This window comes from Rhinopithecus roxellana, chromosome 11 (assembly GCF_007565055.1).
Source record: "Rhinopithecus roxellana isolate Shanxi Qingling chromosome 11, ASM756505v1, whole genome shotgun sequence".
NCBI lineage: Eukaryota > Metazoa > Chordata > Mammalia > Primates > Cercopithecidae > Rhinopithecus > Rhinopithecus roxellana.
Genome location: NC_044559.1, coordinates 73,811,295 through 73,882,967, shown reverse-complemented (window position 1 = coordinate 73,882,967; position 71,673 = coordinate 73,811,295). Strand labels below are relative to the sequence as shown.

The 71,673-nt window shown below is 46.2% G+C and overlaps 1 protein-coding gene, 1 long non-coding RNA gene and 1 pseudogene across 2 annotated transcripts; 2 read left to right on the top strand and 1 right to left on the bottom strand.

The window, feature by feature from the left end:
- The first annotated feature begins 17,636 nt into the window (after window positions 1-17,636).
- On the top strand, window positions 17,637-17,679 carry LOC115900570 (annotated as a pseudogene).
- A 23,842-nt stretch (window positions 17,680-41,521) lies between these two features.
- LOC104656458 lies at window positions 41,522-46,357 on the bottom strand. The gene is made up of 5 exons (XR_747127.2): window positions 46,174-46,357; window positions 43,758-43,852; window positions 42,978-43,293; window positions 41,800-41,871; window positions 41,522-41,637 (listed from the first exon to the last, which is right to left on the bottom strand). It is a non-coding gene; the product is annotated as an uncharacterized LOC104656458 (long non-coding RNA).
- Window positions 46,358-48,103: 1,746 nt separating this feature from the next.
- Window positions 48,104-51,698, top strand: NKX2-3 (NK2 homeobox 3). The gene is made up of 2 exons (XM_030941075.1): window positions 48,104-48,660; window positions 50,160-51,698. The coding sequence occupies exons 1-2, from the start codon at window positions 48,303-48,305 to the stop codon at window positions 50,897-50,899; spliced, it is 1,098 nt and encodes a 365-aa protein (XP_030796935.1). The 5' UTR covers window positions 48,104-48,302; the 3' UTR covers window positions 50,900-51,698.
- The last annotated feature ends 19,975 nt before the right edge of the window (window positions 51,699-71,673 follow it).

Genomic DNA, 71,673 nt, shown 5'->3' with positions numbered 1-71,673 from the left:
CATGGTCCCTGCCCTCAGGAAGGTCATAGTCCTGTGGGAAAGACAGACAAGTTCACTCACAACTGTAATACCTATGATAACGGATACTGGCAGAGCTATACCAGTGATATTTCATTCCGTAAATTCGCATTTATTGAGAATTTACAAGCTATAGACACTAGGAACGTTACAGTGAGCAAGACAGATACAATCCCTGCTTTCATGGAGTTCATGTCCGATGGCATCCCAGTCACAGGGGACACAGAAGAGGGGCCCCCAATTCAAATTGGAGTGATCAGAAAGGGCCCTCCTATGGTCCTGGCGCTTCCATCAAACCTTAAAACCTCGTATCATCCAGGCCCAAGAAGAGAGGGCAGCACTCCAGGCAGAAAGCACAGCACGGGCAAACGCACGGAGGTATGGAAGAAAACGGCACAGAAAACTGGCAACGCCACCGCAGAGAGCGCGCCCTATAAGCCTGGTCCTCGGCGTTTGGCTCACCGCTTCTCCCTGGTGAAGACAGCTTTTCCCCCTCTGCTTCATCACACTCTCCAGAGTCCACACATGCACAGTTCTCTTCCAGTCCATTCCATCATTCCAGAACTCCACAATCTGACATCGTTTATGAGGGAGTCTTAGCCCGAGAACCTTCCCCCCTCTTCTTCTGACTCCAAGACCACCGCCCAGACACACCTGGGCCCCACTTTTCCGCTACCGCCGCCAGAAAAGGCCTCCAGGTGGAGCCCTTTCATTCCATTCTTTTGTTATTACACGCCCATTTTACATTTCCTACCTGATTTCCACTCCATTGAATTTCCTCCCCACAAACACCCGGATTGGAATTATCATCATCCTAAGATCACAGGAAGCGTGTTCAATACACAAACCAGCTGAGTTGCTCACTTTGAGACTTTTCCTTAATTCAAGAAGACCACGGTCATTCTTAGCTGTCTCCTGGCTTCTCCAGCCCCTGGGAAGCTCCCTGTGCTCCTGCCTGAAAGGCTTCCCCAACTCCACTCACCAGAGGTTGGATGTTCCCTACCCCTCGGTGAAGATTCTTTCCACTCGGACAATAGCTGCTCAAAGAATTGTTCCCTGGATAACTGGACATCTAGGCAGGGAAGAGGATACAGTTTTTTTGTTTGTTTGTTTGTTTTTGAGAAAAAAAATATCCAGCATGCCAATCTCCACTCCCTGCTTTCTGCCCAAGGGAGAGGCGGAAGGGGCGGTTCCTGTACAAGAGGCAGAGAGAGGCTGCTGTTGAGAAGCAAGCTGTGGATTCCCTTCGGACAACCATACAAACGGGTTTTAACCATCACAGCAATCGTGCCACTTGCTTCCCCTAGCCATTTCCCCTTACCACCTAGGTCCTCTCCATTTGCCAGTTATGCTTAACACCCAGGCTGGAAAATAAGACCCCAGCAGAAGTTGGGGAAGAATTGTTCTCCACGTTCCAAAGAGTGTGGGCCATACTGAAGCCATCTTGGCATCCCGCAGAATACCTAGCACAGTGCCTCATCTCTTCCAAAGCGGATTGCTTTGTAATGGATGCATATATAAAAATATTCTATGGATGCTAGCCTATTTGGAGAACAGAAGCTACAGCAGTGCAAGGCCAATTCCAGGGTTTATCCTAAAGTCCACAGAGATAGTCACTACTTTTCTACTTATTTCCACTTACTACATGTGAGTTGAGAAGGTGATTCAATTTCTCTGTCACCCTTTTTTTTTGTTTTTGAGACAGTCTCGCTTTGTCACCTAGGTTGGATTGCAGTGGCGAGAACACAGCTCACTGCAGCCTTAAACTCTCAGGCTCAAGTGATCCTCCCACCTTAGCCTCCTGAGAAGTAGCTGGGACTATAGGTGCGCGCTACCATGCCCAGCTAGTTTTTATTATTATTACTATTTCTTGTAGAGATGGGAGTCTCACTATGTTGTCTAGGCTGGTCTCGAATTCCTGAGCTCAAGTAATCCTCCTGCCTCAGCCTCCCTAAGTGCTGGGATTATAGGCATGAGCCTCTGTCACACATTTATTGAACAAATACTACCTACTGGTGCTGTGACACAGTAACTGAATGACAATTGTCATAGGGCCAATCAGACATAAGGACTTATCCTATTAATGACCGTAATACCAGTTCTAATGATCTCTTCCTTAGCATGCTCATCCACTCATTTGGTGACCACCAAACTGCAGGGCAGTTGTAGTGGATTGAAGACAGCCATCCAATTTTTTTTTTTTTTTTTTTTTTTTTGCCACTTCTGTTGTGATGTGGAGTCTAACTTCTCTTTCCTTTGAATCTGGCTGGCATTAGTGATTTACTTGACCAATAAAATGTTCTGGGACTTTCAAGACTAGATCATAAGAAGCCTTTCAGCTTTCACTCAGGCCTCTTGGAGCAACCACTTTTGAGGAAGCCACCATAGAAGAAATCTTCACGCTGACACTGCTCTGCTGTTAGAATGCCTGAGCTACCCACTTGGAGAGGCTGCATGGAGAAGGAGATGCCTGACTAGACCAGCTTCACACGGGAGAAGAAACTTCCAAATGACTCTAGCATCAGCTGTCATGTGATAGCAACTGAACCACCCAGCGGAGCTCGTCAACATTCAGAACCATGAGGTAATAATAAATTATTTGTTCTTAAATACTGCATTAAAAACAAATGAATAATGGTTAGATGTTATCCCTGGGGGGAGCTGGGTGAAGGGTACAAAGGAATTCTCTGTACTATTTTGTACCTTCTTGTGAATCTTAAATTATTTTTAAGTCATTAACAAAACACCAGCCCACCTGATCTAGAGAAAATCCATTTTGAAAGAAAGACAGCTAGAGATTCTCCCTGAACCATGCCCCTGATGCTGACATTACCAGCACTGGTTGCAGCCAACAAGTATGTGTGGCTATGGCCCTATGCACTTTGCTGGCTTTGAAGGCTCAGGAGAAAGCTCTGACCCCACCCCACACCTCCAGTGCTGGGGTGACTCAGCTTCAATCCTAATGCTTCACTCATCACATCTGGGTCTCCTCCTGGGGAAACACCCAGTTCTTCCTTTTGTCTAGTGAGAAAAGAGACTGCTTTAGTTCTTCATTTTTCAAAGACTGACATAATGATATGAACGGGCATGAAATGTCACTCAGCCAAAGAAGAGAGATTTTCTCTCTGTTTTTTTAAAAAATTCCTTTTCTTTGGTTTTAAAAAGCCCCTCATAAACAAGTGAAATCATGTCCTCATTCTGCCTTGCTTTAGAGGCATTCCACCCCACTCTCTCTTCAGGGAGATCATGCCCCTCCCAGATAGCCTCCTTGGAGACCCTGGTCCTCAACTACAGCTTTCATCACAGATGATGCCTGAAAGAGCAGACCTTCCACCTCTTGTGCATTGCAGACCCTCCCTCATCCACGCTGATGGCTCACGACAAATAGAGACAGCCACTTTGAGTTGGGAGCAGGTGGCATATAGGGTGATATTGTTGAGATCAATACAGCAATCCACAAATAGTTATTGGAGCATCTGATTTTTCGCAACACTGAGCTAGGCACTGTTGAGGTATAGATGTGTGAGTTAGAGACAAAGGACAGTCATAGAAAAGCTTTGGACTTCAAGGACCTGGACTGACATCCCAGTTTTGTGCCATTTACTGGCAATATGGCCTTGGGCTGGTTTTTCATTCTCTCTTGGGGACAAGAAAATCCTTAACAACCCCTGGGGCTCATGAAAATCAAAAGTGAGGGCAGTGCTTTGTCAACCACTGAGCCAATGGAGGCTATTATTATCACACAGCATTGTATGTGAGGAGGTCAGAGAAGGAAGAGGGCGCTGAGCAGGAGCTGTCAGGGAGGACTTGATGGAGGACGCTGGTCTAAAGTGGACCTTGGAGGAAGGAAAGGATTGGGAAAGGCAGAAAAGGCATTCCTCCCAAGGGGAACTGAGGGAGGGATTTGTATCCTGTGGGGGAGAGAGGAAAATAAGGAAACTTGACCTAACCTGTGAGAGGGGTTTTGATTGAGGAACCATATGGAAAACAAGTTTAGGGAGATAAGGGAGCCCCTGATTATGAAGGATCTAGAAAAAAATAAAGATACATAACAGGATAAAGATACTGGGCAAAGGATGTGCACCTTCCTACCTGCTCTGCATCACAAAATATATCCCAAACTCCCATTCTTCTAAAGTATTTACTACTCTGGTCTATACTGTGAAACCACCATAGTAAACTACATTGGACAATGGAAAATGAAACAGCAATAATAATGTAATCAGTTTTATTGACAGATCCCATAAGTAGGGAGGGGACACTTTGAATTTTATTCTTTTTGTTTCTTTCGTTTTTTGTTTTAGCTTTTTTGTTTGTTTGTTTGTTTGTTTAGAGATCAGAGTCTCTCTATGCTGCCCGGGCTAGATTTGAACTCCCAGGCTCAAGTAATCCTCCCACCTCAGTCTTTCGAGTAGCTGAGACTTCAGGCATGTGCCACTGTGTCCGGCTTAGAATTTATTCTTTATGCTCTGAGAAACAAAATGATGTTTATCTAGTTGGCTGCCTTCTAAAAGATGTGACAAAGTATTTTCCTAACTAGAAGGTTCTAGGACAGGGAACCCTATACTTTTGCTTCACACACTGATCTACTCCAGCTCTAAATCAGCACACTGAGAGGAAAGGGCAGCGTGCGTCTCTACACACCCCTTCACTAAGATTCAGTCAGGCGAGAACACCACAGCTCCAGCCTGTCATACTCCCCGAGCATGGGCATCTTGCAATTAGCTGTGGCTGGGGTTATCCAACATAACAAATCAATCTCCTTCCAAGGCAAAGATCATGAATCATGAAAAGTTCTCCTTTCTGCTTTCTGTACAAGTGTTCCTAATCTTTCTTTAGCATCTTACTACTTCGGGGAGGGGAGGGGGGTGCACTTTTATTTAACCTAAGTTTCCTCCTCATTAAAAGGAAATAGAGGAGTCTGGTTGAATGCTAGAAAAATGCAAAGCATGCCAAATATAAGAGCAAATTCAGCTATATTGTGGTTAAAGAACCATTGAAAAGAATCACATCTCAAAAGCTGCCGTCTCTCCTGGTCCTTGCAAGAAGAAACCAACAATTTTTCACAAAATTGTGGCTATTCTTTCAAGTTGAATTACTTCTTGGAAACAAGTACAAAACCAAAGTAAATAAAATGCATTTAAAAATGAGAAAAACAGGCCAGGCACAGTGGTTCATGCCTGTAATCTCAGCACTTTGAGTGGTTGAGGCAGGGAGATTGCTTGAGCCCAGCAGTTCGAGACCAGCCTGGGCAACATAGGGAGACCCTGTCTCTACAAAAAAAAAAAAAGAAAGAAAGAAAAAAATAGCCAGGCAAGGTGGCATGCACCTGTAGTCTCAGCTACTCAGGAGGCTGAGGTGTGAGAATCACCTGAACCCAGGAGGTCAAGGATGCAGTGAGCCATGATCAAGCCACTGCACTCCAGCCTGCAACAGAGTGAGACATTGTCTAAAAAGAGAGAGAGAAAGAGAGAGAGAGAGAAACTTAGTTGGTGCCACTAGACTTAAAGTCTGAGTTGAGTTTGTGTCTGTTCTTCTTGTATTCCTGTTACCTAGCACAATAAATATACATTGAGTAAAATCTAATGATAATAGTAAATAATGTATCATGAAAATAAGAAAAAGTGATAAACTAGATCCAACACAAACAGCAGATGAAAATGATCAGTGAAGAAATCTTGTGTTCCTAATGTGAGAGTACACATGTCATCACTAGGAACAAACATATTAACTGCCCACAATGCAAATACAGCTATGCTATCTTCTTAGCCTAAAATGCAGCCACAGTTCCTATCCTGGAGGACTTACCAATTGCTGGAGAAAACAACACACAAACTTATTCAATGGAAATACATAAAAACAACTACCTACCGACTATCAAAAGAAAAATAGCGTGTCCGAAATTGTGCTGGCAAGTTGGAGAGTAGGTGCGGTTACTCAGGAAACATGCAATTCTTTATCATTAAATACTGTTTATTGAGACTGATTTTGATCACTTGGAGAAGATGAAAATGGAGAATGAGGTTGAGCTTGAGAACAAAGTTGAAGATGAAGATCAATAATGAGGGTGGAGGCTGAGAGAAGGAAGCAGAGGCTGAAGCTGAGGTTAAGGAGTGACTGGGGCTTGGTCATCTGTGTATTCTTGGATATTCTGATAAAAGGAATGGTGATCAGCAGAGTGAAGAGAGACAACCTGTGGAATGGGATAAAATATTTAAAACCATACATCCGATGTGGCTTAACACCCAGACTACATAAGGAACTCAAACAACTCAATAGCAAGAAAACAAGTAACCCAGTTTAGAAATGGACAAAGAACCTGCACAGACATTACTCAAAAGAAGACATACAAATGGCCAAGAGGCATATGAAAAAGAATGCTCAGTATCACCAATCACCAGGGAAATGCAGGTGAAAACCGCAATGAGATATCATCTCATGCCTGTTAGAATGTCTGTTATCAAAAATACAAAAGATATGTGTTGATGAGGATGTGGAGAAAAGGAAACCCTCGTACTCTGTTAATGGGAATATAAATTAGTGTAGCCATATGGAAAACTGTGGAGATTCCTCAAAAAACTAAAAATAGAACTACCATTTGATCCAGCAATCCCACTACCGAGTATATATTGAAAGGAAATGAAATCAGTGTGTCAAAGAAATATCTGCACTCCCATGTTCATTGCAGCATAGCCAAAATATGGAATCAATCTAAGCGTCCATCAGTGGATGAATGGATTTTAAAAATGTGGTACAGGTTGGGGGCAGTGGTTCACACCTGTAATCCTAGCACTTTGGGAGGCCAAAGCAGCTGGATCGCTTGAGCCCAGGAGTCCAAGACCAGCCTGGGCAATATGGTGAAACTCCCTCTCTACAAAACATTTAAAAATTAGCCAGGCACGGTGGTTCGTACCTGTGGTCTCAGCTATTTGGGAGGCTGAGGTGGGAAGGTCACTTGAACCAAGGAGGTGGAGATTGAAGAGAGCTGAGATTGTGCCACTGCCCTCTAGCCTGGGCAACAGAGCTAGACCCTGTCTCAAAAAAAAAAAAAAAAAAGGAAACAGAAAAAGAAAATGTGGCATGTATATCCAATGAATACTATCAAGCCTTTATAAGGAGAAAATTCTGTTTTTTGCAACAACGTGGATGAACCTGGAGGTCATTATATTAAGTACAATAAGCCAGCCACAGAAAGACAAATACCACATGATCTCACTTATTTGTGAAATCTGAAAGAGTTGAACTCACAGAAGCAGAGAGTAGAATGGTGATTGTTACCAGGGCTGGGGATAAAGGAAGTGGACTAGGAAGATGTTGATCAAAGTATACATAATTTTGGTTAAGTAGGAGAAATAAGAGATCTATTGTACATCACGGCAATTAGTGCTAACAACAATGTATTGTACACTTGAAAATTGCTTAGAGAATAGAATGTAAGTGTTCTCAACACACACACAAAATGATAAGTATATGAGAAAATGGATATGTTAATAAGCTTGATTTAGCCATTGTACAATGTATACATATTTCAAAACATCATGTTGTATACCATATATAAATACTATTTTGTCAATTAAATAAATAAAAATGAAACAGAAAATAAAAGGAACGGTGGCTGGATTTCCTCCCAGTACCTTGAACAAGTTATTCATTCTTTTAGACCTTTAATTTCCTCTTCTGTAAAATGGGACAATAAAAAAGCCACATCTCGCCATCCCCTCCATAATCACAACTCCACACATTTTCTATGATCTTCAAGGTGGTAATATACATAAAGCTTCCATCATAATGCCTGACACATAATAGGTATTCAATAAATTGTGGCTGCCTTCCTCATATATTTGACTGATAAATCCCTTCATGATAATTCTAAAGGTTTCTATTCTGCCCTTGTATAGTTAATTGTCCGCACCTCTTGGTCCTTGTTCCAACTCTGCTGCTAATTCACCATATGACTTTGGGCAGATCTCAAGGCTTCTCTGAGCCTCAGTTTTTTTGTCAGTGAAATGGGGATATCTGTCCAATATACTTCCCAGGTTGGTTATGAGGATAATGTGAAAGCACTATGAAACACACAAAGTGCACAGCAAATCTAAAATATTGCCAGGAATAAATAGTATATGAATCATTCCCCAAAACAGAATGTCCATCACCCAGAGGCTAGGTTGAGGCTGGAGAAACATTGGGTAACTTCAGTGAACTAATTGCATGGACCCCCTGGGATAGCTTCCCCAGCTCTGTGGTGCTTCTGTGGGGGCATTTTGTTTTACACACCAAGGGTGTTTAACTGAGCCCCTTAAACATGAAATTGTAATTACAACTGGAGATTAGAAAAGCAGAGGAAGTCAAATGGTCTGCAAGCATTTATCAGGTAACCACAGAGACCACTGCACATACTCATATTATTGTAAAAATGAACTTAACCTCTTACTTCCAGGAATTTGGAAATACTTCTAAGTCAATAGAAGAGACAAAGCCACCAACCACAGCCACTCACTCACACATGCACATAGACATCCATATTCAGAGGCAAGGAGCTGGCCAGGCTTAGTTGCAGATTGATAAATGGAGTCAAGACTCCAGGAAAATATCCCACCAAATATCCCAGAGGGAAGTTAGACAGTGATGAACCTAGAATTTGGTTCTATTCTTTAGCCCCAGTCATACTGAAAATAGAGTAGAGTTGATTTTTAAATGAGGGATAGTTAAGTTGTAAAGTCAGCTTACATGGTAAAAAACACATATAATAAAAACAATGCTTGAAAAGTCCATAATTCAACCATAATGTAGAATAGATGTGCCCATATTTACATGCCTCTCTAAAGACTCTCCATAGCCAGATTTCTCTCCTGGACAAGAGCAGTGCTCTATAAATTAAGTACTAGGTGGAGAATTTGGCTCATATTTAAAGACCATGTTGTTCTCCACTCCTTACCCCTCTCCACAACCCCCCTCTGACACACAAAAATATGTATCTATATTTTATATATATAGATACCAGAATCACACTCCTTGCTGCAAAATCCTACATCATGACAGGCACATGGCAAATGAAACCAAATGAGTTGAGCAGATTCACGTCTCCAGTCTCACTCTCTGAAGTTAAGTCTTTGCATTTTAAGTCTGAACTCTGTAGCTGGCAGATCCCAGTTGTTTCTTTGCAGAGAGGCAAGCCTATTTCAAAAGGTTTCTTTTTCAAAAAGTCAACTTTATTGAAGTATAATCTACAAACAATAAAACACATCCATTTTAAGCATATAGTTTGGCAAGTTTCACATATGTATATACATGTGTAACCACCACCAAATTGAACAAATAAGACATTTCTGTCCCCCAAAACCACTGTGGCTCTTTGCAGTAATTTCCCACCTCTGACCCTAGGCAACTACTGATACATTTCCCTTTTCTAGAATGTTTAGAATTTCATGTAATTGGAATCTCCCTTTCCAAAAATTTCATGGAAATGGAATCATGTAGCATGTACTCTTCTGTAAAAATGACCAATTTAAGACCAGGTGTGGTGGCTTACACCTGTAATCCCAGCACTATAGGAGGCTGAAGTGGAAAGATCACCTGAGGTCAGGAGTTTGAGACCAGTCTAGCCAACATGGTGAAACCCTGTCTCTACTGAAAATACAAAAACTAGCTGGATGTTGTGGTGCACACCTGTAGTCCCAGCTACTCAGGAGGCTGAGGCAGGAGAATCGCTTGAACCCGGAAGGTGGAAGTTGCAGTGAGCCGAGATGGCGCCATTGCACTACAGCCTGGGCGACTGGGTAAGACTCTGTCTCAAAGAAAACAAAAAACAAAAAAACCCACTCTTAAACAAAGATTTAAGGATTTAACCCATTTGTAGAAATAAAATAACTACAGAAGGTAGTAAAGCCTTTGAATATGACTTAAAGGGAAAAAAACATAATATAAAGGAAGGAAGTTGCTCTACAAATAAGGGACAAAAAGCTCAACTCTTGAAGATGGAAGAATCAATAGATAATCAAGCTCAGGAGACCTCAATAAGGTCAACTTCAGTAGCAGAATGGTTTAGGATGAATCATTGTGGAAAATGAAAGCGGATAAAAACCATTCAGAAAAATGTGAAGGTAAGACGGAAGGAAGAAGTAGAAAAAGCCAGGCAATCAGCATCAAACCTTTTTTTCAGCCCTGTTTTGTCACTTACAAGTTGTATGACTTTAGGCAATTCATGTGCCCCATATGACCCTGATTTCCTTGTCTGTATGCTAAAGGCATTGGACTGCATACATGATTTCTGCATAGCTGCATTATTAGGCATAAGTTTCACAAGGACAGGAACTTTGTCTTTTACTGCTGTGATCCCAGCATCCAGCAAAATGCTAGCGTTCAATATTTGTTGAATGAATGAATGAATCTAAGCTTTCTCTTCTAACTCTGACATCCAATCACTTTTGGCAGAATCATCTGACATGCTGTTGGTACCTCAGGCCTTGCCAGCCACCAATGAGTCTTGAACCAAACTACCCTCTTAGCCACACGACCCATGTACACGTGAAGACTAAAGGTGAATCTTGCCCACCCATTAAAAGCCATTGAGACAAACACTTACCAATGTACTGAGAAAGAAAAACAACCCTCAGCCTCCCAGGACAGCCAAGGGTGGAGAACAAAGTGGCAAATGATCTGACCCTATAATTTGTGGCAGTAAAATTTGTGACATATGGGTCTTCTAATGGGGTACACGTAGTAGACAAACGAGACTGAAAGGTCAGGTGTGTGACCTTGACCTTCTAGTGTTACTAAGATGGTTGTAAGCATCGTTTTCCTTGGCCTAACACATTTCACTCTGAAAGTTTGGCAGCCTCTATCACATACCAAAAGACCTTACCCCAAAGGTTGCAAACTCAAATGCCTTCAGGGGCTGGATAAGTAATGAATAAATAGGAATATGCTGCCATAGAATGTGAGAAGTGTAGTGGGCTTGAAAGCACATGCTTACACTCAAAAATCTGATTCCATTTTTAAAATGCTTTCCTGGCTGAAAAAAAAAATTGCTTTTAGAATTACGCCCCTGGGTTGCCAGTTTTTGATTACATCATGATTATATTCACGATGGTGGGAGTCTCTCCAGTGGCAGCTCTTAGAAAAACCCTGAGCACACAGTAGGAATTTAATGAATACTTCTTGAGTTAACAGATTGTGGTTATGGACTGGGGTTTTATTGGAATGAAAAGTCTAAAGAAGTGAGTTCTTTTTATCATCTCTTCTCTCCACCTTGCTTCCCAGTAAAGTACCTGCTCCAATTTCTGGTTGTTTCACAATTTTAGCTTCGCCTACCTTGAAGCAAATTTGACACTCTAATTTTCATTTGTCAAGTCAAGCCTGCTTTTATGTCTCTGTCTCTGTCTCTCTCTCTCTTTTTTCTTCTTCTCCTCCTTCTGTTCCTCCTTCTTCTCCTCCTCCTCTTCCTTCTCCTTCTTCTCTCTTCTCTCTTCTTCTTCCCATGTCTTCTTCCTCCCAGAACAGAAGTTGGTTGACTTTATTCTGCAAACTTCCACCGACTTTTTGACCCTGGCATGGCATATACCAGCTTTCTCTTTATTAACTCTCCAAGTTTGTGCTTCTCTTTCTATTATAAACATTTCTCAGGGCCGGACATGGTTGCTCACATCTGTAATAGTGCCAGTTTGGGAGGCCAAAGTGGGAGGATCGCTTGAGCCCAGGAGTTTGAGACATAGTGAGACCCTGTCTCTCCAAAAAGACAAAAAGATTAGCCGGTTGTGGTAGCAGGTGCCTGTAGTCCCAGCTACATCCAGGCTGAGGTGCAAGGATCACCTGAGCTCAGGAGGTTGAAGCTGTAGTGAGCTGTGATTGCACCACTGCACTCCAGCCTAGATGACAGAGCAAGAACCTATCTCAAAAAAATTATCAGTAAACCTATTAACACCACTGCATTAATGACAATATGTTACTCCTCCAAGAATGCTTATTTCAAAGGGGATATAAGGACAATACTGAATGCAAAGGAACACATCCAGGCAGTGAAAAAAACCCCCAAATATTTGGCCTACTCACCTCCTAGGTGACCCTCAAATCACAGTACCACTTTCATTGTGTCAACGGAGTAAGGACAATCAAGAGCCAGGTACATTTTCTTCTGCTATAAAGTAAGAAGAACAAAGCTGGACTGGCAGATAGTTTAGTAATTATGTGATTTGGTTTACATTCCAATTTTGCCTCTTATTAGAAGATCTTGGGCAGGTTACTTAACCTGTCTATGCCTTAGTTTCCCTACCTCTGAGATGGAGATAATAATACAAACCTTATGGGTTGCTGTGAGGGTTAGGAGAGTTAATACATCTAAAGTCCAAGAAGAGAGGATGGCACATAATAAGAATCAAATGAGTGTTAGCTGTTATTGCTTGCTGATTAGGGGCAGTGGCTACTTACAAGGTTGGAGAGTTAAAGGGGCACCTGCATTAAGACATGTAGCATGGTACTTAGCACACAGTAAATGTTCAATAAATTCCCATAGTTACTTGAGAGTATGGTAGGCTAAATAACGGCCCCTGTATTAGTCAAGGTTATATGGAGAAACAGAACCAATAGAGGAAATTGATAGCTATAGATATACATATACATATAGATAGATCTCCTATATAACAGGATATGGCTATAAACATAGTTGTCCTTACCTTAACAGCTTTCACTCTGAAAATGTGGCAGCCTCTATCCCATCACAAAAGACCTTACCCCAGAGGCTACAAACTCAAATGGCTTCAGGGGCCGAATAAGTAATGAATAAATTGGAAATATGCCAATATAGAGTGTGAGATGTGTGGTGAACTTGAAAGTACATGTTTAAACTAAAAAAAAAAATCGGATTCAATTTTAAAGATGCTTTTTTGGCATAGCTATATATATATATGGAGAGAGAGAGAGAGGAGATTTATTGCAGGAATTGGCTCATGCAGCTATGGAGGCTAAGTCCCATAATCTGCCATCTGGCCTGAGAATTGAGTGGCTGATGGTGTAAGTGCTGGTCTAAGCCCTAAAGCCTGAGAACCAAGAGCATTGTTATCTGATGCCTGAGGGCAGGAGAAGATGGATGTTTCAGTTTAAGCAGAAAGAGAGAAAATTTGCCCTTTCCTCTATCTTTTTGTTCTACTCAGGCACTCAACAGGTTGGAGATGCACCCCCACATGGGTGAGGGTGGATCTTCCTTCCTCAGTCTACCGATTCCAGAAACACCCTCACAGACACATCCAGAAATAATGTTTTCCCAGCTATCTGGGCATCCCGTAGCCCAGTCAAGTTGACACATAACATTAAACATCACAGCTCCCAAAGATATCCAGTTTCTCACTCTATGGAACCTGTGAGTGTTTCTTTGTATGGGCAAAGGGGTCTTTGCAGGATCTTGAAATGAGGAAAGTATTCTGGATCATCCAGGTAGGCCCTAAATTAATCCCAAGTGTTGTCCTATAAGAGGGAGGCAGAGGATGATTAGATTACAAAAGAGACACATGACAGAAGCCGAGAGAGGCAGGCTCAGAGATAGAAAATGCTATGCTACTGGCTTTGAAGATGGAGGAAGGGGCTGCAAGCCAAGAAATAACAGCAGCCGCCAGATGCTGAAAGAGGCAAGAAACGGATTCTGCCCTGGAGCCTCCAGAAGGAACCAGCCCTACTAGCACCTAGATTTTAACCTCATAAGACTCAATTTGGACTTTGCATTTCCAGAACTGTAAGAGGATGAATTTCTGTTGTATAAAGCTACTAAGTTTGTGGCCGTTTGTTACAGCAGCCACAGGAAACTAACACAGAGTGCTCATTTTATCCAGAGTCTCCTTTATAGCACAATAGGATCTTCAGGGAAACCAGGGCAGCAAGAATGCTTTAGGGATGAACAGCTGTTAACACTCTTTGGAGAAAACACATTTTGGTACCTCTCTTAACCATAGGGAGAATCCAGTTAAACTTTCTTTTGCCCTAGGTTTGGAAAGAAAGGAAGGAGCTTATGATCCCAATCTATTTGCAGCAATGCAAGAGTCAACAGCCAAAATGGTCATTTTTGCAGTTTTTTAAAACAATAGAGTTTGTTCTTTCTTTTCCAAATGCATCAGCAGGACCAGTGGAGAAGGTCTGGAAAGCAACAGCTAAGATTAGCTTCCAAGCTCCCACTGAGACCTTGAGTGGCTGTCAGTTCTGCAGGGAACAGCAGCAAACCCTCACGCAAATGGCCTATAAAAAAGGCCTTGTCAGAGGCACCTTGACCTGCCAGGGCTTCTCTGGTACTCTGATTCCCAGCGGCCCTCCCAGGGTTATGCTCCCTTGCATGATGTATTTCCCCTGCCTTTTTTAGAGCTGCATTATGCTTGCTCCAGGAAACAGCCTCTTCCTTCTCATAAACACAGCCTTGAGTTTCTGACCAAGCACCCTGCCACTCCGTGGCTCCTCGTCCATCCATCACACCTTGCTGTCACTCTGGCTGTGATTGTGAAGAACTGGTCCCACTCCAGAAGTGAAGTCAGGGTGTGGAGAAGGAAGGGGCAAGCCCTGGGAGCAGCCGAGGTCACACACACCCCGATTCCAGCCCACTGATGAATTCCTTGGAAGCTGGCTGGACTGCACAGTGAGCAAGCCTTTCCGATGACCCAGCAAGTATGTTGGAAAGGTCTTGATAAGGTCACCACCAGAGCCAGGCTTGGCATTTCCACTCCCTCAGCTGCATGTGCAGAGCTCAGGGATAGGCTAGATCAGAGATGCCAGGGAGAGACTGAATCCTGAAAAGAGCGTGTACCCATGTAAGAGAAGGAAGACGGAGTGAAAAGCCCTGGTTCCTTATAAGCGGTATTATAGATATAGCTGAGGGTGAGATTTGAAGGGTCAACATGACCCACTCACAACATATATGCTCCATTGGCTCTGGTAGTGCACCTGGAATTCCTGTTAATTATTTAAAAAGAGCTAACATTTATTGAGTGCTGACCATGTGCCAGGCACTTTTCTCAGTGTCTCATTCGATCTTTTCCCTCATCCTATCAAGTAGGTGCCATTACTGCTCCATTTTACAGATGAGAAAATTGAGGTATGCTATACAAGTTATAAATGGTCACAAAGCCAGTAAGTGGTAGAACTGAGATTCAAACCCATGCAGCAGCCCTGTGTCCACACTGTTTACCATCATGCTATCCTGCTTCTCAGGAGCAGCCAAAACATTAAAGACAGGACAAGTGATGCAGATATTATCTAGGAGTGTAATATCAAAAAGTTATTTCCTCTGCTGCTCCCAACACTTATCCCTTCCTTCTCTCCCCCATGGGGAGAGAACTTATCCGACTCCCCTCTCTGGAGTTGGATAAGTTCTCCATAATCACAGCTAGGGGCATGGAGGAAGCCTTCCAGAATGCTAGAAATGTTCTATATCAGGGTCTGGATATTGGTTATACAATACATATTGTGTAAAAATTCATCAAGCTGTGCACTTAAGATTTATGTACTTTCCTGTGTGCGCACAGTACATCTTAATTAAACATATAAACACACAATCTCCCTCATTCTCCCTTCTCATTATTTCCAGGGCCTTCCTTATGAAATTTTGAATCATGCAGCTATTTAGCTAACTGGGTGGTAGAGGGCAAAGAGTATTGTATTATAACTTTTGTCAATGTTTTTATTTACGAAGAAGGAAGTTTGAAGGGATTACAACAAATGTGATGCAATATGGAGAATGGAAGCTGGGGTTGGAGCAGCAGAGAGAGGAGTGTATATCCCACTGCCTTGCCATGGTCAGGGACTGATGACCCCTGCGGAGGCGCATAAGGTGATGGAGTGATATATTATTTTATACACACTGCACCCCTTTCATAATCCTTCAACCCGATTTTCCCCAAAAACACTCAGTGCAAAACATGCTCTCAGCTCTCATCACATCTAATGACGTTTTCTCTCAGTTGTCATCCTCCTTGATGTCCTGTAACCTTTGGTTGTTTTGTTTCGTTTTGTTTTTTTGAGGCAGAGTTTCGCTCTTGTTGCCCAGGCTAGAGTGCAATGGTGTGATCTCGGCTCACCGCAACTTCCGCCTCCCAGGTTCAAGTGATTCTCCTGCCTCAGCCTCTTGAGGAGCTGGGATTACAGGTGCACACCACCACATCCGGCTAATTTTTGTATTTTTAGTAGAGACAGGGTTTCACCATGTTGGTCAGGCTGGTCTCGAACTCCTGGCCTCGTGATCCACCTGCCTCAGCCCGACCACCTTTGGTCTTTTGACCAAGCTCTACCTTCTTTGGTGGGACTCTTCATCTGACTTTGGTGGTACTACACTATCCTCTCATTCTCTCTCTCTCCAGTGCTTCTTCTCTGTCTCCTTCATTTGTCACTTCCTTCTCCTGATGACCCTGAACATGATTCTACTTTAAGACTTCATCCTTGCCAGGTGCAGTGGCTCATGCCTGTAATCCCAGCACTTTGGGAGGCCGAGGCAGGTGGATCACCTGAGGTCAGGAGTTCAAGACCAGCCTGGCCAACATGGTGAAACCCCGTATGTACTAAAAATATTAAAAAATTAGCTGGGCCTGGTGGCAGGTGCCCTTAATCCCAGCTACTTGGGAGGCTGAGGCATGAGAATTGCTTGAACCTGGGAAGCGGAGGTTACAGTGAGCCAAGATCGTGCCATTGCACTCCAGCTTGGGCGACTGAGTGAGACTCCTTCTCAAAAAGAAAAGAAAAGAAAAAAAGACTTCATCCTTGGCCTCTCCACATCTCACTCTCAATTCTGACTCTATTCATCTCCTGCCATGGCCTCTACCTACCATCACCTCTATCTCAATTATAGATAATATATTATCTATTATCCTATTATTATAGATATTTTTTCTGAACTATAATCCTGCATCTCCAAGTGACTACTCAACACCTCTATCTAGAGGTTTTTCCAAAAGCAGCATGTGAAAATGGATGGGTACTATCCTTCCCCACAATCAGCTCCAAGCCTGAATTCTTCCTTTCATCCTAGCTCAAACCTTGGCATCTTCCCTAATGCTTCTTCCTCTTTTCCAATGTCCAGTAAATCCCTACATCCCATAACTCTTTCTTTGCAAAATCTCCCCAACCAGTTCTTTCTCCAAGACAGATCCTCATCAGCTCATCTCAAACTCCTGGTAGGGTAGGCAGGGAGATTGGAGTCTTTGAAAAGGTAGTTCCTTACCCAAATATCTTCCTCCAAAGCCCAAAATTCCGTATCACCAAAGCGTCATATTGTGCCCAGTGGGTCATCAATAATGGACTGGCTAAATCCATCATGGTTCATCCATACAATGGACTATTATGCAGAAGTATGTGAGGCAACAGTAAGTGGTATTCGGTGGGGAGGTAGGTGCAGAAACCTTGTGTAGAATGCTACTATTTGTGCAAAAGGTAAAAAGGAAGAAAAAAGGAATATGTGCCTATTTACTCGTATGTGGATAAAATGCCTCTGAAAGATACATTTTAAAAACTGATAACATTGGCTGGCTCTAGAGAAGGAAACTAGGGCCTGGGTACATGGGAAAAGAGGATACTTACACATTTTGAAATTTGAAAAACATAAATTTAATGCCCATTCATATAAATAAACAATTACAATTAAATACAAAATATAAAAATAGGGTTACAGCTCTTTTAGAATTTGTCTAGCAGATTTTCCAGTAAAAAAAAAAAATACAAAATATGGTAAAACCAAAAAGGGAGGGTATGGCATCAAGTCAGTATATTTCCACATGAGTGCAATTACAAGAGAAAAAACAACCAGAATGACATCTAAGATCATCTTAAAAGCCTCTGGTTCCTATTTTTTTACCATGATTCTACCAATCAAGGCTGCTATAAGTATTATAACAATAGTTTTTATCACTTGCCCCATGGCACAGGTTTTAATGATGGGTTTAGAAATCAGGGTTCTAGCCTTGCATTACCCTTGGTAGCGCAATGGGAGGTGATGGGTTACTCCATCATTCTTCCTTATAATCACGCTTTGACCCTCCCCTCCAGGACCAAGCCTTTTCCAAATATTCAGAACTTTATTGAAAGGGGCAAAACCTGATGAGGCAACTTGTATACAGTTTGCTTTGGTGCCTCTGTGAATACATAATCCATTGGGCAGATCACCTGTTAATGTTTCCTTTCCTTCAAGATCCCAGACTTCTGGGCTCCCCCTCTTCTCTTGGGAGATGTGTACTTAAGGCTCTGGAGCTAGCTGTCCATTAGGCCAGGCAAACACAAAGCTCAAAGAATGTCATCTGGAGCAAATATAGGCTGATTGGCTTGGGGGTTTTTCTGCACATGTGCCAGCTTTATTAGCCCCAAGGTGCCTTCCAATTCTAACATTCTGCTGTTCTAGAAATCCAAGATTTCCTCTCTTACCTCAAGTGACTGAAAAGTTAGCTGAACAGCTAGACATACATAATGTCCTTGCATCTTCTTATACAGATGTGGCTCTTTTCTGAAATAAAAATTTTATATTAGGATCCAGAATTTAACCTCACACCATAGCCCTACCTTTGTTTGTTATTTAGTTTTTTTCACCTCCCAATTATAAGAAAAGGTAGAAGTAATAGAATCAAGAAGCTGAATTCCAAGCTAGCAATGGGGAAAGCTGAGAGCCAATCCAATGTGTACCACAGAATCCTCAAAGTCTCAGAACAAGTAGCATCAGCCAGGAAACTGGACGATTCCTCCCTGAGAATTTGACCAGACCAAGAGGAAATACCCACAGATTCTGACATTGAAGGTTATGCAACAAACAGCTCACCCAAATCACAATACAGTGAGGCTCAGAGTCAAAAGTCCCACTCCTCTTCGAGGTTCCCATCAGCACATTTAGATCAGATCCTAATCAGGAGTCTACATACATTCAAGTAGCACTAGACATCCAAGGAAAGCCATTATCATGAAATACAAAGATCAAAAAAAAGTCAGTTGTAACTTGAAAGATACAGCAATTATGCAGAGAGAAGAAAACAAAACTACCTTCAGAGAAAGAAGATATTGCAACCAGGAAACAGGAACAGAATGTTGTGTTTCAACAAAGTAGCTTTCAGAAGACAAAATAAAAAGGAGCTCATAAAATTAAAAGCATGAAAGCAACAATGAAAAACTCAGCTATTGAATAGGGTACTACATAGAAAGTCTTCCAGAAAGTTAAGCAAAAAGTCAAACAGGTAAAAATAAATAAATAAATAAAAACTAAAGAATGACAAAATAAGAAAAACGAAGGGCCAGTCTGAAAGATCCAATATCCAAATAATTGAAGAGGAAAAGAGAAAAATAGAGGGGACAAAAACCAATAAAATAACCCGAAAACATTTAGCAAACCAAGGGACATGAATTGATAGGCAGAAGGATCCCCCAAGCGCCTAACACAACAGATGAACACAGACCCACAGGATGGCACATTATGGTGGAATTTCACAATATTGAGGGAAAAGAAAGCTTCTGCAAGAGTCCAGAGAAAGCAAAGGTGATTTAGGGGATTTGGACTTCTCAACACTTAACATGGGAAGCTAGAAGACCATGGAACAATGTTTTCAGCCTGTAATCCCAGTACTTTGGAAGGCTGAAGCGGGAGGATCTCTTGAGGCCAAAAGTTTGAGACCAGCCTGGTTAACATAGTTTGAGACCCTATCTCTAAAAAGAAAAGAAAAGAATTTAAAAAGGGGAAAGGCCAGGTGCGGTGGCTCACACCTGTAGTCCCAGCACTTTGGAAGGCTGAGGCAGGCGGATCATGAGATCAGGAGTTTGACACCATCCTGGCCAACATGATGAAACCCCGTCTCTACTAAAAATACAAAGATTAGCTGGGCATGGTGGCACGCCTGTTGTCCCAGCTACTCGGGAGGCTGAGGCAGAAGAATTGTTTGAAACCAGGAGGCAGAGGTTGCAGTGAGCCAAGATCGTGACACTGCACTCCAGCCTGGTGACAGAGTGAGACTCTGTCTAAAAATAAATAAATAAATAAATAAAATTAAAAATAAATACATACATACATAAAAAATCAGCCAGCCATGGTGGTGTGCACCTGTAGTCCCAGCTACTCGGAAGGCTGAGGCACAAGACCCAGGAGGAGGAGGCTGCAGTGAGCAGAGATCATGCCACTACACTCCAGCCTGGGTGACAGAGCAAGATTCTATCTCAAAAAAAAGGGGGTGCAGACAGATTTCCAAATAATGAAGAAAAATCATTTTCCAAACAAAAATTCTAGATCTAGACAATCCATCTACTAAAAATGAGGGTAGAAAAAAGTAATTCTAAGCTATTCAAGGTCTTAGATTGTTGATATCCCAGGTATCCTCCCTTTTTCAAAAAGCTCTTGGAAGCAGTGTTCCTACAAAATAAGGCAGTAATCATGAAAAGAACGTGGGACACAGGAAAGCGGTGAGCCAGCATCGGAAAGGGCTGAAGGCAGTCCCGAAGAGACTGATGGAGAGTCTAAAAGAACAGTTTTGTTCCCATGAAGAGGGGTCTTGCCCATTGTCTTGTCCAAGATGGTGTAGGTAAACTCTCAGGAAAGCTACAGCAGGACTAGGACTCGGAGGCTCTGTTCACCTTATCTCCTCCTGAGTGCCACCATCTAATTGTGGCAATATTGTTCTTTTCATAGGCAGCTAGATTTATGTTTGAGACTCAGGTTTTTCCCCAAAACTTTGGCAATAGGGTGTTTAGAGAGACATAGATGGAAAAATTCTGAGGAAATAGGCAATACAATAATATCTGGGGGTAAAGGAAGGTACACTATGAAAGAAGGGAACTTCTAAGTCCCAGCAGTGGTTTATTTCTCTACCTGGTTGGTGAGTTCAGAAGTGTTTATATTCTCGTTGTTATTAAAACTGATTTAAAACTGAACATATGTTTTATATACTCCTTTCTGAGTATTTAGTACACACATATGCCCAATAACTACATAGAAGAAAAAATCTACACTCTTAATACCTAGTCACAGGTATTAACATTTTCTAGTATTTCCTTTCATCTTTTTTCTGTGTACTTGCATAACTGAGATGATACCGTGCATACATTTTTGATATATTCTATTGTGAGAACTGTTTAACATAAGCATCTTACGTTAAACTCTTTACATACTTATCATTTTAGGAACCACGTAATATTGAATTGAAACTTTTCCCTATTTCAGAGAGTGTAACTCTTGGGAATGACATGACTGAATCTTTGTGGTGGTAACAGCTTGTATGTGAAAATGCTTGCAGGGAAATTCAGAATGTCTTCCCACCACCTCATCACCCTGTCAAAACCACAAACCTCCTTGAAGATCCATTTCAAACCCCACCTCCTCCATGAATCATTCCCTGACCTCTGCAGAGAAGCCCTCTCCTCTAACCTTCCAGAATCCAGAGTTCTTGTCTATTCTGCCTTTTTTTTTTTTTTTTTTTCAAGACAGGGTCTCACTCTGCTGCCCAGGCTGGAGTGCAGTGGTGTGATCATGGCTCACTACAACCTCCACCTTCTGGACTCAGGTGATCCTCCTACTTCAGCCTCCAGAGTAGCTGGGATTACAGGTGTGTGCTTCCATGCCTGACAAATGTTTGTGGTTTTTTTTGTAAGGATGGGGTTTCATTATGTTAACCAGGATAGTCTCGAACTCCTGGGCTCAAGTGATCCACCTGCCTAGGTCTCCCAAAGTGCTGGGATTACAAGTGTCAGCCACCATGCCAGGCCAGCTACTCTGCCTCTTTTTAAAGCTGTTTATGTGTCATTTCTTTTCTCCCTGGTACACTATAAGTTCCTGGGAACAGAAACATGTCTCTAGAGGGGCTGGAATATACTTAGTGCTCCATAAATAATAAGTAAAGAAATTTGGAAGGCTGTTTTTTTATTTTCTTTAATATTCTGCATTGCAAATAGCTTATATGATTAGGTCATTTATGAGCTTTCACGCAATTGAAGGTTCTCAAGTGGAAACATTCTGCTTGTGCATAATTGCCACATTCAGAAACTAGGAATATGACCACTCCTGCTGTCTCTGATAATGGATTTTATATTTGCTTTGAGGGCTGGGTTAAGCAATGTTTGAGTTCTAAAAATAACATTTATGTTTATTGAGGGCCTATTACGTGCCAGACCCCAGCCCAAGAAGTTTTCATGCATCTGTAATTTAGTTCCTACAGTAACACTATAAGGTAAACCACTGAATTTTCTCATTTTACAGCTGAGGAAATGAAGTCATCTGCAGGGAGTCAACTAGGTTGTACGTGGAGAAATTAGAACTCTAACTCAGCTACACATGATTCTCGTATTTCTCACTTCTGAGCAAGGCTGCCTCCTCAGATATAAAAGTATAAAATCTAGGATTTGGCTTCCGACTCTCAGTTCCATATTGAAAATCATTCTCCATCAAATGGCTGACACTTATGAATATATATTTTATTGATAAATACAAAGAATATTACATAATATTTAGAAGAGAAGTAAGAAAGAAATCCACAGTTTCACCACCTAACAATTACTGTCATTTTAGAGTGTTCTCTTCCAGTCTTTCCCCATATGTATACCTTTAAAAAGAAAAAAATAGGCTGGGCACGGTGGTTCATGCCTGTAATCCCAGTACTTTGGGAGGGCAAGGTGGGCAGATCACCTGAGGTCAGGAGTTCGAGACTAGCCTGGCCAACATGGTGAAACCCCATCTCTACTAAAAATACAAAAAATTAGCCAGACATGGTGGCAGGCGCCTGTAATCCCAGCCACCCAGGAGGCTGATGCAGGAGAATCGCTTGAACCTGTGGGACGGAAGTTGCAGCGAACAAGATCGTGTCATTGTACTCCAGCCTGGGCAACAAGAGTGAAACTCTGTCTCAAAAAAAAAAAAAAAAAAAGAAAGAAAAGAAAAGAAAAGAAAAAGAAAAAAGAAAAATATCTTCAGATAGTTGTGTGTGTGCTTTTAAGCAGAAGAGTCTGCTTAGCGGTAGGGTTAAGACAAGGGTAGCACCGAAGACGAACTTCAGCTTTTCTACCACCTGGGGCTCATCTGACATCAGATAGAAACATGAAAACATAACAAAGATTAAAGGGCAATTAACACAGATCTGACTGCCTGCACCGACATGGCTTGTGTGTGGCAGGGGCTCCTGGATGAGAAGGAGGCAGAAGTTAACAGAGCTGACTTGTTCCTTGAGTGTCATGTCTTATGTCATCAGCTGCTGACTGTGCAGCAGACTGTAATATAGTTTAGTAGAAAATGTTGACCTTTAGCTTCATTCTTAATTCTTAACTTTTCAGTTATTGGAAGCCCATTTTTCTGGTAAAGACATCAGGGAAATCCTTCTGCCCCATCCTCCTCCTTCTCCCACTCCCTGATAGGCAGAATAATGGTTTCCAAAGATGCCACACCCTAATCTCTGGAAGCTGTGAATAGTTTACCTTACATAGCAAAATTCTGCACTGTGATTAGGAGTACTGATCTTGATATGAGGAAATTAACCTGGATTACCCAGGTAAACTCAATTCAATCACATCAATTCTTTTTTTTTTTTTCTTTTCTTTGCTTTTTTTTTTCTTTCAAGATAGAGTCTCGCTCTGTTGTCCAGGCTGGGGTGCAGTGGGACAGTCTTGGCTCACTGCAACCTTCGCCTCCCAGGTTCAAGCAATTCTCCTGCCTCAGCTTCCCAAGTAGCTGAGATTACAGGCACCCGCCACCACACCTGGCTAATTTTTGTAGTTTTGGTGAAGACGGGGTTTCACCATGTTGGCCAGGCTGGTCTCGAATTCCTGACCTCAGGTGATCCACCCGCCTCAGCTTCCCAAAGTGCTGGGATTATAGTCATGAGCCACCACGCACAACCACATCAATTCTTAAAAGCAACGAACTTTTCTGATCTGTGGTCACAGAGAGATGTGACTACAGGTCAGTAAGAGAACCACAGAGATGGCAGCATGAGGACTTGGCCTATCATGGCTGGCTTTGAAGATGGAGGCAGGGGGCTACCAGCCAAGGAATGTGGGTAGCCTCCAGAAGCTGGAAAATTCAAAGAAATGGATTCTTCCCTAGAGCATCCAGAAAAACTTATACCTTGATTTTAGCTACTTGAGATCTGTGTTAGATTTATGACCTACAGAATTGTAAAATTAAAAATTTGCATTTCCAACAGATGAAAGGCTGAAGAAATTGTGTTCTGTACAGCAAAAGAACAATTAACAAAGTGAACAGACCTCACACAATGGGAGAAAATATTTGCAAACTATCTATCTGACAATGGATTAATAATCAGAAGATATAAGAAGCTCAAACAACTCAACAGGAAAAAATTTAATTACCAATTTTTTAAATGAGCAAAAGATCTGAATAGACACTTTTTTTTTTTTTTTTTTTCTTGAGACAGAGTTTTGCTTTTGTCGCCCAGGCTGGACTGCAATGGTATGATCTCGGCTCACTGCAAACTCCGCCTCCCAGGTTCAAGCGATTCTCCTGCCTCAGCCTCCCCAGTAGCTAGGATTACAGGCTCCTGCCACCATACCCAGCTAATTTTTGTATTTTTAGTACAGATGGGGTTTCACCATATTGGCTAGACTGGTCACGAACTCTTGACCTCAGGTGATCCACCCACCTTGGCCTCCCAAAGTGCTGGAATTCTTAAAAGAAGACATATAAATAGCAAACAGGCATATGAAAAGGTGCTCAACATCATTGATCATCAGAGAAATGCAAATCTAAACTATAATAAGATAAATTTCACCCCCGTTAAAATGGCTTATATTCTAAAAACAGGCAATAACAAATGCTGGCAAGGATGTGGAGAAAGGGGAACGCTTGTACACTGTTGGCGGGAATGTAAATTAGTACAACCACTATAGAGAACAGTATGGACATTCCTTGAAAAACAAAACAAAACAAAAAAAAAAACAGAACTATTATATGATCCAGCAATCCCACTGCTAGGTATTAATATATACCCAAAAGAAAGGAAATCAGTATATCAAAGTGATATCTGCACTCCTATGTTTATCGCAGCACTATTCACAATAGTTGTATTAGCAGTTCTCACTCTGCTAATAAAGACATACCCAAGACTGGATAATTTATTTAAAAAAAAGAGAGTTAATCGACTCACAGTTTCACATGGGTGGGGAGGCAAAGTAGGAGCAAAGTCACATCTTGCATGGTGGCAGGCAAGAGGAGCTTGTGCAGGGGACCTCTCATTTATAAAACCATCAGATCTTCTGAGACTTACTCATTGACTACCACAAGAACAGTATGGGGGAAACTGCAGCCATGATTCAATTATCTCCACCTGGTCTTGCCCTGGACATGTAGGGATTATTACAATTCAAGGTGAGATTTGGGTGGGGACACAACCAAACCTTATCAATAGCCAAAATTTGGAGTCAACCTAAATGTTCATCAACAACCCCTAGATAAAGAAAGTGTGATACATATACACAATGGAGTACTATTCAGCCATAAAAAATAATGAGATCCTGTCATTTACAACAACACGGGTGGAACTGGAGGTCGTTATGGTACGTGAAATAAACCAGGCACAGGAATACAAACTTTTCATGTTTTCACTCATTTGTGGGAGCTAAAAACTAAAACGACTGAACTCATGGAGACAGACAGTAGAATGATGGTTACCAGAGGCTGAGAAGAGTGGTGGGTGGGTGTGAGGAGGCAGGATGGTTAATGGGTACAAAAATATAGTTAGAATGAATAAGATCTAGTATTTGACAGCACAACAGGGTGACTACAGTCAACAATAATTTATTGTACATTGTAAAAATCACTAAGAGTATAATTGGAATGTTTACAACACAAAAAAAGAATAAATGCTTGAGGTGATGGATACCCCATCACATCTACATGTGAGATGTGATTATTACACAATGTAGGTGTGTTTCAAAATATCTCATGTACCCCACAAATGTATACACCTGCTATGTACCCATACAAATTTTGTAAATAAAATTTTAATTGTGATTTATAGATACATAGAATATTATTCAGCCATAGAAAAGAAGGAAATCCTGCCATTTGCAACAACATAGATGAACTCTGAGGGCATTATGCTAAATGAAATAAGTCAGACAGAGAAAGACAAATACTGTATGATCTCACTTATATGTGGAATCTAAAAGAGCTGACTGAACTCATAGAAAAAGAGAGAAGAATGGTGGTGGCCAGGGGCTGGGGACTGGGGAAAATGAGGAGATGTTGGTCAAAGGGTATGAACTTTAGTTATAAGATAAATAAGTTCCGGGGATTATAATGTATAGCATGATGAGTATAGTTAATAATACAGATGTTCCTCAACTTACAATACAGTTACACCCTGATAAACTCATCGTAAATTGAAAATATCATGTCATAAATGCATTTAATATACCTAACCTACCAAACATCATAGCTTTAGCTTAGTCTACCTTAAACGTGCTCAGAACACTTTTGCCTAGGTTGGGCAAAATCATTGAACACAAAAAGTATTGAATATCTCATGTAATTTATTGAATACTGTGCTGGAAGTGAAAAAAAGAATAGATGAAAATGTACACATTAAGTTGAAAAGTCATAAAGTTGAAAAAGTGTGAGTTGAACCATCGTAATATCAGGTACTGTGTGTACTGTATTGTACACTTGAAATTTGCAAAGAGTAGATCCAAAACGTTCTCCCCATACACACAAAAGAAAAGTGGGAGAGGGGGCAGGAATTTTCCTTTTAAGTCACCGTAGTAATTAATTTGTTAAAGTAGCAATAGAAAACTAATCTCTCTCTCTCTCTCTCTCTCTCTCTCTCTCTCTCTCTCTCTCTCTCTCTCTGTGTGTGTGTGTGTGTGTGTGTGTGCTTGTATGTGCGTGTGTGAATTATGTCCTTACTGACTAGTGTATGTGATTACTGTATGCTTAATTCTCCAGTCCTTTATAGATCCTTAAATTCCTCTAATGGAGAACATCTCAGTGACTGCAACAAGTTTCCCGGGCTTCAACTTCCAGATCTTCAAATCTACTCATCTCAAAAAGAAAACAAGAAAAGAAGCAAAAACTCTAGAAGTCACTCTCTGTACTGTCTAAAGGGATTAGCGACAGAAACCTTGTCTGTCTGCTGAATCCCCAACACCTAGAAGAGTGCCTGGTACATAGTGGTAACTCAATGAACATTTGTTGATTGACTGCTTGATTGATGAACAGTAATATAGAAATTCGTATATTTTACCCATGCCACGTACTGGAGCCCTTTGCTGCTGTGGACTCTGAGTCTCATCATGACCTCATCTTCCTCCAGGGAGAGAGATGAATGCAAATGACCCAGTAGGGTAGAGCTGGGGTTGAAATAAACCCAAGAGTAACTCTGCTTGGCCAGTGAATACTTTGTGCAAGCGTAGCTTATGCTGTGCATGGAGATATATATACAAAGTTTTCTTAGTTATTTATTCAACCAAAATTAAGAGTCTACTATGGGTAGCAGTCTCTGCCGCATTCTAAGAACACATAGATATATAGGACACAGCCACTGCGATCCTAGCATTAACAACCTAGGAATGGCTGCAGGCATCCTTACAATGTGGTGGACACTTTTTTACATACAACAATCTCATTTAAACATTAGAACAGTAACCAGATAAATGGGTATTAGCCCCACTTTATGGATGAGGAAACTGAAGTTCAGAAAGTCAAATAACTTAGACAAGTTACTTAGCAAGTAAATGGTTCATGCCAGGTTTAGAATTCAGGTTTATCTGGCTCCAAAAGCACATAGTAGCTATTCACATTGCATAGTAACCTACAGTTTGCAAACCACTTTTATTACACATTATCTTACTCCATCCAACAAAGGTTATGAAATAGGTCTTACTATACCCATTTTGCCAAACAGAAAACTCAAACTCAATTTTTCTACCCAAGTCACAAAGTTCTTCAGTGACAAAAACAGAATTGGAACCCAGATCTTTTGTCTCTAGCCCCTATTCCCTTTCCACTCTGCCATGGTTTCATTAAACTCTGAATTCTTCACACAGACCCACCTGCTATCATGAGTGTGATCTAAGATCCTGATGAAAGCACATGGGAGAATATAAATAAGGCAAACAGGACTGCTAGAGTTGAAGCTCATGCCAGGTGAACATTTATTAGTTAGAGCTGGTTTACTCTGTGCTATCAATTAAAATCCCTTGCTTGATCTGGGGCTAGCAATTTCATAGCTATCTTCAAGTGTCCTATTGGGGGTATCTTACCCATTTCTTAACATTTGGAACAAGCTCCACTTTGTTCAACACTTTAACATCATAACAGTGTTCATCAAAGCTCGTGGTCTAACTAGTTACCTATTACAAAAGAGAAGACAGGTCCCCAATTAATCAATATACTAAAAGCTCTTCTCCTCCCTTCCAATAAGACTTTGGCCTTGGCAATTGCACAAATACCACATTAGGCCTGGATCAAAAGAATTCATGATCATCAAGGTTATTTAAGATTGACAGTGTTTAGGCCAGGCATGGTGGCTCATGCCTATAATCCCAGCACTTTGGGAGGCTGAGGCAGGAGGATTGCTTGAGCTCAGGAGTTTGAGACCAGCCTAGGCAACATAATGAGACTCTCATCTCTACAGAAAAAAGTAACAATTAGCCAGGCTCACATTTGAAACCAAGAGTTGAAGCTGCAGTGAGTTATGATCATGCCACTGCACTTCAGCCTGTCTCAAAAAAACACAACAAAACAAGACAAAACAAAACAAAACAACTGATAGTGATCAGAGAATCTATCCGAAAATTCCTGAAGAGTAGTGATCATTTCTTGTTTTCATTTCTGTAGCTTCCATTGCATCTAGGTCAACACCTGATCCATGGCAAGTAATTACTCATTGAGTGAAAGCTCCAAATATGCCAACTCAGGAAGACTCTGCAAAAGATCACAGAACCTAGGAAAACCTGAAAGCAAACGGAAGCCAGTGCTTCAAGAAGAAAAAGTTATATCCGCCTTGCCACTGACCATGTGGTTACCCTCTAAACTCGCCACTACCAAGTGTAAGAGTTAAACTTGGCATTTAAGTCTAGTGGACTACGTCTTCCACAAACAATGTGGTCTTCAACAAGTTTCTCTTCTTGCATGTAAAATGTAACATCAAGGAGGGAATGGGGATTCAGATTAAATACAGGATTAATTTCAGTTAATTCCTGAAGTCTTTTCAGAGCCTTGGCCAGCACTTTGGGAACCTTCACCAAGAGGCCCCATCTCCACTTCCTTCTCTGCTATTCTCACATGCCTCACCTGCTGTGCCCACCAGTGTTACGTACACCACCTCCAAGCAGTCTCCACAGAAGAGCCCAGAATCCCTGCTTTCCTACCCACCTCCCAGCTCTCCAAGGAGATCTTCCTTTCATCATCCAAGCAGCCAACCAAAGTGCTGATGCTAATCCGTGAGGATCAGATGCAGTGATTCTTACACTTTTGTGTGACAAAAAAGATCCTCTGAGCATTAAGATGAAAATGCACCTCTCTGAATCTACCCACAGAGGAAGTCTTAGAAGGAGAAGGGATTCAATAATCTTCTAACAAACACCCCTAGAAGATTCTGATGCAGATGACCCAAAGATCACTCTTTCAGATGAAGTGGTCTAGGTTTTGATCCTAGACCACAGGTTCTTCACCTGGCAGTTTATGAATTCCCAAGGGATCTGAGGACCAAATCCAGGTCCTTAGTTAAGTCCGTGAACTTAAAAAGGAAAAAATACAGGCATACCTCAGAGATATTGTAGATTCTGTTCCAGACCACCGCAATCAAACTAATGGTGCAATAAAGTGAGTTATACAAATTTTTCGTTTTCCAATGCATATGAAAGTTATGTTTACACTATATTATAGTCTACTGAGTGTGCAACAGGATTGTACATCCCTTAATTTTAAAATACTTCATTGCTAAAAAAAAATGCTAATGATCATCTGAGACTTCAGCAAGTCATAGTCTTTTTGCTGGTAGAGGCTTTTGCGTTAACATTGATGGGTCTTTTGACTGATCAGGGTGGTGGTTGCTGAAGGCTGGCATGGCTGTGGTGATTTCTTAAAAGAAGACAACAATCAAGTTTGCCATATCAATTGACTCTTCCTTTCACAAAAGGTTTCTCTGTAGCATGTAATGCTGATTGATAGCATTTTGCCTACAGTAACTACCTTCAAAATTGGAGTCCATTCTCCCAAATCCTGCCACTGCTTTGCCAGCTAAGTTTATGGAATATTCTAAATCCTTTGCTGTCATTTCAACAATGTTCACAGCATCTTCACCAGGAACAGGTTTCATGGTAAGAAACCACTTTCTTTTCTTTTTTTCTTTTTTTCTTTTTTTTTTTTTTTAGATGGAGTCTCGCTCTGTCACCCAGGCTGGAGTACAGTGGTGCGATCTCGGCTCACTGCAACCTCCACCTTCCTGGGTTCATGCCATTCTCCTGTCTCAGCCTCCCAAGTAGCTGGGACTACAGGTGCCCGACACTCAGCTAATTTTTTTGTATTTTTAGTAGAGACGGGGTTTCACCGTGTTAGCCAGTATGGTCTTGATCTCCTGACCTCGTGATCCACCCGCCTCGGCCTCCCAAAGTGCTGGGATTACACGCGTGAGCCACCGCGCCTGGCCAAGAAACCACTTTCTTTGCCCATCTATAAGAACCAACGAGTCATCCATTCAAGCTCTATCCTCAGACTGCAGCAGGTTAGTCATAGCTCCACTTCTAATTCCAGTTCTCTTGCTATTTCCACCACATCTACAGTTATTTCCCTCACCAAAGTCTTGAACCTCTCAACGTAATCCATGAGGCTTGGAATCAGCCTCTCCCAAACTTCTGTTAATGTTGATATTTTGACCTCCTCTCATGAATCACAAATGTTTTTAACGGCATCTAGAATGGTGAATCCTTTCCAGAAGGTTTTCAATTGACTTTGCTCTGATCCATCAGAGGAATCACAATATATTGGCAGCTATAGACTTAGACAATGAATTTCTTAAATAAGATTTGAAAATGGAAATTAATCCTTGATCCATGGGCCACAGAATGGATATTGTGTTAGCAGGCATGAAAATAACATTAATCTCCTTGTGCCTCTCTGTAAGAGCTCTAGGTGAACAGGTCACTGTTGATGAGCAGTAATATTTTGAATTTTTTTTCTTTCTTTTTTTTTTTCTGAGCAGCAGATCTCAACTGAGGCTGAGGTGGGCAGATTGCCTGAGGTCGGGAGTTCAAGACCAGCCTGACGAACATGGAGAAATCCCGTCTCTACTGAAAATACAAAATTAGCCGGGCGTGGTGGCACATGCCTGTAATCCTAGCTACTCGGGAGGCTGAGGCAGGAGAATTGCTTGAACCTGGGAGGTGGAGGTTGCGGTGAGCCAAGATTGTGCCATTGCACTCCAACCTGGATGACAAGAGCGAAACTCCATCTCAAAAAAAAAAAAAATTCAGTAAACCATGCTATGAACAGATGTGCTGTCATCCAGGCTTTGTTGTTCCATTTACAGAGCACAGGCAGAGTAGATTTAGCATAATTCTTAAGTGTCCTAGGATTTTTGGAATGGCAAATGATCATTGGCTTCAACTTAAAGTCACCAGCTAAATTAGCCCCTAATAAGACAATCAGCCTGTCTTTTGAAGCTTTGAAGGCAAGCATTGACTTCTGCTCTCTCATGATCAAAGTCCTCAATGGTCTGTTCTTCCAAGAGAAGGCTGTTTTATCTACATTGAAAATCTGCTGCGTGAACACAGGAGGCGTAGGCTACAGTGGGCTGAGATCGTGCCATTGCACTCCAGCCTGGGCGACAGGGCGAGACTCCATGTCAAAAAAAAAAAGAAGAAAAAAAAGAAAAGAAAGAAAATCTGCTATTTAATGTAGCCACATTCATCAATTATCTTAGCTTAGTCTTCTGAATAACTTAGTGCAGGTTTGCATAAGCATTTGCTGCTTCACCTCGCACTTTTACATTACAGAGATGGCGTCTTTCCTTAAACCTCATGATCCAACCTCTACTAGCATCCAACTTTTCTTCTGCAGCTTCCTCACCTCTCTCCACCTTCATAGAATTAAAGAGTTAGGGCCTTGCTCTGAATTTGGCTCTGGCTTAAGGGAATGTTGTGGCTGGCTTGATCTTCTATCCAGACCATTCAAAATTTCTCCATATCAGCAATAAGGCTGTTTTGTCTTCTTGTCATTTGTACATTCACTGAAGTAGCACTTTAATTTCCTTCAACAACTTTCCCTTTGCATTCACAGTTTGGCTAAATGGTGCAAGAGGCCTAACTTTTAGCCTGTCTCAGTTTTGGACATGCCTTCCTGACTAAGCTTAGTCAAATTTCTAGCTTTTTATTTATTTATTTATTTATTTATTTATTTATTTATTTATTTATTTGAGACGGAGTCTCGCTCTGTCGCCCAGGCTGGAGTGCAGTGGCCTGATCTCAGCTCACTGCAAGTTCCGCCTCCCGGGTTTACGCCATTCTCCTGCCTCAGCCTCCGGAGCAGCTGGGACTACAGGCGCCCGCCACCTTGCCCGGCTAGTTTTTTGTATTTTTAGTAGAGACAGGGTTTCACCGTGTTAGCCAGGATGGTCTCGATCTCCTGACCTCGTGATCCACCCGTCTCGGCCTCCCAAAGTGCTGGGATTACAGGCTTGAGCCACCGCGCCCGGCCTCTAGCTTTTTATTTAAAGAGAGACATGCGACTCTTCCTTTCACTTGAATACTTACGGGCAATTGTAGAGTTATTAATTGGCCCAATTTAAATAGTGTTGTGCCTCAGGGAATAGGGAGGTTTGAGGAGGGGAGGGCAGAATGGCCTGTCAGTGGATCAGACAGAACACATACAACATTTATCGATTAAGCTCACTGTTTTATGTGGGCACAGTTCATAGTACCCCAAAACAATTACAATAGTATTATCAAAGATCACTGATTACAGATCACCATAACAGATAGAATAATAATCCAAAAATTTGAAATATTGCAAATATTACCAAAATGTGACCCAGACCTGAAGTGAGCACACACTTTTGGAAAAATGCCACCAATAGACTTGCTCAATGAAGGGTTGCCACAAACCTTCAATTTGTTAAAAACGCATTATCTGTGAGGCACAATGAAACAAAGTGTAATAAAATGAGGTTACCTGTATATCCTTTTTATTTTTATTGGCTGTAACTAGAAGTTAATATTTTTCTTTCTCTCTTTCTTTCTTTCTCTTTCTTTCTCTTCCTTCCTTTCTTTCTCTTTCTTTCTTTCTTTCTTTTCTTTCTTTCTTTCTTTCTTTCTTTCTTTCCTTTCTTTCTTTCTGTCTCTCCTTCCTTCCTTCCTTCCCTCTTTCCTTCCTTCCTTCCTTCCCTCCTTCCTTCCTTCCTTCCTTCCTTCCTTCCTTCCTTCCTTCCTTCTCTCTCTTTCTTTCTTTTTTGACACAGGGGCTCACTCTGTCACCCAGGCTAGAGTGCAGTAATCATGGCTCACTGTAGCATTGACCTCCTGGGCTCTAGTGATACTTTCACCTCAACCTCCTGAATACCTGGGACCACAGGTACATGCCACCATGCCCAGCTAATTTTTTTATTTTATTATTTGTACGTATGGGATCTCACTAGGTTCCCCAGGCTGAATTTGAACTCCAGGGCTCAAAGGATCCTCCCACCTCGGCCTCCCCAAATGCTGGGACTATAGACAAGAGCCACTGCATCCTGCCTAGCATTTATTCTGAATGTCTTTTGATATAGGCAACAGACCCAGTAGTATTAGTAGTACCTGTGACTCTGCCACAAGTAGAAATCATTGATATTGTTAGAGCACATTACTGCTATGGCAGATACCTTGAAATTCTATTTACACTCATCACCGCTTTGAAATTATGGTTGTTGTTTAGATAGATCTGTCACTAGATTTTGTTATTTAATCAAATAATAAAGAATTATGCATATTACCCTATCATTATTTTTTAAAATATATTTTTATAATTGTATTTAAATGTCATTGGTTTCTTTTGTGATCTCTGTATTTTATTTTATACATTTAAAAATATTATTCTGGGGGGGTGTCAATAGGCTTCACCAGAGTGACAATGGGGTCCTTGGCATGCACACAAAAAGTTTAAAGAGTCCTGCTCTAGGCAGAGCTAGTTATGCCAGAAAACAATTTCTGGCAACCCTGCTCTCTGTTTTCTCTCTCTTGCTCCTCCCCAGAACCCAACCTTTCAGCCAGCTGGTGGACTGCACCAGAATTACAGAGTAATCAGGGATAAAGAAGGAGCCACTCTGGGCATGGACTGTGTCCTCAAAGTGATTTTGACAAGCGTTAGGAGAGGCTGGGTTCTCCTGCAGTTTCCCTGGGCCTGGACAACTTGTCCCTTTGTTTTCCCAAGTAAACTGAGCCACCCTTCCTAGTTCAGAATCCACAGTTTAATATAAATATTGACTTGAGGGGTTAAGAAAACCACTTTACAGATGAGCAGAAACTTCCTGGAACCATTCACAAAATATTCATCAGAAATAGAAACCCAGAGAGGTGGAGAACTAGGACTGCCCACTCTTGTGCCAGCACCATCATCTCTACTTGATTTCATATTTACAGGCTGGCACAAGAATAAATAGGGTGGCCATATCATTTTGGAAAGAGAGGCTAAAAGAGTAATGCCAGCCGGGTGCGGTGGCTCACGCCTGTAATCCCAGCACTTTGGGAGGCCGAGATGGACGGATCACGAGGTCAGGAGATCGAGACCATCCTGGCTAACATGGTGAAACCCCGTCTCAACTAAAAAAAAAAAAAAAAAAAAATTAGCCAGGCATAGTGGCGGGCGCCTGTAGTCCCAGCTATGCGCGAGGCTGAGACAGGAGAATGGCGTGAACCCAGGAGGCGGAGCTTGCAGTGAGCCGAGATCGCGCCACTGCACTTCAGCCTGGGTGACAGAGCAAGACTTCGTCTCAAAAAAAAAAAAAAGTAATGCCAAACAAGCCGGCCAAATGCCTGTCTTGGCTTAATGGGTATTTGGGCAATGCCCACCAATTACAAGTCCCTCCGCTTTATAGACTCCTAAAGTAGCTGCTGAAAGCACTATCCAGTTTACAAATGAAAAAGAAGGCTGAACACAAGCATCGTGATGGTTGGGCTGGCAGCTCCTGCTAAGAGTTTATCTTTGCATCCACAGCCGGAAAGGAATCGGCATTCCTAGGCTTGTGACTTAAAGAAAATTAATGAATGAGCCAGACACATCCTGAGGACCCCTTACCCTTGCAGTCCTAACACTCAGGGCGAGATTTCTAGGTTGGGGGAATGCCCCATCTTCTGGCTTTGGCCAAGCCTGGGCTTTCTTAGAAGGTTGCGGGGCCAATCAGCAGCCATAAATCTTAGAGAACCTTCACCGTTTTACAAGGGAGTTCGCGGGGGCTGCCCTTCTCCCTCACGCGGTCTATTTACAACGCCGAAATCTCCGTGTTAATGGACCTAGGATAATGGTGTTTACTTTACCGCGATAAAGCGCTGGGCTTCCTGGGGGAGCGGCTGTAAAATGTCCTGGAGGTAGGGATGGAAGGGGCGCCGTAAAAATGGGCGCTGGAAGGGCGGGGGCACCAGGTTCTCCTTCAGGCCGGCGCCCCAGCCCTCCACCCTCTAGGCCAGGCTGAGCAGCCCAGGCCTCGCGAGCGAGTACAGTTCCCACATAAATCACCAGCGCCAGAGTCTCGGGAAAAGGCGCATTTTTCATTGCTGGCTGCAGGGCAACTCCAGACCGCGAACGAGAAACAGAAGTTGTCTTTAGATAAACCGTTCACCGGAGCGCGCGTTGTGGCAGCACGGTCCGCAAAGCACAGGGCAACCCGGGTCTGGAGCTGCGCCCCCGCCAGCCGATCACCTCCCAGAGGCCTCTCAAGAAACCCAGATCCTCCCAAGGGCTGGTCCCACGTCCTTCTGCCAGAGAGGAGATAGCGAGCCAAGCGGGAAGGAAAAGGCGAACTTCAGGGTCTGGAGAGACTGGAGAAGTGGTGCTTACGAAGGCAAAACCTTCTCAAAAACCCGAAAGCCTAACTCCACGTTTACCAGCAGTGTAATTTCGAGCAAGTGACTACCCCTCTGAGCTTCAGGAACCTTCAGTTGTAAAACAAAAAGTACTACCTTCTTATTCTGTGTTCATAATTAACGTGAAATCAAATGCGAGTTGTATAACTGGACCTAGGAGGTTCCCTGAAGCCCCTGGAATTGTTGGCAAAGGGTCACGCGTATCTGGGGAGAGGATCCCAAGCAAGTGCTCAAACCACAAAACAGTGAGAAACACCGCCCTATGTCTGTAGACAGACTATGTGGCTAGAATCCTGGCACTTACTAGCTGTGAGATCACTTACTAGCTGTGAGATCTTGCTCAAGTTACCGAAGCCTTCTGTTTTCTCTTCTGTAAAAAGGGATAATCGTTCCTACGATTATGTGGAGACTAAAAGCGCTAGGCACGGTGTCTGGCACGTAGTAAACGCTAGCTAAATGATTAGCTACATTCACGCATCAGCCCCTGGCCCTGTAGCAAAGACACTTGTCTCCAAAGCCAGGAATTCCAGGCCTAGTCTTTTCAAACTGAAGGCTGCCGAGATCCGTGAAACCCTATGTTGGTCCTGGGCGCCAGTGGGCAACTCGCCCATTGCCAGATGGCGGCCTTTCCACTGCGTTGGATGGGTGCGCGGGTCGCGTTTTGTTCCCGGGCAAGCTGGGGGTGAGCGTGTGCGCACCTTGCGCCGGGTGCTGCAGGGCCTCTCCAGCTCCCGGAGGTGCGCACTCGCTGGGCGGCCGCCCTTTGAAGGCAGCTCTAACCCTGCCGGCCGCCAGGCGCCCGGGGCTTGGCCCTAATCCGGATTTGGAGGCCGAAGCAGTAAGCCGGCCGCCACCGACTGCGAAGAAATCAAAGCGGCAGCCATCCTGGTAGCTCCTGGTCTTGTTTACTTGTTGACACGCGCTCACCCAAGCAAGACGACCTCGAGTTTGATATCCGCCTAGAGAGAAGAGGGGTAGGGGTCCGGGAGCAGTCAGCCTCCACCGCTCTGGAGGCCAAGGTTTCCAATTGCGGCAGACAAGTTTCCTTCCCTTCTAAGGTCAGAGGTCGAGCCTGGGAGAGGCCCGCTCCCCTTTCCCTCCAGGCCCACCCGGCGCGATGTCCTGGAGCCCCGTTTCCAGCCGCGCCTTCTTCTCCCCTCCTAGCTCGCTATCCATTAGTATAATCCTCTGTCCAAACACTGCGGCCGGGACGGCCAGACATTTGGTGTAAACAGACCCGGGGGAACAATTCTAACGATATAAATAAAATAACCATTAATAGTGCAAATTGTTCGATGAACTGGAGGCCGAGCACCGGGGACTCCAGCCTCGCTGGGGTTTGTGTACACAGTGTGGACGCCACGCATCCGTCAGGTGAATCTGAGGTTCTTGTCCCGGCCGAAATCTAAACCAGGCGCAGGTGAGGTCCCCTTAAGCGCGTCAACGGGGACCCGGCTCCTAACACTCACAGGCCGTGACACGCACGCGGCTCAGGACAGACGCACATAGCGAGGTCGCCGGGCGGCCGCAGCTCACATTAACGTAACCGCGGGGACCCGCCCCAAACAGAGTAACCGGGGTGAGCCCGGCTCTTCAAAAACTCTCCCTCTCTCCCCGTGGCCAGCCGCGGCCTCAAAGAGCGCCACCTGGTCACATCGGCAGCCTCCGTGCGAGCAGGCACACAAAGCTCACACCCCAAACGGAAAAAAATCAGCCTCCACTTGTCCCGGGCTTCGTAATAATAAACTAACATTTATTGGGCGTTTCTTGTGCCAGGCACCACGCTAAGTGCTTCACAGAGTTAATTTCCTTGAATCCTCAGGCGACCTAAGAGGTAGATACTTCTAGTATTCCCAGTTCCACAAATCAGAAAAGCAAAAACCTCTGAGAGTTTACAGAATTTGTCTGGAGACCCATGGAGACAGAATCTGAATCCACAACTCTGCTCCAGCAAGCGCACGGTGCCTCCCGGAGATGCAGCCACTTGCGCAGATTCCCGGGTGCCTGGCTGCCAAGGTCTGAAGCCTAGCTCCAGCGCATTCCCGGCCTCGCCGGGCTGCAAGGGCGGGGGTTGCTTTCCAGTGGGAAGTTCCTACTTCTCCCGAGAGCGTCGGCAGAGTGGTCTGAGAGGTCGGGACAGAGGCAGGAGGGGAGCCTCCTCGGAAAGCCCTGTGACCTATTCCCAGGGACCCAATAGTGGGCTCCCAGCGGGCCCTGCTCTGGCGTTGGGGTTGCAGATGCCGCCCAGGAGAAGGCGAGCGAGGCCTCCTGGACAATAGGTCAACCCTGCGGGGGTCGCAGGGGGAGGCGGGGGCCTCCCTGTGGCCGGATGGCCGTGGAGTCGTGATTCCCGGAGTCTGACTGGGGCAGGACGTTGTCTCCAGCCCACTCAGGCGTGGAGCAGAGGCGTCCTGCACCCACTTCTTACTTGCTTCGTGACCTTGGACAAATAATTTTATTTCTGGGGCCTCAATGTCCAAGGCTCTTACATGGGGCGGGAGGGGCGGTGATCCTTGTCTCCTAGGGATATAGCGATCGGAAGAGACCTTTGTGTGGAACGCTTTGTTTACCGGTGGAAAGTTTATTATCATGATTAGTGTTAACTTGACAGTAGGCACCTCGGAAGGCGGGGACGAGGGCTGGCAGCCCCATACTGAATAGAAAGCCGAGGACGGAGGTGGGGAGAAAGGAAACTGCTCTAGGGGGCGGAGGTGGGGGTACACGTAGGAGAGAAGGGGAGGGGGCTAGAGGAAGCTCCGCCCCACCGTCCGGCCGTGTTTATTTTCAAGGCAGCTTCCAGTCAATCCTGTCACCGGGGCACATTCTTTTCGGGGGCTGTGAACCACCGTCAGGGCTCCGCAGGAAGATTTGAGGAGGGGGAGGGCCGTTGAGTAGGGAGCAGGAATTCGCAGAGTAGAGAGAACTGCGCCTGGGCAGGCAGTCCCTCCGCGGCTCAGGGGAAGCAGAAGGGGGAAGAGAGGAAGCTGAGTGTTCAAGGCAAGGAATTTTAACAACCTTGGGCAATTTACCTCACCCTTCTGAGCCTCAGTCCCCTCCTCTGAAATGGTTATATTAATAGGGCCAAAGACAAGAGCTGCTGCAAGAAGCAGAAGCAGTAACAATGGCGGACACTTAGCAAGAGTTTACAGCAGCCTGGCGATGTTCTGCGCTCTTCATACCCAATGAGACAGCGAACTCTCCCAGCACAGTAGAAGTCTCTTGACCATGGTCTGCCAGTTTATGTGGGAGCTGGGTGGGGAGGGGAGGCTCTTTACCTCTGAGCCCATTGGTGCTTGTAGAAAAGCCATGAACAGTAGCTGGTACTGTCCATATGGTCATTGGTGATGGGATTGCTAATGTTATTGTTGTCAGCTGTATTATTTCTATTGTTACAGCCGCTCACTACCAACCTTAAAAGGTAGTCACCATTAACACCTTTATGGAAAGGAAACAGGCTCAGAGAGGGTAAGTGACTTGCCTAAAATCACACAGCAGGTGTGGGGCCAAGCGGAGAGATAAGAAACCAGACAAATCCAATGGCCAGATGCTCTCACCCACCGCAGAGGGAAAAGGAGAGAGGGCACAGTTTAGTGCAGGGCAAGGCCTGGGTGAGAGAGGGACACCTACCGCCAGGGCAGGTCCCCAGCAGCTGATTTATTTGCATTCCAGCAGGGACGCTAATTGGTCAGATCTTTATCTCAACACGATAACAATGACATGGGACCTCAGGGATTTGTTTACAGCAGCTAAAAATGATGCATTTGTGGGAATCGGAAGCTGGGTTGGAGTGCGGGTTTTGTTTGCGGCTGCTTTAGCTTCAGAGGGTGGGGAGTGTCTATTGGGGGAGTGGGGAGGCTGAGAGGAGGCTGCTGGTCATTCTGAGAATATTTCCTAAAATTAATGATTAAGAGAATTAGTCTCCTTGTTTGAAGATCCCAAAAAACACAAAATTTGATGGACAATTAAATAATGCTTCTGTAAGTGGGAAAAGAGAGCACCTGGGAACCCCACTCTCCGCAGATTTCTGCTCAGCCCCAGCCGCCCCCGCAAGAACCGTTTCTCCTGCATAGGTGCGGAATTCTCTGTAAGTGCTTTTCTTAATCCTAAAGGCAGGCTTATAAAGTCCACACCGTTATTATCTTCTTTTGTAAGTGAGAAAACTGCCATTTAATGAGGTTGAAGGACTGGCTCAAAGTCACAAGACTATAAAAACAGCAGGACTCCACACCTAGATCTGGTGGACTACAGGGCCAGTGCTCCAGCCCAAGACAGGCATGAGGTATGATTATGGCTTAGAGAAAGCAACATCTCCCTGGGCCCCATTCCAAACCCAACCTCCTCACATATGGAGTCTCCTTGCAGAGGAGCGTGTCACCGGGGCAACCCTTGCACATGAATGCTCAGGAGATCTGTCTACAGCCACTCACATGCATGCTTACTGACTTACCAGTTGTGGGAGGTATAAGATATTCACATCTGCCTGTGTACATGTTCCCTCATGTGGGGGCACAATACATACATATATATACACACGGGCCACCCTTCTACTATACTAATGTGGAGGGCATGACACATGGAGTTTTTAAAAGTCTAAATTTCAGAATATTTCAATGTAGTTTTATTACTTTCAACAACACACACAGTCATTACAACTCTGGCAATAAAATCTATTCCCTCTTCTCTGACTACAGCTTAGACAGGCGCTTATGGAACCACTTTGGACAAGACTAATTGTAATGATCCCATAAATTGCCTTATAGAAATAGTGCATCTGATAGTCATGGAACTTAATTTTCATCTTGGATCATATAAACATTTCTCTCCAAATCTCATGTCACTACCAGTAATTCCCATTATTGTTGAGGGGAAAAAAAGGAGGGAAAGAATTTAGAATGAGTGTTGGCCAGCCCTGTGTTAATGACCACATGATCTGAAACAGTAGAGCCCTAATGTGGAGTCTACATTTATGGGCAGTCCTGAGTGCCTTCTTCCCCATGCCCATCCACATGTGCACTCACTAATGTATTCACACAGGAAAGCACTTTCCTCTTCATTCAAGGAGAAAGACAAGTCTGTAGAAATATCTATATCATGTCTCTATCCACCTACTGGAAACCTGTATTTCTCAGGAGATGAAACTGCCACCAGTCTCAAAACTATGGTTGCAGCTGGAAGGTAAAGGGTAGAGGGTGGCTGGCTGGCTGCCTGCCACGCATCTGGGGAGCCCAGCTCCCAGGAGAGAATGCATGAGACTTAGTCTCCTCTCAGGAGGCCAGTGACTCAGTGACCCCCACTGGCTCCAGTTAGGGAAAAGGTAGGAAATTATTGGTGGACCCAGAGCAGCTAGAGTGCTCAGTCCTTGGCTGTTGTGAGAAGCCAGGGACCCCACTCTTTTCTCTTAGATTTGGCCCCTGCATTTTAAGGCAATCTCTGAAACACCTTCCAGTTGGGGTGATCTCAAGACAATACAACCCCCAGTCTAAAGTGGGGCTGTTGGGAAAGAAAGGAAGGTCAGTTTGCTCTCACTTGTGTGTGGTGCAGTGGGAGCGGGTGTTCCTGGTCTGGAAGCCCCCATCTGCTCTCAGCGATGCCTGGGGCCCAGGTCTCATGGTCACCTCCAGCTCTGCTCTGGTTCTCTTCAGACTGCCACAATAGAAGGAAACGCAGGCTCCCCAGGATCTGCCTGGAGTGGGGATTTCCATGAGCAGGGCAGCCAAGCCTGCCACCTGGAGCCCCACAGACCAGCTAGGGCCCACTGCTGAGGCTACCAGGGAGTGGGGGCTTGGGAGGTGGGAGAGGTCTTACCAGTTGGAGCAGGGCACAGGGTAGCTTCCCTTTCACAAACCAAGGGGTGCATGGGCATTCTCCTGAGCAGCCCTGAGGGTCAGAAGCAGACGGGTGGGATGGGGGAAGGAATGTGGGGCTCAGGAGTGAGGTCTTGCTCAGTTAGTCTCACCCCACCTTGGCGAAGTCCTCCTGTGCTGCCCTGATTCCCTTCACATCAGACATCTGCAGGGCCACCATCAAAAAGCCTGAGAGCATCAGAGTGGAGGGGTAAGAAGGTAGGGAAAAGGAGGGAATTAAACAAGATAAGGGGAAGAGTGAGGAAACAGGTAGGAGGGAAACAGGTGGGGAGGAGTGGAAACAGTGAGAAAGGAAACTGAGGAGATGGGGGAGGAGGTGAGGAAGAAAGGAAGTGGGGGAAGGGCATAAAGGAAAAGGGGTGGGAGAGTAAAATGGGTTCCCTCAAAGAGCAAGGGGCTACGAGGGGAAAAAGACTAGCAGTGAGGGAGAGGAGGACTGCAGGCGGAAGAGCGCGCGCGTTTTAGGATCCCCGACTCAGAGGCTCTGCCCTGCCTCTGGATGTGGCGAACCTCAAGAGGTAAGAAGGTCCTTGCCTCTGGTTGACAGGAGCGCGGAGAGGTGGAGGGGAGTTCGAGAACCTAGAGGCAGGTTCAAGGACAAAGGCGCACCTTGTGCAGGCCGACCAAGTCACTCTAGCCCTCTTCGCTAGGGCCCTCGGCCGTTGGCAGGCGGATGGAGAAAGATGCCCCAGGAAAAAGCCCAGCACTGCTAGGCCCTACGTGCACTGGCTTGGAGACGCGGCGCCAGTGACGGGCAGGGCACAGTGAGGCCCGGAGCCCTTACAGTCGTTGCAACCTGGAGCTACCGAACCGGGGACCTCCGACCTGACACGCCTGCGAGGCTGCGAGGTCCAGAGGTTGGACCTGGTTCCTAGGGCGCGCCACTCCTTCTGACCCCTGTGGCATGTGTCCTGGCGCGCCGCACCAGCCCCGTGCCTCTGCCCTCTCTACTGTTCCCTGTCTGATTCTGAGCAAGGCCAGCAGCCCACTGTCCCACCCGACCGCCAAATCTCCTCAGGGTCAGGCGAGCCGAGCCGGAACTGCGCCGGGGCAGTGGTGATGGCTGGGCGTCCCTGCAGCTTCAGGACCAAGGGCAATCGGGGGTCTACGCCCGCAGACCCGGCAGTCCGCTGACGCAGCGAAGGTCTAGCCGAACCTTGGGGATCGTTCTCCCAGTGCCGACCGAAGACCCGGACCTCCGGGCTGGACGCGGAGAAGGCCCGATAAGACGTTACTTAAACATGTTACTTAAACAAGACTGCAGTAAACGTTTCTTTCCAAGTGAGAAAAGTCTTTTTCGTTCTCAGACGGTTTGAAGGTATTTGTGCCAACGTGACTCCCAGGGAGATTTAGAGGAAGCTTTCTATGTCCTAGGAAGCTGAGATCCCACGGAGCCGGTTTACTGTTGAGAGCAGACAGTTTCGAGTAGATAGCGCTGGAAGAAACACGAAGAATCTCTCTTGCTTCTTGGAACGCGATAACCACATTTCTCTCTCTATTCCCCCACTACTAAAAATCAGAATCCGCACGAAGCAGGCAGTCGCTCTGGTTCAAATGAATTAATTTGACGAAGACTGCAGCTGCTCTTCTGAAGTCAGATTACAATTTAAAAAGTTTATACACATTGAAATTTCGCTACGGAAAGTTAAACGCACGCTAGCAACAACAACCAAAAAGGAATGCATTCAGAATTCCAATTGAATCCTCAAGTTAAAACTGCTCACTGCACGCCCAAGTAGCGCACACAAACAGTACAAATAAATGTCTGTATACAGGAGTCCTTTATTTAGGTGTTTTTTGTTTGAAAAAGTATTGAACTGATTTTCATTCAACAAAGATACAGTCTTTTCGACATGTTTTATTAACAGAACTGGTTTTGCTAAAGAAAGTGTAATTTACATTTTTATCTTTAAAATTTTTGGAGGGGCAGATCCACAAAGATAGCTGTGAAGCCCTCTCCCTGAGAAATCGAAAGTCACATTCTCAGCAAGGACCTGCAATTTACAAAGAACTATACAAATTACTGTATTTGGACTAATTTTCTCCCAGGAAAGAGAAACAGTGGTTAATTTAGAAAACTCAATTCCAAATAAAATCTAGGAAAATTTGGCATTCCTACAAACACATGCAAAACAAACTAAATGCTTAAAACAGCATTTCAAAATCTCTTTTTATGAAATTCCTTCAACAAGAAAAAACCTCCCAAGAAATTAGACCAGTTTAATGCCTTCTAGTACTCACCAACCCAGTTGACATTTCTTTGAAAGCACAAAATGTATTCACCCATCTCGTAATTAAAATGCTATTGCTTCTGAATTGCTTTTAAAAAAAATTGGGTAGCTTTCTAACATTCCTTAACAAAAAACTAAAGCAAAGCACACTTGCGCATACGCACACACACACCCCACCACCACCACCACCACTACCGCCAACAAATTAACAAAAACCCATTTAGTGGGTCTCTCTCGATCTCGTAAGTTGACATTGAAAATGAAACTTCTAGAAGAGCAATAAAAAAAAAAAAAGATTACCCTGAAATGTTTTGGCTGAGTTCATCACAGGATGATTTTTCATGCTTTAATAGAAAAAATCACTTCTGATTGTAGTGTTACATTTTTACATTTTGATTAGAAAGCCACAATAACTTTCAACTTGTTTGTGGCCTTGGTTATATAATTAAATGACCATTTGAATAGCTGAGAGATAACGGGATAAGCAGTGGCATTTACAACTAAAATTATCTATTATCTGCCTATATTTATATGTACATTAAGCAATGTTTGTGTAGACAATAACAGTTATGAGAACACTTTACAGTTTTCAAAAAATTGTCATATTTTTCATTTGATAATGCATTTATTGTAATGGCTAGCATGTGGTTCCTTAAAAAAGAAAAAGGTACAGACGTTTATGTCTCTATACAGCACTTCCCCTTCAAGGACTTTACCACCGTTTACTGATGATCTTTAATCATAGGGTGGGGTAGAGAGCTTGTATAAATGTATGAGGTGATGAAAGCGTAGGAAGGCACTCGATTAAAACAAAATCAAACGCTTCCATGGATGCAGCCATCCTTACTTTATCTGACAGTAATTAGCTAAAGTGTCTGGAACGAAAACATATTATTAGTAGAGCACAGCTCGAGGATTTCAAAGATCTCCTTTTCAGACAAGAGAATGCAAATGCCCCAGAAGGCGATCGTAACTGGATAGGCGTTGGAACCAGATCCCACTCTCTGATAAGAGACTCCTGCGGAGCGACTGCTGCTGTACAACTACCGCTCTGGAGTTCTTCTCCTTTCAGGCCCGAGGCTGTCGCGGGTACAGGGTGCGCGCGCGGGAAAAGGAGGCCACCTAGATGAAACTGGCCCGGCAGGGATCCCTGCGCGGAAGCACAGCCACCGGGGAACCAGACCAAGGGAGTCTGAACAATACTGAGGAGGTAGCTGGAGGCAACCCAAACCCCTGCTCTGGGCATAAAACTCAGATCAATCTCAGGGATGCGGTAGCAGATAGAGGTTTTCCGCAGGCTGGAACAGCACTGCGCTGGGCTGGGGATGGGGAAAGGAAGCGGCGATAAGGCCTAGGCGCCACCCGCTAGGCTCCTTCGCCTGGGAGTCCTCACAGGCCCTGGTGGCATACTGAGGAGCAACCTGCCCAGGGTCCTCAAAAGACAACCGCTTAGGCCTGGCGCAAGGTACCTGGCCCGGGGGCGGCTGGGGCGGCGGGATTTGCGGTAAAGGAGCACCCGCAGGCCTGCTGGTAGGGAGGAAACAGCTCCCTGCGTGAGCTGACAGAGGCGCCCTGGTGGGCTCCGGCGGCAGCAGCGCGTCTGTGGGCGTGTATCCGCGATCAGGCGCTGGAGGGGCGCTTTGTCCTGGTCGCAGTTTTAAGACCTGGATTGTTGGAGCTAGATTTATGTAAGGCCTAGGAGCGAAGCGAGGCTGAGACGCAAGGGAGTGTAACAAGGAGAAATGCAGACTTCGGTTGGAAACTGGGGAGAGAGATTGTTTCGATAGCCTTTCTCCTTTTCTTTTTCCAGAATCATGAAATCACCAGAGGAGAAGAAAACTGCGGACTAGAAGAGAGCAGAAACATTTCCCCTGAGACAGTTTTGCCCCGGAGGTGGGTTGGGGAAGTGAGGCTGGAGCTCAGCTTCCTGCTTGTATGCTCGGCGGCCACCGTTATGCACACACACTCAAGGTCCTCCACCCGGCAGTGCCGTGCACCCCTCCGCCCCCCACCTCGGGATCTTTGCACCCGAGCGCTCGGGATCCACAGCAAAACCAGGCACATTCCTCCCTCTGCAGACTCACCGCCTGGTTTGTAGACACCGGTCTGCGCCTGGGGCGTCAATAGTTTCAGGATTTAAAACAGAAAGACACCGGGCGCCCCTGTGGCTGAGGAATGGCGGTTCCGGCGCAAGACCCTGCCCACAGAGGGTCTCTCCCCACTGCCTGCGGGCAGCCGCCACCTAAGTACTGCTGGGCGCACGTGGCCCGCGTGGCATCCCAGCTCCCCCGGCGGACCCAGGGGCTGCCTCTCCACAACATTTCCGCTCCCTTCTGCAGAGCCCCGCCTCTCCCCCCTCCCGACAGGCTGTTCTTTCTCCCTTCAACCTTGAGCACCCACTCCTGTCGCCGTTGCGGGACGCGCGTAGCAGCCCTCCACCCTCGTACCCATTCCCAGCCGGTGTCTTATGCTGCTCGGAGGCAATGTCCACCGTCCCTGCACCTTTCACCCGCCCCTTCCAGGTGAGATGGGTCTCTTCCAGCTCCGCCATCCTGACTGCCAAAAAATTGCTTGGAGTGGCTGAGGCCGGATGAGGAGAGCCACGGTTGAGCTGGAACTGTTCCCTAATTTTTAAGGCCAGCGCTGCACACGGTTTTTTCTACGGCCCTCAAAGCAGCGCCCGCTGCTCCTCACTGGGCTAGGCCTGGTAGAGAGCAAATGCCTGTTGTGGAAGAAGATGGTCCCTACCAGCGCGGAGTTTCCAGAATCTGTGGGGGACGCATACACTCCCCCAGAAAACAACCAGGGCCTCATGAAGGTACAGAAGGCGTGTAGGTAGAGAAAAAGTAAAAGCCTGTCGGAGAGGCAAGGCCTACATTCAGGCTCCTGATTTCAATAGGCGGAAAAGAAGGCCGCCAAGGCTGGGTCACCTCCCTTGTGAGGACAGATCCTGCTCTCAAAACCGTAAGAAGCCACCCAGTGTGTGCCACACTCCAGCCACGCACCACCAATGCAGTCAACAAATACTGCTTGACCTCCCATACAGAAAAGCAGTAGTTGACAGGTACTGAGCGCGTAACATGCGTGAGGCCCTGCACTAAGATTCTGGCGTGTTTTGCTTCATTCAACCCTAGCAACAACCAAAAAAGGTATTACTGCCTTCGTTTATAGACGAGGAAACAAACTTAGAAATGCCCAAGATCACACACTGACAAGGCCAAGCAAGAGCTGTCGAATACCAAAGTTTAGTCATAACTCTATCTTCCTTTCACATACTGCTCTGTGCACCTGCTGCCAGGGATACAAGGGCAAAAGCAACCCCAGGACCCTGCCCTCATGGAGCTTACAATCTAACTGGGGCGACCAGGCAGGCAACTACAGCTATAGAATTAAGTGGGAAGTGATAAGTGACACGCGTGTCTTGCTAACACAAGCTGCAAGTTCAGAGGCTGAAAGAGGGGACTTCCGGCTAGACGATCTAGGAGCTCTTCCTCGGAGAACATTTTCCACTCGCGGAGGCTAAGGGTCAGAAACATGTTTCAAGCGGAGAGAAAGCTTGAGAAACGGCAACAAGTTGAAAACGGACATGTCGCCCACCCATAGACAGATAAAACACTCCGTGTCTCCTCGTGGATCCAGCGCCCGGTATTTACCCGCCAGGAAGTTTTCCTGCCCCGCGCAGCAGCTGAAAAAAGCACACCCCTGGGGCATCCTTCCCTGGCGTTGTTCGTGGACAGCAAGCCTCCCAGAACTGGCCTAGGTCGGGAAGGTGCAGCCACGCGGGAATCAATGGTTCAGGAACCGGATCAGTGCAGCCTCGCCCGCAGCGTCTCGGACTTCAGGACTCTATACTAGTCCTTGTCTATTTCTGGTAGAGCCGCAACATCCCACTCGGCGAGAGCAGGGGGCGTGGCCCACATGAGCCGGAACCTATGGGGAGGGAGGCTGGGGCGCCGGCCCCGCCCCCCGACGTGACGCAAGTCTCCCGGACAGAGGCTTCGGAGCCCCGGCCCCAGTCCCTGCAGTGGCTGTAACAAAACCCAGACCCCCAGGTCCCGGCCAATGGAGGCGATTTAGACTGGAGTAGGACCGCGTCTGTCAAAAGCCCGACTCTGCAGCAGCGGCGGAGTCCAGGAGGAGAGCTGGAGCCGCCGCGCTGCCTCCCCGCCCCCGCCGGGATTTATTATTTGGACTAGACAATTAAGTGGCCCTGATGATGTTACCAAGCCCGGTCACCTCCACCCCTTTCTCAGTCAAAGACATTTTGAATCTGGAGCAGCAGCAGCAGCACTTCCATGGTGCGCACTTGCAGGCGGACTTGGAGCACCACTTCCACTCTGCGCCCTGCATGCTGGCCGCAGCTGAGGGGACGCAATTTTCTGACGGAGGGGAGGAGGACGAGGAAGAAGAGGGCGATAAATTGTCCTATTTGAACTCACTAGCCGCAGCCGACGGCCACGGGGATTCAGGGTTGTGTCCCCAGGGCTATGTCCACACGGTCCTGCGAGACTCGTGCAGCGGCCCCAAGGAACACGAAGAGGAGCCCGAGGTCGTGAGGGACCGGAGCCAAAGTGAGTAGAGGGGGAAAGAAAACGCACCCGCACACCTGGAGCAATGGCAGAGCACACACAAACAGCCCACAAACCTTGCCAGAGCGGCTGCCCACCCCTTTACCCTTTGGCTGGGGCCATGCCTCCGCCCTGGTCGCGAACAGCGCCACAAAGCGCAGGTACCTGCGAGGGAGATGGGGCGGAGAGACAAGGACGAGGTGACCCTGACAACTACTCCTCCCCAAAGGGGGAAATGAGGGAAGGGAAGGTGGTTACTACTGCCCTGATGCTGAGAGGCGACGTGGGCTCAGAGCCTGGGTCCTCATAACTGGCAGTATTTTTGCTCTTCCCTTCCTCCACCCCACCAAAAGGTTCTTCTCCCAAAAAGGGCAGGAGCCTGGACCTTTTTCGTTTTCCCTCTAGGGTGAGATGAGTTCTCTTAGCCCAGGGCAGCCACCCCTTCTTTTCAGAAAAGACAGCCCAAGCAGCCTGTGTCTCTCTTATCCGCAGGGGGCAGGAACTTTGGTGGAGGCCAGTTGGGTGGTTTCCTCCCTTCTCTGCTTGGAACTCAGCGTCCTTGAACCCGTGGCACCCGGTAGAGAGAGAGGAGATGATCGGAAAGTGCATGGGAACACTGTCTATTCCGCGCGACCATAGCTCTCACATCCCTAAGGCGCCGGCCTTTTTTGAAAATCCGTAACGTTTTGCTTTGTGTCCCAGGCTGCGGGCCGAATAGAAAACGCGCCGAACTTGAGTCCGAGATCTTGGCTGCTCACATCGGACGGGAAGTAAATTGATAGGGAGATGGGATAATCAAATAAAGTCCCCAAGGAAGTGTATTTAAGAGGACAGAATCTCAGTCTTTCCCCAAGAGGCGGTTTGATGTTGCAGAGGCCAAGGCCTATGCTCTCATAGTTTCCAGAGCCTAAAATCGGCATGAAACTGTCTATAACTAGTCAATCAAACTTCATTTTCAGAGGGCACAGGGACATTGTCATCACATTTGCATGTAGTCTTTTATAAGCCACACACACACGTCCCTGGGCCATGCACAAGCGTTACACTCGGAACAGATTTTCGCTCAACCCATGCCCACCGGCCCACTCATACCAACCCGCCTCACACCTTCAGTTATCCTTGGTGGAGTAGAAGGCAAACGAGTTTGCAAATACTGTAGTTATTATGTAGCTGCAAACCTTCATCCTGAAAATAGTCATTAGCACGTCGAGCCGCACATTTAATACAGAGTAATCTCTTCTCTCGCAGATGCTCAAGATCCAAATAAACACGCACTAACTACCCCTCTCCAGGAAACGCGCCTCCGCCTGCTAAGGGCGTTCTTTCGGTACTGAGGCTGTCGCAGGGTCCCACAGCGCCAGGAGCCACAAACGTTCCCCAAAGTCCAGCCATTTACTACCGCACGCTCTGCTCAGCCACCAAAAGGGGTCACGGTGCTCCAGGACAGGAGCCGCGGTGCGGCTGGGAACAGCTAAGGACGCTGTTGTTTGCTTCTTCCGCAGAAAGCTGCCAGCTGAAGAAGTCTCTAGAGGCGGCGGGAGACTGCAAGGCAGCGGAGGAGAGCGAGAGGCCAAAACCACGCAGCCGCCGGAAGCCCCGGGTCCTTTTCTCGCAAGCCCAGGTCTTCGAGCTGGAACGCAGGTTCAAGCAGCAGCGGTACCTGTCGGCACCCGAGCGCGAGCACCTCGCCAGCAGCCTGAAGCTCACGTCCACGCAGGTGAAAATCTGGTTCCAGAATCGCAGGTACAAGTGCAAGAGACAGCGGCAGGACAAGTCTCTGGAGCTGGGCGCACACGCGCCCCCGCCGCCGCCCCGCCGCGTGGCGGTCCCAGTGCTGGTGCGGGACGGCAAGCCGTGCGTCACGCCCAGCGCGCAGGCCTACGGCGCGCCCTACAGCGTGGGTGCCAGCGCCTACTCCTACAACAGCTTCCCCGCCTATGGCTATGGGAACTCGGCCGCGGCCGCCGCCGCAGCCGCTGCTGCCGCCGCGGCCGCCGCGGCCTACAGCGGCAGCTATGGCTGTGCGTACCCGGCGGGCGGCGGCGGCGGCGGCGGCGGCGGGACCTCCGCGGCGACCACTGCCATGCAGCCCGCCTGCAGCGCGGCCGGAGGCGGTCCCTTTGTGAACGTGAGCAACCTAGGAGGCTTCGGCAGCGGCGGCGGCGCACAGCCGTTGCACCAGGGTGCTGCAGCCGGGGCCGCGTGCGCTCAGGGCACCTTGCAGGGCATCCGGGCCTGGTAGGGACGGGGCGGGTCACGCGGCAGGCACCCAGCGAAGCCTGGCGCCGCGGGACTGAAGCTCGAGAAGGGCCTGACCTAAAGGTCAGGTCCCCTCGTTAAAAAATATATATATACGTCTCGCTCCTCAGGGCTTCGGATCGCAGCTCACTCGAGGCCTGGGGAAGGGGGCTCAGGGGCAAGGAGGATGACTGGGTCCGGTCGCCAGGACTGTCTCTGAGGCAGAAACGCCGGCTGGGCGCTGGAGGCGACGATGGCCCGGATCCTGGCAGCGAGGGGAGTGCAGGAGGCTAGGACCCTGGCCGCGCTTGGTTCTTCCAAAGTGAGAAGGGCTTCTCTCCCTCTGCCTTTCCGCGGCCTCCGCGAAGCATTGGCGGGGAGCCCAAGGACATAACAAATTAAAAGCATGAAGGAGAGAAAAATGGGAGTCGTGGCTTGAGAAATTCCAGGCCCTACCGATTCTCTGCCCCCTTTGCGGGCCTGGAGCGCCATAGCACAGTCGATTTCGTTTCCCAGTTGTGTCCCCTCCGCAGCAGATACCTCGGTCCAGATCTCCGGATTGTCGGGGGACGCAGGATTCTTCGAGGAAGACCAGCCGAATGAGATCAAAAGTTGGGGGTGGGGGGAGGCTGAACAAACTCGAGACCTGGTGGCCCACCGGAGGTGTTACCGGGTTTCCTTTCTGTTTCGTATTCTGTATTCAGCATATGTTATCTATCTATCTATATAACTTTAACCACACGCCGTGTACACACCCGCTGCCACACACTACAGGAGTCAATAAACAAGGTGCAATATTTTCAGATCGTTGGCCGGCTACAGAATTTGTTTAGCCCCCAAGAGTGGAGAGGAATCCTTTAAATAGGGCCGGAAGGGGAGGAAAAGGTGCGAGGGGGAAAGCCATCCTCTGTGGGCGATTGCAGGCCTGGTCTCCCATGAGCCAGGCCCCAGGCTGTAAGTCTGGTCTCTTCGTGGCTTTGTTCATTAATTTCTGTTTACTCTTGCGGGCTGGACAGGTCGAAGGCTCAGGGCCATTTGAAGTCCCTGGCTTTGCAGTTCCCTCTAAGTTTTACCCAGATGCTTGGACTAGCTGTACAGACCTGCGTTCGGTCAAGTCTTGTAATCTGCCCCACCTCGAGGGTTGCCAGGGAAAAGGAAGCCTCGTCCCCAGGCCCAGCTGTTGGCGGCGCGAAAGCAGCCTCTTCCCCGGCTGCAGCCAGGGCTACCAACGCGCCTGGGGGTGCTGCGCTGCGCCCCGCCGCGGCCGAGCTCTCCCCCTTGGCCGCCCTCCCTTCTCCCCCGGCGGCCCCGGCTTTATGCGGCTCCTTGTCACTTGCGGAGAATGCCTGTGCGAGGCCTGTGCTGCCACACGGCCGATTGTGAGCGTGCCAAGGCGGGTGAATGGGGAGGCCTCAGAGCGCCGCGCCATTGTGGGGCCGGGTCTAGCTGAAAGGCGGCTCCGGGCCGGGAAGGTGCGGAAAGAATAGCTTTTTATTGGAGTCCCGAACAAAAGGTGTGGTAGGAAGGCGAGGTCCCCTGCGCGAACAAAAACCCCAGCGCGTCGGATTGACGTCCCCCCCGAGCTCCCCATTGCTTCTCAGAGCGGGGGCTTTGTGCAGCAGTCTGCTCAACAGAGGGACGGAGAAATGTGCGGGGGTTTTGTTCCCCACTTTTTGTGAGCTGGGGGAGGGGGCGGCCAGAGGGACGGGGGCTGGGCGGGCAGCAGGGAGGGGAGCGCTGATTAGGCCAGGCCGGCCGGGGCGCTGAGACGTTCAGCGGGAGTCGGCGGCCTGAATGCTGGGTCATTATTGCTACAAGTTTAGCAATTTCACCCTTACAGGAGGGGGTGGGGCTGCTAGGCTGTGGCGGGGCCGACCGGCTGGGGAGCTGGAGAGACGCGAGGAGGAGGAAGAAAAAGGAGGGGAGGGAGGGAGGCAGGCAGGCAGGCAAGGGAGCCCTCTGAAGCCCTCTGACCGCCCAGGATGCGACTTGGACACATCCGAAAGGGCCTAGCGGGAGGCTAGAGAAGCGGCACTTGGGGGGCGAAGACCTTCCCTTCCCTCGCCTCTTAGGCGGCAGAAAGACCCCGGAGCCAAGCATGAGCCAGTGCACTAGACTGCAGGTCTCGCAGCAACTCGCAGCGGCGTCCCTCCTCTTTCACGCCACCCCCAAACTGGGACACAGCCTCCCACCACTGTGATGCCCCAATCCCCTTCCCTACCTCGATCCCTCTTCTGGAGCCATTACCTTCCCATGGATTGCTTAGGCGAAGGGCTGGAGAGGGAATTCTTGGCTCCTTACTTGCTTCTCACAGCCTGCGGCTGCAGACTCATTCATTCATTCATTCATTCATCCATTCAACTAGGTATACTGAACACCTACTATGTATTCACTTGTACTGTTGAGTTGCTGAGAACGGTGAAAAAAAAAAAGTGTCCCTAGACTGGTGGATTTTATTTTCAGGTGTGCAGGTGTGGGTGGAGGGAGGGTGAGACAATAAACAAATGCAAAAACAGTAGATGAATTCTAAAAAGGAAATAGAACCAAACGCTGGGAGTGGAGGTCTTTTCAAGTAGGCGGTGGGGAAAGCCTATTGAGATTACATTTAAATCAATGCCTGAATGACAAAAGGGAGTCATTCCAACAGTGCTTTGCTATCTCAGCCTCCATGTCTCTGCACATGCCCTCCTGTCCAACTGGAATGCCCTTCCACCCCCATTTTTCTGGTGAACTTTTGCCTCTCCTTCAAGGCCAAGCTTCCTTCCTGAACCACCTAAGTGGAGGTAATCACTCTCACATTTGTGCCATCAGAGTCTTAGGTACTTTCCAATATCATAACATGGTGTCATGCAAAGATTTATTTGTCTCTCTCCCTCCACAGGAGACATGTGGAGGGCCAGGTTGGCATCTTTTCCCTCTGGGACAGGTACCACAGTAGGAGCTCATGGGGCCAGGAGGGCTGTGAGATGCCCTGTGGGCTCCTTCAGCACCTCTTCCCTGGTTCCTGCTGCCTGAATTGCCCAGGTGCTGTTGAGCTGTGGCCTTGGCTGCTGGCCTGGAGGGAAAAGTGGAACTGGAATCTTGGCTTCCCTGGGCCTAGTCAGGACACTTGGCTGGAACCCATTTCCAACCCAGCAGAAGGTCCCACCTCTTCTGTACCCTGTGATACTGCCTAAGGACATCCCTCCCCACAATGTTGCACCTCATCCTACAGCTCAATACCTAGGATAGAAGGCTAAGATCTTGGTAAAGACCTTGTCCCCGGGACACAAAGTTTGGGGCCTGGGGAAAACTAGGATGTGTAAGAAACCCAGGACCCGCATCTGGGACCCAATTCGACTTCCCCTACATTCACTAGGTGCAGGGAATGGAAAGTCAACAAGACCTGGGCCAGCACCCTGTGAAAGCTCACTCCCCAGGTGCAATTTTAGCACCTTCACTCTAGGAACTGAAGTCTCTAGGAATAGCTGCGCTTGCTCCACTGGGGGCTTCCTAAGTAAGCAGCTACTTTGCCTCCAATTCAGTCCCCTATCCTGCTGGGCCTTGGCCTCTCAGTGCTCCCAGCACCACACACCCACTTTCCTTGCTGGGCTTCCTCTTGCCCTGTGTTGGTCTTCCTTCACTCTGCATTGCCTCTTGTTCTGGAAAAGTGGCTTGTGATCCTCATAGAGGAAACAGAACTGGTTCTGTGGATTGGATTCCGCAAGTTTGCGTGTCTTGAGATACTTGAAGCCAGCCTAGACCAGCCTGCTGCGTACCCTGCTCCGGAGCCTGCAGTTTCCAGGTATAAATAGCTCCCATCATTTCATTGGAGGATTTCCCTACTGCTCATTGTTGGGGTTCCTCCATCAGAGGTTGAAAACCCTTGACCAACGCAGCTACCTCTTCCTTGGGCTCCCTCTCCAGGGGAAAAGTTCCCCCTGACAGGATGAACTGCTGCTTCATTAAATTGTCCTGTGAGCCAGGAGGAATCAAAATCTACCCATTAGACTTGGAACAGGCCAAGTAAGTTGTTCCTCTGGGCTGTGGTTTTTGAGATCTATGGTGGAGAGAAGGGTGAACCATATGATACCAGAGGTCACTTCAGGTTCAACCCTCTTGGGTTCCCTTGGATGAGTGTGTAACCCCTCCCCACCCACTAAGCTCAGGGTGGGTTGGCACCACTGGTGGAAGAAGTGGGATAGGTTTTAGATGGCTAAAACCTATTTTCCTGCAGAGCCTGATCTTGAGGAGTTAAGAGGATGAACTCTGAAGTCAGACTGAGTCCATTCTATTCTCGGCACAACCAGCAGTGGAAACCTTGAGTAAGTTAGAAGTGCCCTGAACCTCAGTTTCTTCCTCTATAAAATGGGTATGCTTGTAGCACCTTTTTCTGTTGTTGTTCCTACAGTAAAACATGCAAATAGTTAAGTATACAACTCAGTGAATGTTTATATAGTAAATCTTCATGTATCAATCATTTTGGCTTTGGAAGTTAAATAAGATGATCAAGCTCAATACCTAGGATATTGCGTTGACCTTCCAGGAAGATGTCTAGGACGCTATTCCGCCCTCGAGGCACTCCCAGCTCCTCGGGGTGAGGGAGTGGGGATAGGGGCGGGGCGGGGGGGGGGGGGACCTGGACAGCACAAGGACCGAAAACCCCAGCTCTGCGGTCGCGCGTCACCACGGAGATCTGGCAGAGCCATTGCGGGTAAACCTGGGACAGGTAGCGCCCGGCGGGGTCTGCAGGGCTTTGACTTCGGCTGCATCTGGGACATTCCACAGAAGGGGAAGGTGGAAGGACGTTTCCTGGGGGAGGCACGAGTCCTCTCTAGCCCACCGCTGCAGGAAGGAAAGGGTAAGGAGGGGAAACCCGGAGCCTCTCGGCGGGGCGTCTCCCGGGCCCGCGGGCACTGCCCGGGTGACTTGGGGCCGCGCCTCTGCCAGGGTGGGGCCGGGTGGGCGGGCGCTTTCCTGGAGACTGGCGCGTGCGGGAGACCGGGAGGTCCAAGGCCCCAGTCGCAGCCGCCCAGTTCCTCGCTTTTTGGTTCAGGACGCCAGTGGGGACTTCCCGGGCGCCTCCTCCCAACTCCAGGGGCCCGAGCCCTGGAAGGACTGTGATTTGTCCGCGACTGGAGAGAGTTCAGTGCTCAGCCTCAGTCTGGCCCCGCGCGAGAGAAAAGGATCCTTTCGAACTGCCAGAGGCAGCGCAGGTGCCACGGGGCGGGGCGCCCGGGGGCCGGCCACTGCTTCCCAGGCGGGCCCGGGGCGGTCAGAGCCAGCTGGGCCGGGAGTGCCCCGGCGAGCCCCGGGAGAGCCTAGCCGACTCTGCGGGTGAGAGCCCAAACTGCAAGAGCCAGCAGTCCTGAAGATCGCGGAGGTAGGACGTCCTGGGTGGGGCTTAGGGGACATGGGGAGGTCTCTGCAGGGAGTCCTGGGGAGGCGTCAGGGGGAGGGGGCACTGATCTCTAAAGCACGTTAGCTTTGTTGAAAATATGCCCCCACCCCACTCCACCTAGATTGTAAGGAACAGATTAATAACAGCTGAGGTTTTCCAAAGGCGTAATCAGTAAACTTCTTATTGGAATGGGAGATACATACAGAAAACCCCAAGCTTCGGCTTGCTCTATCTTTATAAACGGAACCCTTCTATGCTACCAACACCCACATGAAGAAACAGAACATTATCAGTCCCTGGAAAGTACCCCCATGCTCCCTTCTTGTCGCTGCTCCCTGGAGCCACTAAGGGTAACCACTGTCCTGGCTTCTAACAGCACAGGTTAGTTTTGCCTGTTTGGGAACATTATCTAAATGGAATCATATAGATTGCACTCTTGTGCACCTGCTTCATTCGTTCGTAAGATTTATCCATATGGCTGCGTGTAGTTGTAGGTCGTTCATTTCAGTTATTTTAGAGTGTTCCACGGTGTGAATATACCACAATCAATGTATCCTTTCTGCTGTTTATAGGTATTTGGATTGTTTCTAGTTTTAGGCTGTTGTGAATAGCACCACTACGATATGCTGGAACAGTGTCCAATAGAACTTCCTGCGATGATAATGTTCTATATCCGTGCCATCCAACATGGTAGCCATTAGTGACATGTGACTTTTGAGCACTTGAAATGTGACAGGTGTGACTGAGGAACTGAATTTTTAATAATCTAAAATTGTAATTAATTTAAATGTAAATAGCTAATATGGCTAGGGCTACTCTATTGGACAGCACAGTTCTAGCTTTTCTTTTGGTGACCATAATACAAATTTCTATTCAGTATATGCCTAGGAGTGCAATTGCTGTCATAGATACAAATATTAGCCTTAATAGGTTCTGCCAAGCAGTTTTCTACAGTTGGTTAGACCAATTTACACTTCTACCAGTGTTAGCACCACATGGTCCCCAATACTTAGTATTTTTATTTCACTTATCTTTCATTTTAGCCATTCTGGTGAGCATGTAGTTAAAAGAGGCTTTTGTTCACTTTTATGTAAGATTGTGAAACTGCCACTTAACCTAGTGAAGAAGATGATGATGGTGGTGGTTGGGGGTTTCTTGGAAGCTGAGAGAGGCTGTGTGAGTCTAAAGTCCACTCTTTTCATGACCCCACCTTGCAGTCAGACCTCCCACTTAATCAGCTTTCTCCCTTCGGAACTAGACCTAGGGCATCAGTAGGACTTGAGGGAGAGGCTGTCTGTTTGGAGTTTATCCATCTCCCATAGCTCTTGTAACTTTATGCCATCTCAAAATCAGTGTCCCTTTTTCTTTTACTGCTACTTATTAGAATGCCTCACCAGAGGAGATGGTGAGCTTGCTTGGCAGGCTGCAACCAGGGTAGAGAAGCCAGGTTTTATTCTGGCCGCAGTTTTAGTTTGTGGCTTGGCTCTGCCATGTGTCAAACAGCATTAGCAATCCTTGGGGCTAGACACGATGGCTCACATCTATAATCTCAGTGCTTTGGGAGGCTGAGGTGGGAGGATCACTGGAGGTCAGGTATTTGAGAGCAGCCTGAGCAACACAGTGAGATATTGTCTCTACTAAAAATTTTTTAAAAAAGAAACAAACTAGCTGGGTGCAGTGGTGCATACCTGTAGTCCCAGCTACTAGGCAAGCTGAGACAGGAGGATTAATTGAGCCCAGGAGGTCGAGGCTGCAGTGAGCTTTGGTCTCGCCACTGCACTCCAGCTGGGGTGACAGGGTGAGATTGTCTCAAAAACAAAACAGGCACAGTGGCTCACACCTGTAATCTCAGCATTTTGGGAGGCCGACTTGGGAGGATCATTTGAGGTCAGGAGTTCGAGGCCAGCCTGGCCAACATGGTGAAACCCCATCTCTTCTAAAAATACCAAAAAGAAAAGAAGAAAAAAATTAGCCAGGCATGGTGGCACAGGCCTGTAGTCCCAGCTACTTGGGAGGCTGGGGCAGAAGAATCGCTTGAACCCAGGAGGAGGAGGTTGCAGTGAGCCGAGACTGCGCCACTGCAATCTGCCTGGGTGACCCAGAGAAACTCTGTCTCAAAACAAAAACAAAAATGAAACAAAAACAAAAAACAACCCTTGGATGTGCTTGCTGGGAAGTAAAGCAAAGTCCGCCCTGTGGAGGCAGCAGGGAGATTTCTTACTATGTGTCAGACTGTGTGTGTGGGTGTCTGTGTGTGTCTGTGTGTGTGTGCTTGTGTGTGTCTGTGTGTTGCTTTGTAGACATTCTCTTTAATCCTCAGAATAGCCATGTGAGGATTCCTTATTTACACATGAAGAAACTGAGGCTCAGAGAGGTTAAATCACTCCCCCCAAAGGCCACAGCAAGCAAACAGTAGCAGTAACCTCAACAGGACTTTTCACCCAGTGCGACTAAGAACATTTCTGTTTTCTACTTCTCTCCTCTGGGTAAACTGACTAGTGCAGATCTTGAAATTCTGGATGAAATTAGATGCCCTATGCTACACCTCCTTTTGGATGGACCTAGGCTGACCATTAACCACCTATGTGTTGGAAATTAAGCAAAGCATTTGTTATGTTAAAATACCAGTGAAATTCACTTTGTGTGACACAATGAGTTCTTGCAAAGTTGCGTGCAAAGAGCTTTTTGCCATGGATAGGGAGAAAAACTGAGTACATTTTAAACTCATCACTGGAATTTGTTCTTTAAAAGTATCCTGAGCTGAATTATTTTGTAAAGGGAAGGATTACTTTGAAATATGAATAATAACCCAGAATTTCTTTTTTAACTTGAGGGTTACAAGTAATAAAAAAAAAGTGATGAGCAACTCAAAATTATTTGCAAGATTCATCAATATTTCATACCTATTTCCTGGTTCATTGAGAAGGGTTATCTTGAAAGTTTCACTGGGGCCATCCTGAGAGTGAATTATCTGGGAGGTGCGCAGATTTGTTCTCAAACCAGATAAGGAGTAACTAGAAACCCATTGCCCCATGGCTACATGGCTATATTTTACAATCCTTGATCACTTGGTGAGCCTCTCACAGAGGGGGCTCAAGAGTGAAAGGATAATTACATTACATCACCTTTCGGGCCCCTTCCAGCCCTGAGAGTCTTTAAACTAAATTTGTTACATGCCTATAGATTCAGCCATACTCACCTAATAATCACCAAAGTCTAACTCTTTTCTGATGCCCATTTCTGCCTGCAGCATCCTAAGCAAGGCACTGTCCCATATCTCCTGGACACTACCCATGGGAGAACCACTCACCTCTCTACTCAATAAGTGTGAAAAAATTCTGTTCACATGGACTCTGCCTTCCTGCAATTTCCATCACTGGCAACTTCTGTTTTCACAGATATCTACTTCTGCATGTCAACTCTTCACATATTTAAAGTCAACCATTGAATACTGTGTAGACCCCTCTCTTCTCCCAGTAAAATAACCTCGGTTTCTTTGACTGTCCTCAGCCTCCTGGCCATTCCTCAGTAGATGTTCTCTAGCTCCCCTGTTTCTTCTGTGCCTGGGCTGTTCTGCTGTGTTCCCCAAAGAAGGGCCCCCCTTCCTAAGCCTTTAAACACATCTATCCATCCTCCCCCACTCTTCTGAGAAGTAAGGGGCCAACTGGGAGGCTCTCCTCAAATTAAGTTTTTATTCCTTAGTCTTCAGAGGAGTAAGTACCATTCTTCTCTCCACAAGTAATACTTCCTTTTAAAGTCTAGATAAAAGTTTCTTTCCTATTTCTAGAAATAATGCTTCTGAGACCAGGCATGGTGGCTCACACCTGTAATACCAACACTTTGGGAGGCCGAGGTGGGAGGATTGCTTGAGCCCAGGAGTTTGAGACCAGCCTGGGCAACATGGCCAAACCCTGTCTCTACAAAAAATACAAAAATGAGCCAGAAATGATGGTGCACACCAGTAGTCCCAGATACTAGGCAGACTGAGGTGAGAGGATCACCTGAGCCTGGGGAGCTTGAGGCTATAGTAACCTGAGATGGTGCCACTGGATGACAGAGTAAGATCCTGTCTCGAGGAGGAGGAAGGGGAGGAGGAGGGTGAGGAGGAGGGGGAGGAGGGAAGGAGAGGGAGGAGGGGGAGGAGGGAGGGGGGAAGAGGAGAAGAAGGAAAGAAAAGAAAAAGAAAAAGAAATAATTCTTCTAAATTTTGAGTTCTGAGGTCCTACCACCCTGCAGTCTAATATTCTCTTCCATTCTTTCTCAAACATGTAGCCATCTCTCCATATTACCTTCTCTTAACACTGGCGCCTCTTTCTTAAATATCTTTCTTCCCCCTTTCTGTCAGTTTCTACCTATTTTTTCACCAGCTCCTTCCCTTTCTCCCAGCCTAACTGCTGTTTGCCTTCTAGGTGGTGGACACTGATGCCTGGTTGGAAGTTGCCTTTGTGGTCCTCTGGCTCAACTCTTCCCAGGTACCTGTGCCCACTCTCCAGCACTCCTGAGGAGTCATTGTCCTGCCACTCACTGGAATTATCTGAGACTCACTCTTTGAGGTCAGCATTGGTCCAGTGGCTTCTCTTCAGGGTTGTCCTTTATTACTTCTCTTTAACATCTGGCATAATGACTTTTTCCCGGAAAGCCTTCTCATAGTTTTGATACCATGTGCTTGCCTGATTATTTCCTTGCACAAGGCATAGCTCCTCAGTCTTCCTCCTCCAGCCCTACTTAAGAGAACCTTCCAAGGCTCAGTGGCTTTTCAACACTCTTTCGATCCTAAAGCTAGTCATTGTACAGTGTCAACTATCACTTTTATGCTAAGGGCCCCAGAATCTACAGCTTTAGCCTGGTTTCCCTCTAATGTCATATTTCCAAATGCCTACAGGATAATTCTACTTGTGCACCCCACTGTCATCTCAAGTTCATCACCCCTCCCCAAAAGTACTCACATCTCGGCTTTGGCCCATGGCATCACCTGTCCTTGTTTTCTTCCCTTTGTTTGCTTGTTGAACCAATCAGTCAACAAATGATTTCCCCAAGAGTGTGCCTTCACTTAAAGCAGAAGGAAAGGGAGGAGTAACGCTGACTGAGTACATAATGCTTTTCAGGTACTGGGCTTTCACCCTGACCCATTTCATACTAGAACCATTCTGAAAAGTAAGTGCCATTATCCTCATGTTATGGATTAAGAAATCAAACTTTGAGAATTTGAGCCTTGTTCAATGACACCCAGCTCTAGAGTGACAGAACCAGGGTTCAAATCAAGGTCTGATTTTAAAGCCTAAGCACTTTACTGTAATGGCTTCCTAACGTGCCCCCTTGGTGTGAGTGTATTGTTGATAAACCCAGTCCTCATATAGGCACTGACTTATTTTCCCCAATGACTCTTACTCAAAGGTACCTACACTTTTTTCAACCACACTATGGCTCCTTGCTGTGCATAGGATCAAATATACACTCCAGGCCACTAATGAACTCCTATTACTGTGCCTCGTCAACCAAGTTTCCTATTTTTTTTTTATGATCTACACAATCTTCTTACCATCATACTCCCCCCACCCCTTTATTAACCATGCTCATTCCTGGAGAAACCTCTCAGTTCTTCCAAAACTCCTCCTAACTTCAAGTCAAGTGCCTCTTAATGATGAAGTCTTTTCCAGCCAGCACAGCCCACAGTGATTGCACATTCTCTGAAAGTAGATGAAATAGTGACCGAATGCAGTGCACCACCATGTCCAACTAATTTTTGTATCTTTTGTGGAGACAGGGTTTCACCATGTTGCCCAGGCTGGTCTTGAAGTCCTGTGCTCGGGCAATCCTCCTGCCTCAGCCTCCCAAAGTGCCAGGACTACAGGCGTGAACCACCATGCCCAACCTTGTCAGGGCATTTTAGACTCTGTTGTTTTCTATCTCCCTGATATTAATCTCTTTCTCCTTCCACTTCTCTCTGCTCCCCTATTTTCCTCTCCCCGTCTCTCCTCCCTGTCTTCACTTCACTCCCTTTTCTTTCTGTGTATCCGTATTCCTCTGAAATCCTCTGCTTGTCATTCCTCTCTCTCCTTTTCCATTCCCTCTTTCTTCCCTCCCTCTCCTTTTATCCACTAACTAACTGACTTTATTTTATTTATTTATTTTTTGAGACAGAGTCTTGCTCTGTTGCCCAGACTGGAGTGAGTGGCACGATCTCAGCTCACTGCAACCTCCGCCTCCTGGGTTCAAGCAATTCTCCTGCCTCAGCCTTCCAAGTAGCTGGTATTACAGGCGCACACCAACACACCCAGCTAATTTTTGTATTTTTAGTAAAGATGGGGTTTTGCCATATTGGCCAGGCTGGTCACAAACTCCTGGCCTCAAGTGATCCACCCACCTTGGCCTCCCAAAGTGCTGGGATTACAGGCATGAGCCGCCGCGCCCGGCCTATTTTTAAATTTTTTTATTATGTGCAGCTCGTTGGTGCCACTCTCCTCCAACTCACTAACTGACTTTATAATATGGAATTAAAGCAGTGGCGCACGTCTGTAATCCCAGTACTTTGAGAGGCCAAGGCAGGTGGATCACCTGAGGTCAGGAGTTCGAGACCAGCCTGACCAACATGGTGAAACCCCACCTCTACTAAACACAAAAAATTCGCAGGGCATGGTGGTGCATGCCATTAATCCCAGCTACTCAGGAGGTTGAGGCAGGAGAATCACTTGAACCCTGGAGGTGGAGATCGCGCCATTGCACTCCAGCCTGGGCAACAAGAGTGAAACTCCCTCTCAAAAAAAAAAAAATGGAATTAAAGAATATTCAATAGCTTTATACATTCTATTATTTATATTTTAAAATTAGACAACTTGAACCAGTCATACTTCTCCAATAAAAAATAGCAGCTATATTAACTGGCTCTTCTATTTGTATATAAACTATAAGTGCTCTTTTCTGTGCATCAGTGATCTTTGTAAGGAATAGCTCCCCCACCACGGTTTATACAATAAACCGTGGTACATGCCTGTAGAAAGGAAGGAAGCCCACAGGGAGGCCCTCATCTGATGAGCATCAATCCTGTTCTGGACACCAGCAGCAAGGAAGGTTTCAGATCACAGAACGTGGAAGGAAATTTTCAAGGCTCTTTGCTTTGTTTCCAGGCTGTCCCTGCACCTTACCCACCTGCTGGAGGTCTAGAGAAGTGACATGATTTCTCCAAAGTCACACAGCCAGTTCATGGCAAAACCTCCAGCAGAACCTATTTGTTGAACACAGCAAATATATGACAAGGGATATGTAATATCCTCTTCTGTAGGAGCTACAAGAATTCACGCAGCTTAATAAGACCCAGTTACCTCTTAAATGAAATTTACTACCTCCAGGGAGAAGATAGATCATTGAACCAACACTCATTTACCAGGTAGACAAAATCAAATTCAACCCAAAAGTCTATAGATTACATGTCAAATTACATTCACACAATAGGTCACGCTAATGGAGGGTCAGGGATTTGGGCCATCCGCACAGATGATGATCTGTTTTCCCTTTAGCACTTGCACATACCCAGGGCCTCACTCACTGACATGTTAGACAACAGCTCACCGCAAACAGCTGCTCCTGTTGCTAGCAGCTTTCAGCCTCTAAGTACCTTCTCCTGCAATAAGCCACATGACTCCTTTTCCCGGGTAGGCTGCGATCTGCAATTAGCAGGTGGTCTTGCCAACTGCCTTTGAGTTTCTGAGGTCCTAAATTCCCAGAGCATTTTCTTCCTTCCTTCCTTGTTTTTTTTTTTTCTTCCTTTTTTAGTGGCACCCATCACTTTCTGTTCAGTTGAAAAAATATTTGTGGGGGTTTACTACAGCCGAGCACTGTGCTGAGTATTAGGGATAAGCCAGGCTCCCCACCCTCCTGTGAGTTAAGTGTCATGGGTGGGTAGGGGCGAGGACAGACTCATGAAGAACATCTCCCTCCCTCTGTGACAGGAGGTGATAAACCGGGGGCTTCTCAGGGTATTATTGGCCCAATAGGAGGGGTCAGGACAGACTTCAGGGAGATGACACTTGAGCCAAGCCTTGAGGCATAAATAGGAAGGTGTTTGCCACAGAGTGAAGGAAAGTAAATCTAGTTCTGTAAAAGGGGAGGTGGGAAGCTGTAGGGGAAGTTGAAGAGGGAAGTAGGGGCCAGTTGTCATTGCTTGCTGCATCACTGCCAAGCTTCCCCACATGGATGCCATCTCTCTATGTTGAGGAGAAACAGGGAGAAATATGTAGGTTTTGTTTTGACTCTAACAATTTCCTTTGGCTTTAAACCTTATGTTGGACAGAAACACAACTACTATATGATCTCACGTATATGTGAAATCTTAAAAAGTTAAACTCAGAAGCTGAGAGTACAACAGTGGTTACCGGGGATGGGGGTGGGAGGGGAAGGGGCAGACAAGGTTACAAAATTTCAGTTAAACAAGAGGAATAAATTCAAGAGACCTGTTGTACAACATGATGATGACAGTTAATAACAATGTATTGTATACTTAAAAATTGCTAAGAGGGTAGATTTTAAGTGTTTTTCCTGCAAATAAATGATAAGTATGGGAGGTAATAGATTGTTAATTAGCTTGATGTAGCTATTGCACAATGTGTACACATATGAAAACATCATGTTGTATACCATAAATATACAGAATTTTTATTTGCCAATTAAAAAATAATTTTTAAAAATTTATGTTGGAATAATAAGGAAAATCATGCTGAGGAGAGGGGCATGTGAGAATTCTTGGCTGAGTGCAGTGGCTCACTTCTGTAATTCCAGCACTTTGGGAAGCTGATGTGGGTGGATTTCTTGAGCCCAGGAGTTCGAGGCCAGCCTGGGCATCCTATTGGGCTTCCTGTCTCTACAAAAATTAAAAAATTAGTCAGATATGGTGGCACACTCCTGCAGTCCCAGCTACTCAGAAGACTGAGAGGGGAGGATCACTTGAGCCTGGGAGGTTGAGGCTGCAGTGAGCTGTGACTATGCCATGGCACTCCAGCTTGGGTGATAGAACTGAGACCTTGTCTCAAAAATAAAAACGAAAATGTAAGATTTTAAAAAGAGAATTCTCATACTTTCTGCTTAATTTTTTGGTGAATCTAAAAATATTCCCAAAAATACAGTCTATTAATTTTTTTTAAACCCTTATGTTGGGTTAATTTATTTATTTTGGGGGGCAGCCAAAGTTATCTCAGTTGTCATAGGAAGCATGGAAATCCATGGAGGTTGTGATCAGGTGTCTCCCTTCCCATCCCACTCCTATTTCTCCCTCATCTCTCCCACCTCAGTGAAGGTCCCCACCATCACCTCTTTGCACAGGTTTGAAACCTGGGCATCTTTCTCAGTCCTTCCATCCTCCTCACCTTAGCCCATCGCAGAGTTCTGTAGATCGAACTTTACGCTCTTGCTGGAGTCCATCTCCTTTTTCTCTCCTCCAGAAAGAGCCACCTCATCTTTCCCCCAGCCCAGCCCCTTCAATAGGCTCTTTTTTCTTATTTTTTGTTTACTATTATTATTATTATTATTTTTGGATACGAAGTCTCACTCTGTTGCCCAGGCTGGAGTGCAGTGGTGTGATCTTGGCTCACCACAACCTGCGCCTCCCGGGTTCAAGTGATTCTCCTGCCTTAGCCTTTCAAGTAGCTGGGACTACAGGCATGCACCGCTATGCCCGGCTAATTTTTGTAGTTTTAGTAGAGATGGGGTTTCACTACCAAGCTGGTCTCAAACTCCTGACCTCGTGATCCACCTGCCTCAGCCTCCCGAAGTGCTGGGATTACAGACGTGAGCCACCACACCCAGCTATGGGCTCTTAACTGGACAGCCCTCTGGTGTTCGTTTGCCAGGGCTGCCGTAACAAGAGTGCCACCGTCTAGGTGGCTTGAAGAACAGAAACCGATTTCCTCACAAATCTGGAGACTAGATGTCGAAGGCAAAAGTGTCAGCAGGGTTGGTTTTTTCCGACACCTCTCTCCTTACTCTGTAGACGGCTGTCTTCTCCCTGTGTCTTCACGTGGTCTTCCCTGTGTGTGTGTCTGTGTCCAGATCCCCTCTTCTCATGAGGACACTAGTCCTATTGAATCAGGACCTACCCTAATGACCTCACTTTGACTTAATTGCCTCTTTAAAGACTCTGTCTCCTAATACAGTCACATTCTGAGGTATTGGGCATTTGGACTTTAACACGTGAGTTTTGGGGGACTCAATTCAGCATATAATATGACTTCTACTCTTGTGTCCCTCTGAGCCAATCTTCAGGCAGTCACCAAAGTGATGTGCTAAGAATGTAAGTCAGATTGAACGCCTGCTTAAACGCCTTCAGTGACTTTCCCGTGTCCTTACAATGCAATCCAGATACTTCCCAAAAAGCCTTCAGTGACTTTCCCGTGTCCTTACAATGCAATCCAGATGCTTCCCCATGGCCTACAAGGCACGGTCCAACCCTGTCTCCCCTCCCCTGCACTCTTTGCGCCTCCCTGCGGCTCATCACTGTGCAGCCGCACGACTGCCTTCTGCTTCTCAAATGCATCAAGCTCCTTTGTGCTGTGCCCATTCTTCCTCCAGCCACCTCCTACTCCTTCTTCAGTTCTCAGAGATGCCTCCTGAGTGTCTGGTCATAAGTAGGTGCCCACTATTATTCATTCTCCTCTCTCTCTTTCGCTCTCTCTCTCTTCTCTCTCTCCCATAGCTATCTGTGATTCTGATACCCACAGTTATTCTTTATCCTAGCCCACAGTTCCTTTATTTAGCAGCTTGTGTCACAACTTGATATTATGTTTCCTTGTTTACTTGTTTTGTTTCCCTCACTGGACTGAAAACTTCCTGAGGACAGAGACTATGTCCATTTCCCTCACTCCTGGATTCTGGATCCTGGCATAGTATACTTGATCCTAGGACAGAGAACGTGCTCATCAAATACTTACTGAAAGAGAGATGGAATGAAAGGGGAGCTTGGACTTTATGCTGTGGCTGATGGGAAAGCTGCCGGCGGATTTCCCCCTACTGTGATTAGCTGTGCACTTTAGAGAGATCACTCTGGCTGCAGTGGAAAGGGGGTGGGCTAAGGGGCTGATCCTGGATCAGGGAAACTCGTGGGGAGCTATTGCAATAGTCCAAGCAAGAGACAAGGAAATACTGAACCAGGGTCATGGAAATGGGAAAGAAAGGGAGATAATAGTTGGAGGATGTGCTAGTTGATCAGATGTAAGAGATGCAGGAGAGGGGAGACTCCAGGATGACTTCCTGATTCCTGGACTAGGTGAGAAGGTAAGTGACATGAGAGGATAATGAATCTTCTTTCTAAGGGCAGGCTTTCTGCAGATGGGAGGCAGGCTTAGTGGCCATACTTGTTCTCATTTTTTTCCTCACCTAAAGTGAAAAGACACATTTACAGAGAGATTCTCATTCTTTTTTCTTTACCTTCTTTCTGCCAAATATCCTACAGCTTTGGGCAATTATCTTTCATGGAGACTGGAGATATGTGAAGGGGAGAGGAGGAGGAACAGATTGATTATGTGTGTTGGAGGTAAATTTGGGGGACACCTGCCCTATCCTCTTACTGTAAGCCTCCCCTCAAAGACAGGGTCTGTGTTGAAGTTCCCATTTAAAAATGCTTTGCACACAGTAGGCCCTCAGTCATCCTATTTGGGAACAGTGCATGCAGGTCCTTCGTCAGAAGCACAGTGTCAACCGTGGAAACCCTCACGCGTGTCCATGAACGCAACACCCTGGGAATGTCGTCTCTCCTAATTCCCCTGTCAACCATCCTCCAGCCCTGCTCAGCCTGTTCCATTCTCGATGGCCCCTCACCCAGTGCTTGTTTTCAGCACTTGCACAAATAAAGCAAGCCCCAAATACAACGGCCAACTGGCAAGTGATGAGTGATGAGCGATGAGCCTCCTGGCTCTAAAAGGCTGAAATGAGGGGGCCTTTCAGTGTTAAGTGCAGTAACCCTAGCCCTTGGCTCGCTGTAACTCTAGATGGGGGTGGTCTGGGACTGGGCATGGCCCAGGCAGCATGAACAGGCCTAGAGATCCTCAGCCGGACCGCACGAAAACAGAATACTTCTCTGCAGTCAATCGAAAGCATGAAATTAATACCCAAATGGAGGTAAATTAGATGAACTGAAATGACACGAGAGGAAAAATGCATTCCTTACTAAGGGCAGACTCTGCAGGAGATGGGAGGCAGGCTTGGTGGCCACACTTAGTCTCCTTTTTGATATTCACCTAAAGTGAGATACCACTTTTACAGAGAGATTCTTACTCTTTTTTTTTTTTTCCTTGTTCCTCTGCCTAATATCCAACAGCTTTGGACAAGTAACTTAACCTCTCTGAACCACAGTTTCCTCATTGATAAAGTAAGTCATACTCTGCACCTCAAACGGCTGTGGTGAGATGTAAATGAGCTAAAGGATTTAAAAAATTGCCTGGCTCGTAGGAGGCTTTCTGTAATGTTAATGGACTCTGAATCTAGGTGTTTTGCTCTGACTAAAAGCAAGTTTCTATTTCAGAAGAAATAGAAATGAAACACTGGAGAAATGCAGTCAGCTCTCGGATGTCTGTGGTCTACAGTATAATAGCAAATATATGTTCATTTAAACTGTGCTCTAGAGGAGGTCAGCCCTTTAATCTAAGGTCGTATATAATACAGAAGTAATCAGCTAGCATTTAATTAAACATTCGCTGCTACTACGTGGACTTTTATTGTCTCCCATGAGCACCACAGCATTGTAATGAGCATAATAAATATATTGGATAGGGATTCACTGGGGAAAAGATGTGTGTTAATAAGCCCAGTTAGAAATGAGTGCTCACTGTTAAAAATCAGTGGCATCCAGACCGGACACAGCAGCTCGCACCTGTAATCCCAGCACTTTGGAAAGCCAAGGTGAGAGGGTTGCTTGAGCCCAGGGGTTTGAGACCAGCCTGGGCAACATAGTGAGACCCTGGCTCTACAAAAAATTTAAAAATTAGCTGGGCGTGGTGGAGTACACTTGTGTTCCCAGCTACTCAGGAGGCTGGAGTGGGAGAATCACGTAAGCCCAGGAAGTCAAGGCTGCAGTGAGATGTGGTCTTATCACTGCACTATAGCCTAGGTAGAGATAGAGCGAGGCCCTATCTCAAAAACAAACAGTCTGGGCGCGGTGGCTCACGCCTGTAATCCAACACTTCAGGAAGCCGAAGCGGCCAGATCATGAGGTCAGGAGACCGAGACCATTCTGGCTAATACAGTGAAACCCTGTCTGTACTAAAAATACAAAAAGTTTGCTGGCCATGGTGGCACGCACCTGTAGTCCCAGCTACTTAGGAGGCTAAGGCAGGAGAATTGCTTGAACCCGGGAGGCAGAGGTTACAGTGAGCTGAGATGGCGCTACTGTACTCCAGCCTGGGTGACAGAGCGAGACTCCACCTCAAAAAAATTTTAAAAAGCCCCACAACTCAGTGGTATCCAAGATATGCACATTGGCTGGAATAGTTTGCAGTCACTCTCTGCCCTTTTACAAAAAGAAAAAGGAGTCAGGTGGGCCGTATCCATTTCACCTTTCTGGGTGGTACCTGAGGCTAGATTCTGAAATGTCCTGTGTCCAGCCATGATGCCAAGGGAGTCGAGTTGCCCAAAGCCTTAGGTTAACCTAATCCTGCCTCCAGATTGTCGAGTCCCCCTCAAGTAGACCTTTTATGCAGGGCATATTTAGAGCACCTGGAAGGACACAGCTGTAATCAGCTTTCAAAACAGATCATTTTTGTGTGAACTGGCTGATAAAAATGTATCTTTTATCTACAAAAAGTGGCAGAATTTGACTCAAAACCTGTGTGATGTGAAGTTGTAGGAGGAGTAGCTAACTTTCAACAGCCCATGATGTTTGTGAGCGACCTGTATCTACCAAAAATAACCTAATAGTTTAGACATAGTTAAATGTGTTTAGCTCAATTGGAAATAGCTACCATTAATATGTGATAGGCTAAGTGCTTTATTTACATTATTTGGTTTAATCCTCGGAATAAATCTGTGAGGTACGTCCTTTCATTATTTCCTTTTTTATTTATTTTTTTTAAGAGGACTGGATTGCCCAGGCTAGAGTGCAGTGGCATGATCTCGGCTCACTGCAACCTCTGCCTCCTGAGTTCAAGCAATTCTCTTGCCTCAGCCTCCCAAATAGATGGGACTACAGGTGCCTGCCACCATGCCTAGCTAATTTTTGTATTTTTAGTAGAAATGGGGTTTCACCATGTTGGCCAGGCTGGTCTCAAACTCCTGACCTCAAGTGATCTGCCTGCCTTGGCCTCCCAAAGTGCTAGGATTACAGGCGTGAGCCAGTGAGCCACCACACCCAGCCTCCTTTTTTTTTTTTTTTTTTTTAAACCAGAGAAAAGGAGGCTCAGAAATCTTAAAGCATTGCCCAAGATCACACAGCCTTTAAGTAGTGAGTCAGCATTTGAACCCAGGACTGGCAAAACCCCAAACTCTTTAGCTTAATCACTACCTACTACTGCCTGAGAGTATTTGAGGGCTTAAATTTGAGGCTGGGTACAATGACTCACACCTATAATTCCAGCACTTTGGGAGGCTGAGGTGGGCAGATCACCAGAGGTCAGGAGTTCGAAACCAGTCTGGCCAACATGGCAAAACCCAGTCTCTGCTAACAATACAAAAATTAGCTGGGCGTGGTGGTGGGTGCATGTAATCCCAGCTACTCAGGGGGCTGAGGCACAAGAATCGCTTAAACCTGGGAGGTGGACATTGCTGTGAGCCAAGATGCGCCACTGGACTCCAGCCTGGGTGACAGAGCGAGACTTCATTTAAAATAAATAAATACATAAATAAATAAACATAAATTTGAATAATGTTTCCTCAGAGTTTGAGTATAATCTATCTCTGCTAACAGCTATACCTTCTTCATCTGAAGGCTAAGAAACAGCCATCTTCACACTGAGAGGATGCCCTTGGAGATGTCTGTCTCCCGGATTCTGCCAGCACCCTCTCTGGACTCTCCCTTCTCACCAGTTTCTTCTTGTTTCCTCCTTCATCCTTCACATTGTCTCTGAGGATCTCTGTGTTGGAGCATCCACTCCCCTGCCAGGAGACTACGTCAATATACAAGGTCCCAGATGTGGTTCTGCAGCCTGGCTTGAGTGCAGCCCAGGTCGGGCACTCACACAGGGGGTGACCCACACTACATCTGGACGGCTCCCGTCCCTCAGGACTCTTTCTTCTTACTGACCAGACTGTGTTGTGTTGTCACTTCCTCCATGGGTCCTATCTCTGCCCACTGGAGTCACTCAGAAGTCCAGTCCCTCTGTTCCATGACAGCCCTCCAGGTGTGTTATGATGGATTCATGTGTCTCTATTTGTGCTCCCTTAGGAAGGACCTAGGGTGTCTGGCGCCTTGAGATGTCACATGG

What these genes read in the sequence shown, in the direction of transcription:
- NKX2-3 (XM_030941075.1), top strand. Translation starts at nt 48,303, where the DNA reads ATGATGTTACCAAGCCCGGTCACCTCCACCCCTTTCTCAGTCAAAGAC. An exon ending in CGTGAGGGACCGGAGCCAAA is followed by an intron (nt 48,661 to 50,159) that starts GTGAGTAGAGGG and finishes CTTCTTCCGCAG; the next exon opens with AAAGCTGCCAGCTGAAGAAG.